The 60948-nt window shown below is 39.9% G+C and overlaps 3 protein-coding genes across 3 annotated transcripts; 2 read left to right on the plus strand and 1 right to left on the minus strand.

Moving 5' to 3' along the window:
- The first annotated feature begins 10951 nt into the window (after positions 1-10951).
- LOC125495532 (uncharacterized) lies at positions 10952-11803 on the plus strand. Its single transcript, XM_048640282.1, has one exon. It carries the CDS (start codon positions 10952-10954, stop codon positions 11801-11803), a length of 852 nt encoding a protein of 283 aa, XP_048496239.1.
- A 13820-nt stretch (positions 11804-25623) lies between these two features.
- LOC125495533 (polygalacturonase-like) lies at positions 25624-35223 on the minus strand. Its single transcript, XM_057393253.1, has 4 exons — positions 34777-35223; positions 31051-31340; positions 26715-26940; positions 25624-26091 (listed from the first exon to the last, which is right to left on the minus strand). The coding sequence occupies exons 1-4, from the start codon at positions 35218-35220 to the stop codon at positions 25873-25875; spliced, it is 1179 nt and encodes a 392-aa protein (XP_057249236.1). The 5' UTR covers positions 35221-35223; the 3' UTR covers positions 25624-25872.
- A 21848-nt stretch (positions 35224-57071) lies between these two features.
- On the plus strand, positions 57072-60416 carry LOC104889124 (polygalacturonase). Its single transcript, XM_019248382.3, has 4 exons — positions 57072-57554; positions 58188-58477; positions 59518-59743; positions 60018-60416. The coding sequence occupies exons 1-4, from the start codon at positions 57111-57113 to the stop codon at positions 60234-60236; spliced, it is 1179 nt and encodes a 392-aa protein (XP_019103927.2). The 5' UTR covers positions 57072-57110; the 3' UTR covers positions 60237-60416.
- The last annotated feature ends 532 nt before the right edge of the window (positions 60417-60948 follow it).

Raw genomic sequence — 60948 nt, forward strand, 5'->3', positions numbered from 1 at the left:
AGCTAGCTAGCTCTTAGATATAGGCTACTCTTCTCGAAGTAGCACAAAACTTAAATAAAAAAGAGGCAGAAGTCAAAACAAGCTAATCTTCAATCCAACCACTTTCAAAAGATGAGATTATCCATCATTTTGAGAAATAAAGCTTAAAAACATAAAGTTGCTCTAAAACTTGAAACATAGAAAACTTTTTGGGACATTAACTCCTAATGGAACATTTGATACTCAAAAGTTACAAGACTTGATAAAAAAAAAAAAAGGCTGAAACCCATGTCATCTGATTCCTCAGCAGGCTCTTCCTTCTTCTTCCTCCTTGGCAAGCAGCTGCATCACCACCAGAACAGCAGCAGCACCTGCACCTGCACCTGCAACGGGAGCAACAACAACAAACTTAGGTCTGTAATCCACAACCACAAAATACATAAACACAAAGTTCAATTTACATGATAATTGAATTTGAGGTGACTTCGAGCGTGGCATAGGACAAGCTAAGCTATGGCTTGCAGTTAGCACATCCATATACAATGAGAAAAAACACAATGATAAATTTCTATGAAGCCACCATCAGACCATAGGTTTGCTCATAGTGATGTACTTTCATACCATCAATGATGTACATTAAAGCCATCTCTGATGTACATTATTCAAGCCATGATGATGCCATAAGTATACCAAGTTCTTTCTATTGCACTCCACTCTATCATGCCTTAATTAATGTGAACCAAGTAAAAGTAACATTCAAGGACTGGTAAACATAATAGCGATCTCATTTTCCATACATGATTTGCAGGTGGTAGGTTTTTGACATAGCAGTATAAACACCAAGTAGTTGCAAGTTGTCGTAGCATCTATGTGAGAATATATAACAAAAGTTGGAAAATTACCAGAGGTGCAATCACAGGATGTAAAGCAGTTACTGTTCTGATCATGTGCTGCCAATGTCGGCAGCTGACCACTATAACAGACATATCTCCATGTGTTACTAGTTGATCTAACAGTCACTTTGCCAAAATAAAGTCCAAGCCGAAAAAAGGGTTAGCATCTCATCTCACATCTCAGAATTAGAAAAGAAATTTTGTAAGACATTGTTGGTGTAGAGAGGATTGAATTAAGGACACTCAAGTTCAGATAGTAAGCTATACTATCTATGAGGTATGTAAGCATGTAACAAACAGAGTTCTTTACATCCTATTTAGTATCAAACTTCCTCAAATACTAAAATTAAATTTCCAAACCCAAACTACGACCAAAAGAAAATCTTATTAAAGAATAGATTAAAGTCTCTCACTCTATTAGTCACCGAATCATTATACATTTCCATCTCTACAATAGTAGACTATCAATAATGTCTTAGTTTCTCCATGTGAAAAAGAAAGCAGAAATCTATTGACGGATACAGCTCTACAAGTCATAGGTTAGTGTATCTACATGCTGCACTTTGTGAAACGTTGAGACTATACTATCAATTTTTGAGCAGCGAAGGTTGGGAAAGCAACTATAGAGGGGAATAAGTGTTTGGGTTTGACAAAGAGGTTCAGACACTTTTAATTTTTTAAGAATATAGAGATGTGCTAGAGAAGCAAAGCCTCTAGGTGGACGTGCTATAATAGTTGCCAACCTTATGGTGTCTGCAGTTAGCACCTTTAATTTAGGAAATGCAGGCTTCCATTCAACCGGATGATTCTTATCTTGGTCACCACTTGGTGACATCATCCACCATCCTTTGAACTTGGACATGCCCTTGAGTCTTTCAAGGCTCGGGAATGAGGGAAGAGAATATGGCTCATGCATAATGCTGACACTATCATTAACATTGTTACTACTTACTACTAGTATTCTTTTCTATGTATCCACATTATCTAACACCTCAAGGAACATGTCCTTCAGATGAGGGAGCCTTCGTAAGGAGCAGAGGTATGTGCATCTTTTACAATTTAATATTTTTATTTGAACCAAAATTTGGAAGCCTGCAATGGAGATTATCATCCATCATCCAGCTTGGTAATCTCACCCCGCCATAACCCCATATTATAAGGTATCAGAGGTTGGAATGGGGTTCAAGGCCTTCTAGTACTGAACCCAAACTATGTCCTTCGGCTGCCTATACACCTAGTTACTTAACTCTCCCTTCAGATTGTTCAAGCATTTCAGGTCAGCTAACCCACCTACAAAATTTGCCTTGAATCTCATCTGTGAGCTTTGCTCAGCCAGAACAAACAAGTCTAATGTTTGAAGATCCGTCAGATTCCCCAACCCACTTGGCATATGAGTCGATTCTAAACACTCGCTTAGCCGAAGGTATATGAGCTTCACCAACTTGCTCATATCTTTAGGCAACTCCTGAAGGTTTACACATGAGCACTTTGTGAAACCTTGAGACTATACCCTCTAATATACATTGAAGCCACTAGTGACGTACATTGAAGCCATCTCTGATGTACATTCAAATTGAGAGTATATTTTTATTATATTCTCTAAGGTTACATTGCACATTTCTCAACTACATTGAATACTGAGGACCAGCGACAATAATCTAAGTTAATTCGTCTATACTCTATAGTTTCTTTTATTACTGCGAAGTATTACTATTAAATGCCAAAAAAGAAAGAATCAACTAGCACCAAGTTTGCTACTTTGCACTTGCTGTCAGGAGAAACACTACTAAAGCAAAGCAAAGCAGCTCCTCTCTGTCTCTCCCCTCTTATCACCTCTCTCTCCTGCCTTCAATTGGGTAAACCAGAATTAGACCCAATTTTCAATTTTCAGAAAGAACAAATATTTTCAGAGTTAGTAATTTATTTTGTGCAGAGACCATTTAATTTCTCTACTTTTATGATTGATCCAAACTTCGTCTAAGTCACAAAGAGATCTAGTAAGTAATAAAGGTTCTATTTTTCATCAGCTTCATGGAGTCACCACGCAGAAGCACAAGTTTACTAACATCCGTACATTCATCATGTTACTCTTTATTAGTATTATTAATAATCATTCAACTTTCAGGTAATTAGCTAATTACTAATAACCATTCTACTAATACTGCTAATCCACACATTAGGAATAGAACAAAAGATGCAATATTAAACCTAAAATTAAGCAAATTACTCAAAATCGAGGCAGAAAAAGTAGAATATGAGCAAAAATTCCAGTAACATTCCATCACGACCTAATTTTCGATTAAAAGATGTGAAAAATCACATCTTGTAATTACAAAATCCATGAATTAAGAATAAAAAGCAAGTACATCAATTTTTGAAAAATCGAATTCCATGAATTAGGTCTATCCTTCGTACCTGATGATGATTACTTGATGGATGAATTTTGATTAGGATAGAAAAGTTCAAATTTTTGGTTGTAATCAATCGTAGCCCTGATGATGAGAGGATGAATGTTCGATTTTTTCCTTAGTGAAAATTTCACTGTTCACGCTTAATGTTGCCGCTCAAGGAGTGGTTTTGTTATTATTGGTATGGCAAATCACAGCCTTTAGTTCTTTTTTGATCCAAAGGTTGTAGTTAATTCTCACATATTAATCTATTCTCATATAACTTATCATTCTCACCGGATCCCGACTCTCTCTTTCTTTCTCTCTCTCTCTCTCTCTATATATATATATATATATATATATATATATACATACACATATACATACATATACATACACATATACATACATACTACCTCTTCTTTTTTTTTTATCTTTCTCACTTTCTTGTGCACATCTCCCAATACACATCTTTGAACTTAAATATCTTTCATCATATATTAGTAAAAATTATAACGATTGAATATTAATAACGTACTAATTGAGACGAATCAAACAAGATCCCACATGACTATATTTTTTTTCTTATAAATTGAAAAAAATCGAGAAGATTCTCTCTAAGTATGAATAATATCAAGATTCTAAGTGAGAACGATAAAAAAAAAAAGAGGAAGTATAAGACAAACAAATGTCATGTTGCCACATGACTCCCCCTTCCTCCACACAATCAAATATGAGAGTATGAGACCTTAACCAATAAAAATATGTGTTTTAAGACTTGAGCCCATGACCTTTGATTTGATATACTAATGTACTAACCAACTACACTACAATGCTCATGTTGGTCTTTATGAGAGAAAAAATCAATTAAAAATATATACTTCTTTTTTTTTAAGATTTTAAATGCACGTCGTTAAATAATACGGGGCATATAGTCTGAGACAAGAACTAGTTATATTCCAAAACCTAGTCAATTAGCAAGGCTCAACAATTCTATCAAAGTCCCAAAATCTACCCCTTGCTATTTAATTTAAGTGTATTTATTGCAATATTTAAAAAGTTCACGAGAATGATGCCAAAAGTTTTAAAACATCAGGTACATAAACATAAGATGTCATAAAACGCATGGGCACTACTTAGAAAGACCCTATATCTGATATATAAACTTTGATGGATCGATCTTATATATTAACATGTGATTCGGAAATTTGATTTCCCCCCAAAACGTGGTACACATAGCACAAAAAGGATCATGCTTAACCAAAAGAACACAATCTTGATATGTGAGAATATTAATATTTTTTCATGTTCTCAGTTGCGAAAATTCAAATTAAAAGAGGATATAGATTCATGATTTAAACATACTTCTTCCTTTTCTTTTTAATCTACACATTATTGCCTTTTCTATGCTTGGTAACATGTCCATCTATTTTCTACTCTATTTCCACCAATGTCATTTCCTTTTTGATACTTTAATCCACTTTAATAGTGTTTTTCCTATGTTCGTGTAAGTATGCTTAGTGGTTTTAGAACCATCAATGATTGGTGAGCCGACGGATATGTTTGCAAATCCTTTGGAAATATTACCGGAATGGTATTTTTATTGTATTTCAAATACTTTGTACAGTACCAAACAAGTTATTAGGCATTCTTTTAATGGTTTTAGTCCTTGCGGGATTATTAACAATTCTAGTTTATCTCTCTCACTTTTCAATTTATCTCTCCACTTTTTCAGCTTATCTCTCATACTTTTGGACTTTCTACTTGATTCTCCCCCAAAGTAAAGTGAGTAAATTAAAACGAAACGGGGTGAGTATATGGTTCAGTTTGAAAGAGAAAGTACTTAGTAGACTGTTTTAGTTTGAAAAAATTAACCTGTTAAACAGCTAATCAGTCACCTAAGACCAACTTCAGCAAAAATAATGTATAGTTGGGACCGTTTAGAAATAATCCTTAGTTGGGACTGAAAATAACGGAACGCCCATAGTTAGGATTGCTCCTATCAATTTTTCCTAAAAGTATCCCTAGGGCTGGCAATGAGTTGAGACAGCTCGCGAGCTACTCGAACTCGGCTCGGTCAAAGCTCGGTCAAAGCTCGACTCGAGTGAGCTCGACTCGAGCTCGAACTCGACTCGATAGGTTAACGAGTCGAGTCGAGCAACTCAATACTCGACTCGAAAAACTCGTGAGATACTCGATAATTTTTTCTTTATATATATATATATATACTTTTAATTTTTTTTAAGAAAATTTAGCTTTTTTTTCTATAACAATACTTGTAATTTTCTTTAAAAAAAATGAAAAAAAAGTATATAAAATGACTAAAAGTAAAGTAAAGAATTTCTTCTAAAAAAATAGAACTATATCAAAGGATAAGATTTAAAGAAACCCAAAAGATTTAATCTTAACCATTCATTGTAAAGACTAAAGATAGAGTGAGTGTGAGATAGTAAAAACTAAAAACCCTAGAAACTAGCAGGGAGGCACGCAGTCACGCACAACACTAGCAGTTCATCTCTCAAGGTAAAGAATTTCGCCTCTTGCCGACTTGCCCTCTTCAATCCTCCTTCTCTCTCCAATCTCCAATTCTACATCGAAATTCATCTCCAGAACACCAGTACACCACCATCTCCATCGACATCCGAGTCGCGAAGAGCATCTCCATCGACATCCGACTCGCGAAGACCACGATAAGTCGACGGCGAACACGGCACATTCTAAGGTAACTCCAATCTGAAATCCCGATCTTTTGTATTGTTTTGTTTTGGATATTATGAATTATGGAAATTTGAAACTAATTACACTAGAATGTTAGAACTTTAGAAGCTAATTACACATTTACACTAGTTCAGTTCTTAAGTTCAGTTTCTAGGTTCATTTTGCGATTTTAGTCACTAGTTCAGTTTTTAATTAAATTCAGTTTCTATGTTTTTAACTCCACGATTTTAGTTACCAGTTCAGTTTTTATTGCTAAGTTCAGTTTCTGTGTTTTTATTGATAATGCTGCCTGTTATTATTTATGGTTTGTTAAGTTCAGTTTATAAATTTAGTTTGCAAGTTCAGTTTATAAATTAGTTTGCAAGTTCAGTTTATAAATTACTTTGCAAGTTCAGTTTATGAATTAGTTTGCAAGTTCAGTTTATATATTAGTTTGCAAGTTCAGTTTATGTCAACTACACTTTTAAAATAGTGTTAGTATGAATAACCCTTATTAATAAGGTTTCATTTTATTTCTTGGCAGGTTTTTTGTGGAAAAAGTTTGAGCTAGGTGCATGATTTCGTGTTAAGTTTGCGGAACCTAAAATGTGGCCATCATGTGATGTGCAAATTGTATTAGTTGTTGTGGATTTGTAGTGATAGGGTGATAATGAATTTGTATTAGTTGTTTGGTTGAAATTGATTCGGAAAAACTCTTCATGTTGATGTTCGATGTATGGTTAAGTATTTTGAGTTTGGTATTTATTGTTCATACAAAATCTTCAAAGAATGCATATAGGTAGCGGGAAGTTGGAACTAAATTCGAGTTGGAACTTGGAACAAAGTCCGAGTTCGAGTTCAATCTTAACTGATTTCGAGTTCGAGCTTTAACTGAGTTCGAGTTCGAGCTCGAGTTCGAGCTCGAGTTCGAGCTCGAGTTCGAGTTCGAGTTCGAGTTCGAGCTCGAGCTCGAGGTCGAGTTCGAGTTTTGGTTTCGAGTTCGAGTTCGAGTTTGAAATTTTAAAACTCGCGAGTTTTCGAGTCGAGTCGAGTTAGGATATGAGTTTTCGAGTTCGAGTCGAGTTTAGTCAAACTCGAGCTCGACTCGCATCATTACTTTCCATCGATATATATATATGTTGGTGCAAAATCAGTTGGATGACTTTGCAAACAAGTCAATGCACACCCAATAGTTAGATATTGAGTGCCACGGGAGTCTTAGTCCCTGGGGGTTACCGGTTTTAATTAGTTAAAACCTTGCTAACGTACTTTGTTATAGTTTAAGTTCACTAAACTACAACACCAAATAAATTCAGGCGATTGTTATTAAAGAGAACAACAGCGCAATAATTCATCTATTAATTAAAGGTGAATATTGTCACTCATATCACAAACTTCTAGAAAGATTCTCTATATCACACACGAAGATAAACCAGGCTGGACAATTAAAGAGAAAACACAAAGGCGAATACCTCCATGAGTTCTTGCTAAAGATGAACAAACTTGTCACTTAGTACATGCTCTAGATCTAGGCTAAGAACTAAACTATAACCCCAGAAGGGGGTTGGCTAATCCAAGTTAAAGCTACGCTAGAATGGAAGTAAATTGCACGTTGTTGTGTGCTGTGTTTGTTCTCTTTCAATTGATCCTTCTTCTCGTATTTATACTTCATCACTACACATAACTTCCTTGTCTCTTTGGAGGGAAATGATTTGAATCATTTATGATTCAAATCACAACTGCTTTCTTCGGACGTTTAAGTGATCATGTTCCACTACCCACGTAATCTTGCATGCCTCATCATCAGATTTACAGTTACCCACATCCTTCTCCACATTTTGGTTTTGTTTGGCTTCTATCTCCTGGACGTTTTTGGCCTTCATAACATCCTTTTATGGGCTTCTGATAATTGACTTTCCTTGACTTTCTATCATGGACTTCTTATTATGATTGGGCCATCACATTAATGTAAACATTAAACCCTTCGGGGCATAATACAATGTATCATAATAAATGCTAGCCATTTTATAAAAATGATAGTAACAATATATATATATATATATATATTATATATAATATATATATATAATATATATAATATATATTATATAATATATATATATATATATATATATATAATTCATAAAATTATGGAGGATTACAGTTACCTATAGATGAGGTTGTAGAGAGAATTGGAAGAATATGCTACTTTAGTGTTGGCTTCAAAATTTTGAAGTACTTTCCTGAATTTACCCCATATATATATTACCTTGGATTTAGGAGGAAATTTAGGAAATTTTCGTATTGCTAGACCTTGTCAAATAGTGAGGGGTGGTAAACTCAAGGCCATTCCTATTTCTACAGTGACTTTGTTAGTTATCATCATCTTCAAAATTTACATCTTGAAGGAGGTTTCCTAACTGCAGAGTTACAGAAAAAAAATTCCTCCATGAAATATCAACATCCCACAATGGATGATTTGTCTGATATTCATTGTATGGAGTTACATGAAGACATGACTGTCATCAAACCTTAGAGGATCCTAGGAGGTTTTCATCCATCTAAAACTTTGAGATTCCTCAGATGGCGAACTATCAAATTTGCAGGTATCATGTTAACAATCCAGACATGAATATTGTTCTAGATCACAACAATCAAAGCTCCGGTATATTCTTGCTAAAAAGAATGGTTCATTATGTAAATGGGTAGAATATCCTAATAGCTGTGTTACCAACTATCTTACTGATGCTCGTGTCACCAAGCATCGTCCAAAATTTTTTTTCTCCAAATTTTCGTTTGTTGTTGGTGCTCATGTCACCAACCCATCACTGCTAATGCTCATGTCATTAGCAAATTCCAAAATTCTCTTTCAGATTTTTTTTTTTAGCTTCACCTTTAACTTAAATTCTTCCAAATATTTTAAACTTCTCACTTACCTCAGCTTTTTTTATTTATTTATCTTGCTTCAACCTTCAACTTCGTAATTTGCATCTTTTATCTTCTTCTTTCTACTCCAACATTGGTGTTATCACATTCCGGCTCTGATTTTAGAGTCAAGCAAGTGAGCTCCACACAAGATATTTGGAAAGGTAGAAACAAAAGGTTTTACCAAGGTGAATGAGAGACATGAGCTCTCACAAATACACTTGTACTATTAATTATCAATGAAAATGCAATTTTATGATACTATTTTGGTCCATCAAAACTTTTGTGTGCGCCACAAATTCTATCATGGTATCAGAGCCAGAACGTGATAACGCCAATGTCGGAGTAGCAAGAAGAAGATAGAAGATGCAAATTATGAAGTTGAAGGTTGAAGCAAGATAAAAAAAAGTTTAGGTAAGTGAGAAGTTTAAGATATTTGGAAGAATTTAAGTTAAAGGTAAAGCTTAAAAAAAAATATCTCAAAGAGAATTTTAGAATTTTCTAATGACATGAGCATTAGCGGTGATAGGTTGGTGACATGAGCACCAACAACAAAAGAAAATTTGGAGAAAAAAATATTTTGGGAGATGCTTGGTGACACGAGCATCAGTAAGATAATTGGTAACATGAGTACCAACCGAAAGATCAAAAAAAAATTGGGGAGTCATAAATATTTACAAGATGGAAGTTGGTAACACGAGTACCAACATGAAAACTCAAAAGAACATATCCTTTGGTAGTTGGTGATAAGTGCATCAACAAGATTTTTCCTTTGAAGAAATTTGGAGTACAAGATTTTTCAAATTAAGAGGGAGTGTTGAAAATGATAATCTGAAAAATCTAGAAACATCGTAATCTTGAAAAATATTGATAAATATACATGTGGAAGGAGGTAGAAGACACTAGAATTATGAGATTAAAGTAATCTACCAACCTATGCAATAGCAAAAAGAGATCTCTAGAATTTAGTAGAGAATTATAAGAAAAGTCGGTTGACTAGATGTTGTATGGGGGCTGACTAACTTCCATACCGGTTTACGTGATATCGGTTTAATAGCTTTTGGGCTTATAATCCTGGGCTTGAGCCTAGTCCATATCTCCAACGCCTACAGGCCTAAAAGATATACTTTCAATAAAAGATAAGAATACATCCTAAGGGAATATTCTTGGGGATATTTCGCGCAAATACCGGGCCCAACCCAGATATGGGCTTATTCGGGTCCCTATAAATACTTTGTTGATCTGAGTCATAAGGTACGTTCACGAATCCCAATACATTGTACTTGAGAGCTACCGGCTTTAACCAAATACTGACTTAGGCATCGGAGGGGCGCTCCTCGGATCAACCCCCGAGGCTAGTTTACTTACTCTCTTTTGCAGGGATCCAAACCGGCTTTAATACAAGGACTTAACGGTGCAAGACCCTGTAATTTGTCCCATACCGGAACAATTGGCGCTAGAAGGAGGGCGAACAATACCTTGTAGTCTAAGCCATCTCTTGCAAACAAAAACCCTCATGGATCCTAAGCAGCAATTTGGGATGCCGGAAACTGATGAAAACAATGTTCCCGTTGAGAAAGCACCCCCGGGGTTCTCTACTCCATTGCCGGTTGCTAAGCGAAGTCGGCCACCCACTGACACAGCTAGAAAAACTCTTGAGACTCCCCAGGAAGACATCTTCCATACCCTGCAGAACATATTCACCCCAGAACAACTTAGAAGTGCAGCAGAGGTATTCCAGGCAATGGCTAGCGGTACCCCACCGAGCGGTCCCCGGGCTAAGCGACCTCTAAGCAGAGCCCACAGCCCAGTGAGAAAGCTCCGCTCACTGTGGACGGGCCGCCAGGGAGAGCGAGACCGGCATGATCAGGATCAGGTGGCAAACTCAAAAACCCCAACGGAACAGGTGGGGGTGAAGAGGAAGAGGAGGAGGAGGCGTAGGACACGGAAGTCCAGCAGCATTCCTCCCAGCCAAGGAAGGGAAGTGAATATCGGCGCAGAGCGCCGGTATCATTGCGGAATTCGCCGTTTTCCACTGCGATTTTGCAAGAGCCCATGGAGAAGCTGAAAATGCCGACATACAAGTATGACGGCAAGTCTGATCCAGAGGATCACATATTGGCTTATGAAGGTCATATGCTGCTATACACCGATACCGACTCGGTATGGTGTAAGGTGTTACCATCTACCTTGATTGGACTAGGGCAAACATGGTTTAAGAGCATTTCGCAGGCAACCGTCTTCGATTTCCGCCAACTCACGTCCATGTTCGTAACGCACTTTGTAAGTAACAAGCGACGTGAGAAAACAACCGGCGAGTTAATGTCCATCAAGCAAGGTGAGACAGAAAGCTTGAGGGACTATGTCGGGTGTTTCAACGTTGAAGCCGTCACCATCCCTACACTGCAGCAAGAAGTAGCAGTTCTAGCCCTTATGACGGGACTGCTGAGAGAAGGGACCCCATTTCGCAATTATCTCGGCAGAAAGAAGATGACATGCCTAACAGAGGTCTTGGGAAAGGCGAATGACTTTATAAGAGGAGAAGAGTTTGACAAAGCAGCTAATGCTAAAAGACCGGCAGCCATAGAGAAAGACAAGGAGAAAGATAAGGATAAAGATTGCCGGGACGATAAGTACCGGAAGGATAAAAAGTTCGATACCGCTGGCAGGAGAGAGGAGAACAACTCGGTGAAAAAAAGATTTGAAGGAAGACCGGACAAATATCATAATTATACACCATTGACGATATCCCGGGCCCGAATTTTCGAACTGCACAGTAAAGACGAGAAATGGCAAAGGCCAAGAAAGATGTACTACAAGGGCAGAGATAAGTCCAAGTGGTGTGAATTTCACGATGATTACGGCCACAAGACAGACGACTACAAAGACCTTAAGGACGGGATCGAAGACCTCATCAGGTGAGGTTATTTCACCCAGTACCAAGCAAGGACTGATCGTAAAACTCCTCCTAAGGAGGATGAAAATAGTAGCAGAAGGCCGGTAAAGGAGAGGATCACTGAGATCCATATCATAAGCGGAGGACCGACAAGAGGCGGCAGCATTCACGGGGCGAAGGCTAGTCTAAAAGAAGTTCGCCACCAAGTGAACTACAACAATGCCAAGAAATGACCGGCACCTCCATCAATGCCGTCCGTAGCTTTCACTTCAGGGGACGCTAAAGGGATCGTTTACCCCCATGATGACTCTTTGGTAGTATCTCTGCAAATATCCAATGGAATGGTCCATCGCGTCCTGGTCGACGGAGGAAGCTCCGCTAACATCACTAGTAGAAAAAGGACGATTTGCGTCCCTTCATTTGCGTCGCACAGAAACGGAAACGACGCACAGTTAGGATTTGTGTCGCATGTGGGAAGATGTGCGACGCAAATCATAAAAATATGCGTCGCACCTGAGGAGGATGGGACGCACATTTCTAATGTGCGTCGCACCTGTAGAGCATGCGACGCACATTGGTCTCAACTCTCAAATAATTAACGTCCTTTTGTCTCAAACAGCAGGAGCGCTCTTTATCTTCAGCAAACCCTAAATTTCTCTCTCACCCTCTCTCGCACCTTCTCTCTCTTCAGCGCCTCTTTGTCTCCCTCAAACCCTAAATTTCTCTCAGTTTTCACCTTCAATTCTCTCAAATCCGTTCGCCTTCAATTCTCTCTCAACTCTCTGAACTCTCTCTCAACTCTGTGAACTCTCTCTCAACTCTCATATCAACCGAAGTAGCAGTAGCCTTCAAATCCGTTCGCCTTCGATTTGAATCTTCGTAGTAGCAGTAGCCTCACACCGCCGCTTCAAACACCAACGAAATCAGTTTTTTTTTTAACTCCGCCGCTTCAAACACCAACAACGAAGAACGAGCACCGATTAAAATTGAAAAAACACCTTTCGTTCGTTCGAAGAGCAGCGAATTTCTCAGGTATTTTTTAGTTCAAATTTATTCTGAATTTCTTTGTTTTGTCATATTTATGTTTATTTTTTATTTTAGATCTGGTTTTTGGCGATTTGAAGAAAGAGATTGAAGAACGAGATTGAAGAAGGAGATCTGGTTCTTGGCGAATTGCGTTCGTTCCATTCGTGTTTTTTTTTTTAGATCTGTCTGTTAGATTGGTTTTTGGCGAATTTAGATCTGTTTTTTTTAGGTTTAGTTTTTTAATTTCGTTTTTTTGTTGTATGTTAGATCTGGATTTTTTATTTTTGATATTTGTTATATTTTTTTCGTTTCTTAATCGATGCAAGACAATTTATATGCTATATCGTTTAATTTCGTTTCCGTTATCTCGTTTAATCGATGCATTCATGCGTTTTTTGTTAACGTAAATTATGCGAATGGATGCATATATTTGTTAGATCTGGACATGGATGCGTTTTTTGTTGTATGTCTCGTTTTTTGTCCTCAAATGCAGTACTAAAGCATTCATGCTTTGGTACTGCATTTTTTTTTATTTTTTACATGGGGTCATTTGCGTCGCACCGTGTATACGGTGCGACGCAAATTGCTAATATATCTGCGTCGTACCGTATACGACGCAGATCATGTCTGGGCTATTTGCGTCGAGGCCTTTGGCGTCGCACCCATGTCCGACGCAAATGGGCGCCTCAGATCCGACGCAAATCGCCATTTCTGTACTAGTGCATCCTGTACAAAGAAACATTTGAAAAAATGGGTTTTGACGAAGCATGTTTGAAACAGGTCTCTTACCCGGTTATCGGTTTCACGGGGGCATCTGTCATCCCAGAAGGGACGGTAAAGCTGGCTGTAAAATTAGGAGAGGGGTCCCGTTCCAAGGACCGCATGGTGGAATTTCTGGTTGTTGACGTCCCAGCGGCGTATAATGCCATTATTGGGAGGCCGCTAATTCACGACGCTCAGGTCGTCGTCTCAACATATCACCGTACTATGATCTACACTTCCAATGACGGCAACCGCGAAAAAATCAGGGGAAACCAAGAGTCGGCAAGGGTTGTTACCTCACCGCGCTGAAACACTCTGACCACAAACGACCAACCGATACACCGCCGTCGGAAAGAAAAAGGAGAAGGATGGAAAACAAAGCCAAGAAGGATTTATCTGTGGAGAACTTCGAGGCGAGGCCGGCAGATCAGCCAAGACCCAGCCCAGAGAGGGAGACTGAAGAAATAAGCTTGGAAGAAGAAAGGGCAGACGAAACGGTAAAAATTGGGGCCGATTTAGGAGAAGAAGTTAAGGTTAACCTGATCTCTCTGCTAAGAGGTCATGCCGACATATTCGCTTTCTCAGCAGATGAAATTCCCGATATTGACCCAGAGTTCATGGTGCACCGTCTAAATGTGAATGAGGATGTCAGGCCGGTAAAGCAGAAGAAGCGCAACTTCTCTGCCGAAAAGAACGCAGCCATAAAGGAGGAAGTGGATAAGTTGCTGGCAGCAGACTTCATCGAACCTTACGACTACCCGGAATGGTTGGCGAATGTGGTGATGGTGAAGAAGTCCAACGGGTCATGGCGTATGTGTGTAGATTTCACCGACCTTAACAAGGCTTGCCCAAAAGACTGCTATCCCTTACCAAGAATTGATCAGCTGGTAGACTCAACTAGCGGGCACACACTATTAAGCTTCATGGATACTTTTTCAGGATATCACCAGATAAGTTTGCTGAAATCCAACAGGAATAAGGCAGCTTTCATTACAGATGCAGGAGTTTATGCCTACAAGGCCATGCCGTTTGGGCTCAAGAATGCCGGCGCCACTTACCAAGAACTAGTGGACAAAATGTTTGAGCGACAAAAAGGTCGAAACGTAGAGGTGTATGTGGATGACAGTATAGTCAAGAGCTTAACAGAAGAAGAGCATATAGTAGACCTCGAGGAAACTTTCGAAACACTCCGGCAGCATCAAATGAAGCTAAATCCGAAAAAATGTGTGTTTGGGGTAAGATCCGGCAAGTTCCTGGGTTTCATGGTGAGTGAAAGGGGGATCGATGCCAACCCCGACAAGATCAAAGCTATTAGTGATCTCCCGGAGCCAAATAGCATCCGGGACATTCAAAAGCTGACTGGAAGGATGGCGGCTCTTACTAGATTCGTTTCCAAGTCGGCAGAAAAAGCCTTGCCATTCTTTAAGATACTTAGAGGAAATAAGAAGTTTGAGTGGGGAGAGGAGCAGAAGCAAGCCTTCGAAGGAGTAAAAAAGCACTTCCTAAAACTGCCAACCATAACCCGGCCAGAGTTGGGGGAGAAGCTGCAGATGTACGTATCAGTGACCGAGAAGACGGTCGCGGCAGTATTGTTGGTAAACCGGCAGGGGCAGCAAAGCCCCATCTACTTTGTCAGTCACGTGCTAGCAGGCGCTGAGCAAAGGTATGAGCTATTAGAGAAGATGGCCTATGCCGTCTTAATTGCAGCAAGAAAGCTGAGACCATACTTCGACTCTCACACTGTTCAAGTCCTTACCAATCAGCCCCTGGAAAAGGCTCTCCACAAGCTGGACACCACAGGCAGACTGTTGAAATGGGCAGTAGAGCTCTCGGAGTTTGACATAGAATACCGGCCGCGCACCGCAATCAAAGCCCAAGCGCTAGCTGACTTTATCGTGGAGACAACCTATACTGAGGCAGCGGAATCCACCGGCAGGTGGAAAATTGAGGTGGATGGATCAGCGGCCCAGAGTGGAGCGGGGGCCGGTGTTGTCATGACGTCCCCAGAAGGGGAAATCTTCGAACATGCCATCCGTTTCGGGTTTAAAGCCTCCAACAATGAAGCCGAGTACGAAGCAGCCCTGGCCGGACTGAGTCTGAGCATTGCGGCTGGAGCCAAAAACATAACCATGATAATGGACTCACAGTTGATTTCGAGCCAAATAAACGGAATGTATGAAGCTAGGGAACCGGTAATGCAGAAGTACCTCAACCTAGTTAAGAGCATGACAAAGGGGTTGCAGAGCTTTGAAGTACAATTGGTTCCGAGAGCAGAAAACATGGCGGCAGATACCCTGTCAAAGCTGGCAAGCTCCAGTGTCAGCAATAAGAAGAGGAACGTCATGGTAGAGACGTTAAAAGAACGAAGCATAGAGGTTACCGCAGCGGCAGTCAATACAATCACCTCTGAGCCGGAATGGTACGACAGTATACTAGCGTATAAACTCACGGGCGAGCTGCCAGAAGATAAGATGGCGGCGAAGAAATTGAAAAGATATTCAGCTTAGTACTGCGTCTTTCAAGGACAGCTGTACAAGAAAGGATTCTCGTTGCCTCTGCTAAGGTGCGTAACGGCCGACGAGGCAACGAAAGTAATTGAGGAGATTCATGAAGGGGTCTGTGGGAACCATATCGGAGAAAAGGCGTTGGCACTCAAGGCGCTGAGAGCAGGTTTCTACTGGCCCACCATGCTGACGGATGCCCAAGCTTACGTGAAAAAATGTGATAAATGTCAAAGGTTTGCGCCGGTATAAACCAACCGGCTAACGACCTACAGCCAATCCTGAACCCAATCCCTTTCGCACAGTGGGGGATGGATATAATAGGACCCTTCACACCGGCCTATGGGGGAAGGAAGTTCCTAATAGTGGGCATTGATTACTTCACGAAATGGATTGAGGCAGAACCAACGACGAAGATAACGGCCAATCAGGTAAGGAAGTTTATCTGGCAGAATATCATCACTAGATTTGGCATTCCAATGGGAAGAGTGATGGACCACGGCGTCCAGTTTGATTGCGGCCCAATCCGTGACTGTTTGCGTCCATACAGCATTAAGTTTGCTTACTCGTCAGTTTGCCACCCTCAAAGTAATGGCCAGCCCGAAGCTGCTAACAAACAGATCCTCAACGCCCTAAAAAAGAGGTTAGATGAATTGAAGGAAGCCTGGGCCGACATGGTACCAGCAGTGTTATGGTCCAATAGGACTACCGAAAAGGAGGCCACCGGAGAAACGCCGTTCAGGTTAGCTTTCGGAGCGGAAGTAGTACTACCGGTTGAAGTGGGGCTACCCAACTGGCGAATCCTGAACTACGAGCCAGGCTTAAATGAACAGATACACAAAGAGGACCTGGATCTTTTACCGGAGGTCAGATTGGCGGCAGAGCTGAGGTCGGCAACATATAAAGACCGAATAAGCAAGGCTTACAATAAAAGTGTACGAAGCCGCCCTATCTCCAAGGGAGACCTCGTCCTCAGGCGAACGGCCGCAACTGGAAAAGCCCATGTAGATGGAGAGCTTACGGCTAATTGGGAAGGGCCTTACTTGGTCAAAGAAGAGATAGTACCAGGGTCCTATCGGCTTGAAGACATGGCAGGCAAGCTGCTGAAGAACAGTTGGAACACCAGTTTCCTTAAAAGATACTACGTATAGTTAGCAGAAAGGCAGTGTTGCCAGTAGGAGTTAATAATCAAGCGCTTATGCCGAAAAGATTTACCAATTTTATTATAGGCAATAATTTCGGCATAGTCGAGAAGAGCCGTTTTATTTTAATAAAATGAGCATCTTCCACACACAACGTCTCAATACCACCTGAACAATTAAACATTATTGATTCTTCAGTCAATGACCTTAGTGGATCTGCTGAATTAATCAATGGTGTCAAACCGGTCAATGACCTTCGTGGATCTGCCGGGATGAACAATTAAATATTATTGATTAGTCAGTCAATGACCTTAGTGGATCTGCTGAACTAATCAATAGTGTTAAACCGGTCAATGACCTTCGTGGATCTGTCGGGATGAACAATTAAATATTATTGATTAGTCAGTCAATGACCTTAGTGGATCTGCTGAATTAATCAATGGTATCAAACCAGTCAATGACCTTCGTGAATCTGCCGGGATGAACAATTAAATATTATTGATTAGTCAGTCAATGACCTTAGTGGATCTGCTGAACTAATCAATAGTGTTAAACCGGTCAATGACCTTCGTGGATCTGCCGGGATGAACAATTAAATATTAGTGATTAGTCAGTCAATGACCTTAGTGAATCTGCTGAACTAATTAATAAAGTTAAACCGGTCAATGACATTCGCGGATCTGCCGGAATATACAAGTTAACGGTAATGATTGATCAAAATGTACAGTAAACCGCTAACACTGAGTTGGAGGCATAATTGATTAAACAGATAACTAACATAAAAACATAATAAGAATGGCATCGCACTTGGAAAAATATATTTTTCATTAATAAAGAAAAGCGTTACAGCCCTAAAACTAGGCAGTCAACCACAGACGGCATGACCGCAAAAACAAAAGCAAGTTACCAATTACAGGAGTGACAAATTTACAGAACGATAAAGATAGTTTGGCTGCGCAAGGAAAAAGACGTTATGATCGCAAAAAGCACACAACCCACAAGGTGGCCCAATACAAGAAGGGTAAGGAAGGAAACACAAGTCTATTGGGCATGCTCCTCTTCCTCAGAGCCGTCAACGATTACCACTTGCTCTTCCGGTTTGTCACCACCGGTAGCAGTGTTGGCAACCTCAGCAGCATCGTTGACGGCCTCCTCGTCCTCTTCGAACTCGGCCCGGGGATCTGCATTGGCGCTGTCGGCCTCGGTGACACCAGGGTCCAAGACTTTGCCCTCAACCGGTAGACCATGAACTTGCTGTCCATGGGCGTCCTCAATCTTGGACTAGTCAAGGTCCGGAAAGGTATGCCTGACGCACCTCAAGGCAGCTGACCATCTGCCATTGTACCGGTTTAGTAGGCGAGAGACGAAGTCCATCCCCTTCTGAAACTCCTTCACGGCCTCACGCTCGTTCTCCTTGGCCTCGGAGGTCTGCTCACGGAGAAGCCGGATCTCTTCGTCTTTGTTGAACAGGACCAAGGAGTGATCCTCCACCACCTTGGTAAGGGTGGCATCTGCCTTGCTCTTAGCGGCGAGCGCGTCATTCTTCTCGGTGTTAGCAAGAAGAAGCTCTTGCTCCTTGGCGGCCATCTTGACCTTTAGGTCTTTGTGATCTTTCACCTCATTGAAATATGAAGTTTGAAAGTACCGATAAAAGTCACAAAGCTCTTTACCGGACTGAGCAGAATGCACAAAGTAAATCAACAAGAAGTCAGTACAAAGAATTGCCGACAGCATACTTATATAAAAGAAAAGAAGGGAAGCAATGCAAGACTTACCAGAGCCAAGTTGTGCGCATGCGTTGCAGCAAGCGTATACACCTCGTCCACCGGGATATCGTACTTGAGCTGCATAGCCTTCAAGATACGGTATCCCAGATTCCCGCCCTCTAGAGGGCGGTCCAGAAGCAGCGACTCGTCGTCCAAAACATTAAGCTTTGGATCGAACTTCTCACCATTCTTCACTGGTGAGCGAGTCCAACGCTTTCTCAGGATTTCCGGCATCTCAAGCCGGGTCCGCTCCAAGAAGCCCACCTTCCTGGGCTTAGCAAAGGACTCTAAACCGGGCAGCATTTCCGACAGAGCCAGCTGTTTATAAATCTTGGGCCGCATCGAAGAATCGCCGACTTCAGCAACTCGGTCGGTAAGAAGGGGGGGAGCTATGGAAACAGGAATTTCCTTATCTTTGCCATCCTCAGAAGCCGCCCTCTTTGCCGTCGGTCCTTCTTGTTCTGCTCATATTTCCTCTTCTGAGCAACGACCTCAACCTGGCGACCCAACAGGGGCATCGAATCCCTGACATCCTCCTCAGGGCTGGATTTTCGACCGGCTTCGCGGCCCCCTCGGCCACCGCCAGCTGGCAGTTGGATGGGGACAAACTTACGAGGAGGTTTAGGAGGCATATTGCTGAGAGGCTGGTAAGATCGGTCGACGTGAAGAGCTTCACGAATCAGAAAATCCCTGCCTGAAAACAGGAAGAAAAGGAAAAGGCATCATAGTTAGCATGTTTTGATAAAAAAGGACAACAAATATAACTGCTCAAAGAAGTGGCAAATACACACCATAAGGGTCAGACTGGCAGAAGCCTAAGGCCGACAATGCCGGATTAGTAAAGACATAGTTGGTGTGAGGAAGCCAGTGTTTGGGAACCGGTATCTTCTTCTTGCCTCTTAAGGCCGGGATGGAGTCCGACGCAAAATAATCGAATGCCGCTCTTTCCCGGCGAGTTAAACCCCTATCCCTAATATGCTCCATTGGCGCCTCAAGGGGAAGTCGTCAGGGACACGCACCCAGAAGAACCGGCCTCTCCAAAGCTTGAGGGAGCTTGGTTTGGGGTATACCGTCAATTACCGGCCTTGGTATACATTGACATCCATCCACCCCGGCCCTCAAGCTCATTATCCCGGGATTTCCTCTTCTTCCCAGCCCCTTTTCCCTTGGCAGAACCATCTTCCTTAATCCAGTGAAGCTTGCGGAAGAGGTTCAATGTCGTCGGAAAGCCCTTATAACGGACCACCCAAGCATAGGCCATCAAATTCCGCCATCCTAGGGGGGTCAGTTGGGCCAAGCATATATTTCAGGCTTTGAAGACCTTGACAAAAACGGGGTCCAAGGGGAATCGCATCCCGAAATCGAGCATGTGGGCATAAATAGCCACATGACCGAAAGGACAACCCGTCACGCGGCTTCCTTCCGCCGGGAGTACTAGTCGGTATCTCTCCAGAAAAGCAAAATATTTTGGACCCTTAATGAGAAATTTACTCTGCCGGCAAGTATTGGCCCAGCCGCTGTCCAATTGAACACTGCCGGCACAGCCTGCATCACTGGGCGGCATAAATAATTCAGCTATGGTCTCCTCATCGGACTCCTCCGGAATTAGCTCGGGAGGGTCCTCTTGGTCAGAATCCGACCCAGCCTCTAAGGTAGTGGACTCCTCATCCGACTCTGCTACATACCTTTCTATACTCTCCACAGCATCCGAATGAACAGGAGAAACCGGAACCTCTCTAGGTACCGGTCTGCGGGAAGTCTCACCAACCTCAAAAGTAGAACGGTGGACAGGGGGCTTTCCGGAAGGAAATAACTCTGGGGAATGTTCCGCTAATCCTACCATGGTCCCATATTGTCCATAAGCATTCACCCCTAAAGCATCGGCTTGTCCTACTACTATCCCCAAGGGCGAGGCGCGAATGGCTGGCTCGGTATCGTGCCTGCCGGTGGTACTACAGTCCTCTGGGTTAAGGATCCTAAGTTCAGCGCCGGCATCTACCACAGGTGATTCATTAACCTCCACGGACCTAAGGGAGGTATTGTTGGAATCTACGTCACTTTCCGTCATAAAGGAGGGAGACTTAGATATGTCTTGAGAGTCAGAATTTTCGGAATTGGAAGACATTTTAAATAAAACGGAATGAAAGAGGTCGAAAGATTTAGTGGAAATACCTGGAAGTAGGGATGTGCAGAACAGATGCACCGAAATCAGCAAATAACGTGACGCCGGAATGAGAGATCAATCAAATACCGCCAGGAACATAGAAAGGGATTTTGGAGAGAGAAAGTCTGATATGAGCACAAACGCAAGAGAGAGAATGTGAGAAATGAGAAGCGGAGGTCGCACAAAGGGTATTTATAGAAGAACTCGCGGTCGAGATTAAGTGACTCTTCGCCTTCCCGTCCCGATCATGCCACGTGTAATTCAGTAGTACCCAGCTGTGAAGGAGTTACTCCTGGAGAGCTCTTAATGCAGGTGCGTAGCTCGAGGCGACGATTGGAATTCTCTGGTCAACGTTTCGCATTCTCCCGCCAAAAGTAAGTCGGCATCTCCCATGACGGTTTAAAACCTACAAAGCAGGATATGTCTATGCTAGTCGTACCGGCTTGGGGGCTAGTTGTATGGGGGCTGACTAAGTTCCATACCAGTTTACGTGATACCTGTTTAATAGCTTTTGGGCTTATAATCCTTGGCTTGAGCCCAGTCCATATCTCCAACGCCTATGGGCCTAAAAGATATACTTTCAATAAAAGATAAGAATAATCCTAAGGGAATATTCTTGGGATATTTCCCGCAAATACCGGGCCAACCAGATATGGGCTTATTCGGGTCCCTATAAATACTTCGTTGATCTGAGTCATAAGGTACGTTCACGAATCCCAATACATTGTACTTGAGAGCTACCGGCTTTAACCAAATACTGACTTAGGCATCGGAGGGGCGCTGCTCGGATCAACCCCCGAGACTAGTTTACTTACTCTCTTTTGCAGGGATCCAAACCGGCTTCAATACAAGGACTTAACAGTGCAAGACCCTGTAATTTGTCCCATACCGGAACAGATGTGCCGTCATATCATTAACTATATATATACCATGTAATATAGTTTTGAGAGTAAGGTGAAGAAGAAGAAAAAATAGAGAAGTCAAAGGTGAGACATGAGCTCACCAAACATAAATGAGTGAGAGAGATATGTGAGACATGAGCTCACACACAAAAAAAAAATTGAGAGTTATGTTTGTAAGGTGTGGAACAAGTGTCCCATCTATTATTGTACAATTTTTTTGATGTAATTAATACTTTGCAATAAATCAAAATTGCAAAATTATGTTTCTGAATCCAGTGCAACTTTCGTGTGCTCCCCTAAAATTCTATCAAAATCATACTTTTCAGTCTTATGTTGTTATAATGCTAGTAAAAATTGTGTTTGTAACACGACTAACACTCATGATCTAAAGGTTGCAGTAAGATTAAGTGGGTGTGTCATCTTAGCTTGGATTATACTTTCAATTTAATAATATTGTTTGAGCCATGGTAAACCAAAAAAAAGCATGTATGTTAAATTTTATAAACTACAATAGGTGACACCGTATCAGATATATACATTTTCTATTTACGAATATGACGATGAGAAAGGAAGTATTTGCATCCATTTTGTCCGACTACAATCCCTACTTTGATTTTGGTTGTTGTTCTGATGAAAAGGTGTGGATTATGTTGGTGAGGTTGATACTTTGTGCTTTGGCGAAAGTCGAAAGATAAGGTTGATACTTAGACAATAAAATGTATAGTCGTTGTTTTGGCAAGAGGCAAAATATCATCCACTGATGTCCTTTGCATTTTTTTTAATAGTCCTCATTCATTTTTAGACATGTGTCTTTCATTGTTGGACACTGAGTAGTGTGTCTGTGTGGCTGTATGACACCATGGAGTGTGGACTGAAATAACTAAGCATTTAATCTTGTGAAACCAAAACCATCGATATTTTTTTGGGTACAGTCATCTCTTACAATCTAATGTTAAATTAATCTACCATTTTCTAATATAGTGATATATTTTTTTTTAATGCAATCACTTTCTTTATATTAGTTGATTATATGAAAGTCACGCTATATAATATAGTAACTAGTTATTAGGCCTTGGGCTATGCTCCGAGTAACAAAAAAATTTCATTTATTAATATAATACTTTATGATAATAATACTAAATACAACTTAGTCTAGTGCTTAAGACTTTAATTAGTATATGTACTTGAGGTATTGGGATCAAATCTTATACTACGTAATCTCTAAATTTTTTAATCGACATGGATTACATGAACTAAAACTCTTTAGGAAGAGCGCCACGTGGCACTGTTTCTTGTTTATGCACGTCTTTTAATATATTTGTATAGATTTTCTTTTCTCACATTGCCGCTCTTTACAATATATAGCTACTGCTTTCTTATATCTATTATTTTTGACATAGTGATCTCTTTTTTCATATATCACATGTATGAGCATTAGAAACATACTAAATTTAGTGTGAACCAGGTTCATATAAGTTTTTTGCTATTATATGTTAGCAAATATTTCATCCGTAATAAAATAGATGTTATGTACACTTTGAAAATTGCACTATTCACTTACTATATTTGACCATGCATTTTTAAATAATTTTTATTAATACACAATAATTAAAGTTATTAATGGTCAAAGTAATACATCGACAAACATGAAAGTCAAAGTCTGACATCTATCTTGTTATAAAGGAAGTATAATTTATTAAAATATAAGTTCTCCCTTTCTTTTTTTTTTCTTCTTATTAGAATCTTGAAACTATTTATAATTAGAGAGGATCTTCAAATTTTCTCTCAGTATATAAGGAAAAGTATATGGAGATTTGTTTGATTTCTCTCAACGAGTACTTTATTAATATTCAATATAACTTTTATTAATATGCAAATAACGATATTTAATAAGGTCAAAGAAATACATTATAAAATGCGCACAATCAAAACACGAAGAAGAAAAAGAACGGAGGGAGTATTTAGTATATTTGAAAAGTATATTAGGACTTATTTCCATTGATTTTTTTGAAAGTAAGTATAGTTAGGTAATAGTTTATAAACCCAGACAGTGAGTTTAATTTTCTTACTCTCCGACAAAGGAATTTTTTTTAGTCGATTCCAAGATCTGAGTCGTTCTCTACACCATGATAAGATAGTTTGTGCTTGTTATTTATTGGGAAATGGGAGTCCAATACCGAGTCATACTAGGTGTAGATTGCGTAATGTAAAGGAATACTTGCTCTTTTCTATATTAATTATAACATTTTCATATGAGAATTGTTAAACATCGCCCCTAAAATAATTAAAATCGCCCAAACTCTCACATGAATATACCATAATACCCTTTACTTATATTTTCTGATTTTTTACCCTCTTCTCTTTCACCTCCTCTCTCACTCACCCCACCCAAAAAATTGGGACTCGTCGGAAACTCCACCGACGAAACAACACTAACACTTATAATAGATCAAATTGCAAACCAGAAACATCTAGTGATCGAAAATCGAAATGCACACAATTAGATGATATAACTTAACTCCGCGGACAAATATATAAGCCAATCAAACATATATTTGCTGAACAAATCAAATCTTCATGCTCTAGATACACAATTCCCCACCACAAGCACATAACAGCAAAAGCTTCTATCGCTCGTTTCGAGTTCAGTTCTGCATTGTTTTACAGAAAATATAAATGCTTCGATACTATGATCTTTAAATCTTCCATCTAATAAGAAACAATTACTTTAACACACTACAACAAGCTTCCTGCCACCACTAACACCTCTACTTCCTTCCACATGCTTCGTCGCACTTAGCCTCCCCAACCACCAATCTTCGCGTCACCCACACCTTCGAAGAGCAGAATTTTTTTTTAGAAAGGGCGAACGTCCGGCCAGGACGATCGCCCCATGGCACGAACGTCCGGCTAGGACGTTCCGGCCATGGGTGGAACGTCCTGGCCGGACGATCGCCCCATGGCCGGAACGTCCTGGCCGGACGTTTGTGCCATGGGGCGATCGTCCTGGCCGGACGTTCGCCCTTTCTAAAAAAAAAATCTGTTCATCGAAGGTGTGGGTGACGCGAAGGTGGTGGTGTTGGGGAGGTAGGGGATGACAGGGGTGGACTGGCCGGGATGGCAGGGGTGGCCGGGGGTCGCAGGTGGTGGTGGGTGGTATGAAAAAAGAAAGAAGGGTAAAATTGTCTAAAAAAATAATTTTTGGGTGATTTTAAGTAATCTTGGGGCTATAAATAGAAGTTGAGTTTCATATTTGACAGTTTTACAATACTTGCAACATTACCTATTTACCTTATTTGTTAGTATCTTTTTCTTTAATCTATTACTATATTTCTCCTCTTATCATAACTTCCTTAAAAATGTGTTGGTGATTTTGCAAAAAAGTTATAGGATCAATACTATTAGGATTTAGGAGCACATTAGTGGTGAAATTTCTTTGTCCTCTTCCATATACTTCTAAAGAGTCCTAAATGCTGATTGGTCTTAGCTAATTTACACCTGCTACCTAGAGGTCAATTTAATTAAGCATATTTAACTATATTTACACAAACTGAAGGAAATTTTATTAAGCCTTTCAGATGAAATTACATTTTCATCATACAGTAAATGCATAAATAATACAATATGATCAAGATGTGACACACAACAATCTCAGGCCCCGAGTTACTTCAACAAGAAATAAGCCATCATTGATTGAAGTGCATATACAAGATTAATCAAGAGCCTCTCTAAAGAAAGAACATTTAATTTATAAAGCCTTCTTAAGCTATAAGGCATTAATTCAGGTTTAATTATATCAATTGATGACTCATAAGAAATGAGCTTCTAATTTCTAAAAGCAACTTCGAGGGACAACTCGGCCTCGACTAGTGCCACGAACATAGCTGCAAGACGATGTCGCTGGTTTACCTCCAAAACTTAGATTGATATTTTTCAATTTGATCCCTGTGCATGGATTAGTCGGACTACATGTAAATGTCATTGCTTCTTTGAACCTTGACGTACCTTTTACATTTATATAATTCACATTACTTATCTTCACCCCTGAATTCTGCCGATAGAAATTATAAAAAAAAAAAAAAAATGTCAGTGATAAATCTAGTATGTTCTTTTATAGTATGATGAGAAGAAAATTGGGGCCTACATTCACAAGTTTACTCTTTCAGAAATTTGCACCCAAGTCTTCTATCCCACAACCTTAATACTACTTGGGTGCGGCTTCTTGATTAGTTGTTATTTTAAGATAAGGCGTCAATTTATAATATCAATTATAAAAACACGATGATCAGTCAATAAGAAGAAGTGACATGTAAATAATATACGAATTGTGAGATAGAAGATTTGAATTTCAACTGAAAAACTTTCTAGATGCATAAAGTCATGTGGTAGTATATGAATACTATTTTCATCCCGCTTTTTCATATTAGGCTGTAGTTCTCTTAATATATCAAAATAAGTTTTACCAAAAATAAGTTTGATTCAGTAATCGTAAGTTCAACTTAGCAAACGTAAGTTAAATTTAGTAAAAAATAAGTTGAAGTTGAGCAATAACTAAGTTAAATTTAGCAAAATTAAGTTTGTTTCACGACAAAAAAAAAAATCATTAGTATAAGTACTATAAGTTAAGAAAATTAAAAAGAACCTTAATTAGCTTCATGTTAGAAGCATCATTACCTGGTGAGGACATTGGTTATTAGGGCAGTATTTTTGATCAATGAGGATGGGATAATAGACACTGCGCATGATGAGATTGCGAAATGTAATGCCACGGACGAAGCTGTTGCTAGGTCTAGCCCATGACTTTATTCTTGCACCAAAAGTTGTCTTCGTAAACACTACATTTGACACTACAATGTTTTGTACTCCATTTTCACGTAGGCTGTTTCCCATGCTACCAATACTGCAAAAATAGATAAATGCTTTTGGTAAATTTTATAGGTATGTCATTCATCAAGCAAAAAACTGAAAAAGCCTTATGTAAATATTAAGATTATATTATATCGTAATAGTAATCAAAATTTCAAGCTCTAAAAATACTAAAAATAAACGATTTTTTCACCATTTACCCGTGTCGTATTTCGAAAATCATGTGGTGCCCCTGTTGTTACAAAAATACACTAGGGTAACCTTACTATTTCAACAAATGCTCGATATGCCTTAATGACTCACGGTGTCAAGTTTCCATTAATTATTAACCCTAATTAATACCTCTAATCCTAATTAAGCCCTCTAAACCTAACCCAAAATCCTAATACTAACCCCTAACCTCTAAATCCCAACCCCACCCTAAACCTAACCTTAACCACGCACCCAACCACCATAGCCCTTCCCCTCTGATGCCCTCCCCCACCCCTTCCCCCCACCCCCCAACTCACCCTCATCCCCCATCCCCCGTAGCCTACTGCCCCCCACTCCCCACTGCCCTCCCCCACATCCCCTCTCCTGCACCGTCGGAAAACACAAGCAAAGAAACCCAAGATTTTCGCACCTTTGTTTTCAAGCTTCCACCCTCAATGCACTCATCTCACCGCTCTCTCTCTCCTCCCTCTTCTGCTCTCGTTGCACCACTGCGAAGCAGCCGCGACACCCTCCCATGTACTCTTCTTGAGACGATTGTTGCGGGGGAGGGAAGAGGGGCGTTTTAAGGAAGATGGGGGACATTTGAGGGCAGATGGGGGTGTTGCGGGGGAGGGGAAGAGAGGGGCAGCAGGGGAGGGGGTGAGCTGCGGGGGTGGGGGTGGGGGTGGGGTTGGGCTGTGGGGGTGGGGGAAGGGGTGGGGGAGGGCGTTGGGTGGTTAGGGTTTAGAGTGGGGCTTAGGGTTTAAGGGGTTAGGGGTTAGGGTTTTGGAGTTAGGGTTAGAGGACTTAATTAGGTTTAGAGGGGTTAATTAGGGTTAATGAGTAATGAAGATTGACATCGTTAGTCATTAAGGGCATTTCGTGCATTTTGTGGAAATAGTAAGGCTATCTGGTGAATCACTCTTTCGTCATCGCCACCGCAGCTTTTGATCCTCCCAGCCCGTACTCTTCTCCCACCCCTCCTTTTTCCCCACCAAAATCAAATCGAAAATTAGGATGTCTAACACCCCCTCCTCTTCCCATTCTCTGTGCTTGGTGTCTAATTTTTCTCTCTCCTCTGCTTTCTGATTCTCTTCGTCCTTATTTATGGGAAACAAATCCCATCAAATCTCCTCTGGTTGCTTTTTCTTCGTGGCTACTTTCCATGAGAAATTACTCCCTTCTTCGTGTTTCAATTGTTTGGATTTAAACTTTGTTTCGGCGCAACACTATCTAAATCCACCACCTCATGGCCGTTGTTTTTCACGGCATCATTATTTTTTGCATGAATTACTTTAGGGAATTTCTTTCTCTTATTTTTTGCATCAATTAATTTCATCTTTCTTTGTTTGATTTTTTTGCTCTTTTATTTTGAACTAGGGATATTTCTTTTTAACTATAGGGCCTATATTATAGCTTACAGATGTTTAGGCTTTTTTTCTAGAACATTGTTTGATACTTTTGTGGATTATGTGCGTAATTATTTGAATGAGATGAGGGGTTTTAAAGGGGCTGACAGGTTTGGGGAAGGGAAGGGGTGGCAAGGGAGGGGATGGGAAGGGTGGAAGGTTTGGGGTTGGGAAGGGAGGGTAACAAGTTTAACATTCGGAAGGGGGTGGAAGGGGAGGAGAGGGGATGCTAGGGGAGAAATTGTGGCCAACAACCCACCAAAGGTGAAAGAAAATTCATTTTACCTGTTGTAGTAGGCAATTCACCTAATGGGACCAATTTTATAAAAAATGATGTAGAGTTGGTATTGCTCAAAAATAATCCTTACTTGTACTGAAAATGACGGAACGCCTATAATTGAAACGGTTCATATTAATATAAGTATGTTAGACGGTAGTCAAGTAAAAGTTTGGGTTTATTTTATGCTATATTAATCTGATTATTTAAGTATAACAAGATATTACAAAGATTTAAATGAATGTTTGGAGAGCTAATGCATATGCAAGTACTAATTAAAGAAGTGCCAAACTGCCAAGCCGTCGTGAATGTTTTTTCCAACCCAAGAATTAGGGTATGCTATGAGCCAATATGGTACTCGGTTTTTGCGGGTTAGGGTATGGGCCAAAATTTCTAAATACTTACAAATGAGGTAATGTACATCTGGGTACCCGATTATGAACACCCTATTGGAAAGTGTACTTGAGCAACAACATACCCGTTTAAAGTGTCATGTCAATTAGGCTGCCCAAATTTATATATAAGCATTTAGTTTATATAAGCATTTAGTTGAACAGGACCATAATTTAGTATTTTCGAATAGAAGCACTTATAGGCTATGTTTGGTAAATGACTTTCGTATTGACTTTTGGCTTTTCAAATTTGATTAGACAGCCAAAAAAGTGTTAGCGATTGGCTTTTTCATTGGTTGAAAAGATGGATTTTAAGCCAAAACTTGTTGGCCCACAAACTCTCTAATAAATCGTGAACAACTATAACTATTTTTACCACAACCAATACTTCCACCAATCAAATAAGCCAACTAAACCACCCAAATCCAACCACCAACAACCGATTACCAAACAACTCTTCTTTTAGAGGACCTTGTTTAATGTGGAGTAATGAAATAAAGGAGTAATAACTAGGAGAATGCATGTACGTAAACCTATTCAAGATAATAGTTCTGGAACTATCACAAATAATACAAGATTAATGGCACCCCATAAAAATAAAAAGTGTGTTATAAATTCTTCATCACTACAGTTTGGGATGTTTATGGGTCGGGATGGGGTGGATGTTTCCCTCTCCATTAATTCTCATCTCCACTTAATAATTTCATCCCCAAATCCGTCCACATCGTATCTCCCACATGGGTTCAAAATCCGACTCCATCCTCCTTTACTCGGATTAATTTGAAACTATCCCCGGCTCAGCATCCACCTGGGTATATATCCATACCCACCTAATCCCACCTTTCGTCCTTTCCCCCCATCACTCACCTAAACTCCATCTTAGACCCATCTAAAGAATAAAATAGAAGGGTGCAAAATTAGTATATTGCACATTTTAGACAAAGAATTAAGGCATTCTTATAGGATTTAAATTACATAATACTCAACATGTAATTATGTAAATCAAAATTAGTCAAAATGAATAATTTTTTCTTTCAAAAACATCTTTTTTTGTCAACATGGATATGGGGCGGCAGGATGGGGATGAGGCGGGTACAACCTAAGATCCACCCCTCACCCATCACCAATGGCAGATTTTATTTTTATTTCATCCTCATTCCACCACCCACAAAACCTAGATCCACATCCTCGACCTAATTGGAGAGGGATAGGACCAGTCTCCTATTTGACCCGCCCCATTGACATTCTTACTTACAGTATGACTACTCTAACCATTCTAACACCACCTAAACTTAAGTATGTACTTCTTTTTAATACCGTTAGTATCTTAGAACCTTATCACTAAATTCAAGTTTGTAAACAAATGGAATCCTTGTAGAACTAAACAACACTATCGCTTGAACGAACAAGTTACACCCACATGAGATTCAAAAATGATTGAGCCCTATTAAAGGACCAACTCAACCAAAAGATTAAATTGATGGTTGGACCACCATGAATAGCTTCATACTCTATCACGCCCCCTCACACGGGAGCCCGTTGGGCTTGATGTGTGGATGAAACACAGACCTAACTCATACCAGACGCTAAATATTCCACTTAGAAAGGAGGGGTGGATGAGATTTGAATTAGTAACCTTTCGTCACGCTAACTCTGGTACCATAAAGACCAACTCAAACAATAGTTTAAACTAATGGTAGGAATCTTAAAAATAGTTTTATACTCTATCAAACCCATAAAAACTTAACCAAGTATCATTAAAAATCAATAGGAATTTATATGAGTAATAAGCACACATTTGATACTGATTCAACATGAAAGATGATAGCAACTGTTATCACATTCAGAAAAATAGTTAGAGAAGAGATACAAACCTGATACCATGTCCGGGGCCACAAGCAATTTTATTGACGACCATATTTTGGGTACCAGGTCCAATTGCAATGCAATCATCTCCGGTCATTATAGCGGAATTGTAGACGCTAACACGATTAGAATGTTGAATGTTCATACCATCAGTGTTAGGGCTACCGCTTGGAGCTCTTAGTCTCAAATACTGAAGGGCCACATTGTTGCTGTTCTTTATGCTCATGTGGCTCTTTTGGCTATTCAATGATGTTAGCCCTCGCACCACTACATTGTTGCATGACGTAAAGGATATGGACTGTCAATGTAGATATATTTATGTCATTAAAACTTTAATCAATGCATTATCATTTTTATTAGTTTCAAACTTCAAGTTTGACTATTAATTATTTAACATCTCTCGTAATCTAATTAGTGATAATTATAACAACGTCTATGCGCCATGTGGCACCCTCCTTCCGCCACTAGAATTTTGCCACATGTCTATTAATCAACAGTAAGTCAGGTAATCATTATTTTAAAATATATATACTAAAACTTGGTCTCGAACCTCTAACCTCAGGTAAGGATTCCCAAAGACTCACTATCTCATCTAACATATTTTAGTGATTCATATATTCACAAAGTTATAGATATGTGCTGTAATTAGTGATGTGAATAAATCCCTACTTCCAGCCACATATTTTATTTTTCTTATTTGCTTTCTTTTTTGCAGTCATCTCTTTGCTCCATCCCCCCTTTCAAAATTTACCATAAACGTGAGAGTCCTCTACTTCGTAACTAATGGGGTAGTTTTACAAATTATTCTTGATGCTAATCAAATCTTATTGTTGTTGTTCGAGAATACGAATCATGAGATGGAGTTTAAAGGTCAGAGCGGACTCCCATAAAGAAGGTCAGTGAAATTGTTAATCATAGCACAAATTCCTTGATTGCGTATAATTTATTTCAAGTGTGCCTTTATGTGCCATAACATTTCCTCTTACACTAGAATTTATCGCGTGTGCAATGAACCAACAATAGATTGTTCATCATATTTTTTGGAAAAAATATAATGATATCTTGAATCGACCCCATGACCTATTAATAAGTAAGATATATTTACCGTTACACCAAGTGATATATGGTGTAATTATTTAAATTATTAGTAGATGAAAATATAAGTACCCGGGGCGTAGCCCGGGCCTAAAAACTAGTTGCTGTTAAAATATGGATCTTACGATCCTACTATTCTACGATATAGAAGGTCCTTACTGATCCTTATCCCCCAACTACAAAAAATCACATGGTAGGAACTTAATACGATTCTACGATCTTATGACTCTAAAATCCGATTCTATCGTCAAAAAATCACAAAGTAATTTCACATATCCTATTTCTCCTATTAGATTTTGGTTGCATGTTACTACAATATCATAATATTCAAAACTATTACCATTTGGAAATGAAATAAGTCATTATTAATATGTATAAATTTTTAAAATGAGGTTCTCTAACATCTTCAAGCATAATTAGCTACCGAATTGCAGGATCTTCCAATATTATGATCCGATCCCACCTATTCGATCCTACCAACCCATACGATACAAAGTAAGATCCTGATCCTGAGAACATTGACGGTTGTAAATACTAAATTCTTTGGTTTTGAAATAAGTGAAATACTTCTCTCTTTTATGTGACTCTTACACCATATAATTTATGTTGTGACAACCCACATGCCACCACTTCTTTTGTATAAAAAACTCAAATAGCATGAAATAAATGACAAAATGACATGAGATTTAGGTCATCATTTGCATAATCCATGTTATATTTGTTAAAGTCTATTTCATTATACATGTTATACAATAAGTTATGGTGTAACATGCTACATCCAAGACGCTCTATTATATATCAAAATTTGTTTTGGATATTATCCCAATAATTTTGATCAATTATATATATATATATATATATATATATATATATATAATAATATATATATATATAATATATAATATATATATATTAATATAATATATATATATATATATATATCATATCATATAGGAATAGGATCTTGTGAAAACACCCATAAAGCTGAAAACTAAAAACAACATATCTGGGCCGTACGTCTATTATTATCCTATCGACACAAGTATTTAGCTTCCATTTCTTTTTTTTTTTCTCTCCCTCTCTCTTGTAAACAGCAATATCCAATTATGTTTTACCAAATAGTTTTTCTCTCCTGTTGCTATCTCTTCAAGATCGTGCTAAGTGAAGCTCTTTTTGCAGCATTTTCCAATCTCCATTGAAGGAAGACCTCCATGGTTAATTAAGTATCTCGAAAATTTAGAATTAGGAAATCAAAATTCAATTCATTAGTTTCGAATAAAAGTATCTCGAGATTCATGTATTTGGAAGGGAGTTTCGATGTTTTAGAGAGAGAAAGAGAGGAGCTTATAATATCAAGATGTGTTACTAATCTGTGCGAAATCTAACGTTTGAGATTAGATTAAAGTTTCCAATGCAACAACTGAGATGGTAAGTTTTCAATTTTCAACCTCCATTGAAGATTAAGTAAGCTTTCAATTTTAATATGAGCAAAAATTTGTAAATTAATGAGCAAAAATCACCCAAATTGAGCAAAAACATAATGACCAAAGTCTATGAAATTGAGCAAAAATAAGAAATGAGTAAAGTCTCTAAAATTGAGCAAAGATTTTTGGTAACCTAATTTTTTATTATAAGAGTTGAGGGAGAAAAAGAAGGTTGAAGAAGATGAAGGTTGAAGAAGAAGGTGGGGGGGGGATATCAAGACTTAAAAGTTACTGTAATACTATTAGTTAAAGATACCCTTAGTTAAAGTTACTCTTATATACTCAAAGTTATCCTTATAATACTCAAAGTTACCCTAGAAAGACGAAAATTAATTATGACATAATAAAGTTATCCTAAACATATACTAAAAGTTACCCTTACCATATATAAAGTTGCCCTTGAAATATACAAAATATCTTTAATATGACGAAGTTACCCTAAAACAGGCAAAAGTTACGCCTAAATTATATAAAGTTACCCTAAAAGTGGTAAAAGTTACCCTTGTTTTCAGTTCTCAAACTAAGAGCTGTTTTCAGCGGATCCTACCCCTATATATATATATATATATATATATATATATATATATATATATATATATATATATATATATATATATTATATATATATTATATATATATAGGCATGAAGATCACATGAGAATGCTCCTTACATGAGAAATGAGAATGAATCTCAACCACACGATTGGATAAAGTTACAACACTTGTTCATTAGAGTTATACCCTTTAAAAAAATTTGAGCCCAAAAAGAAAAAAAAAATTTTGAATTTTTTTCTTCTAATATTCTTATTTTTGCAGTTACATCACTTTTTCATTGAAGTTACATCACTTATTCATAAGAGTTATAGCTGGCAAAATTCATTCTCATTTATCATGTAAGTATGCATTCTTCTATGAACTGATCACTTATATATATATATATATATATATATATATATATATATATATATATATATATATATAATGCAATAATAAAGTGTTGCAACTAACTGTTGATAGTATTTCAGTGTAAGAGTAATACTTATTCCTTTGAATTCTTGAAATATAACGGTTGTTTAGTTGAGAATTTGACAAATTAACAAACACCCCCCCCCCCCCCCCCCACCACCACAAACCAAAAAAGCTACGAAAGTTTACCTGTGCTCCATTGTAACAATACCCAAAACGACGTCGGCATGACCAAAAGGAATGACCCCTAGCATCAAGAATACCACCATGAATAACAAGCCCATTAACATTGTAGAACATAAGCCACACACTTGAACGGGCCAACACACGGTAATCAGATGGGCCAATAATTGTACCCTTCATCCTTAATGTGACCGAAGCTCTACATGGGCCACTGAAGAAGATGGGCTGGACCACAAATCTTCCCCAGGGTACATCAAGTATAGCGGGCTTCACCGATAAACAAGCTGAAGCCCATGCTTTTCGGAAGGCTTGGGTTGAGTCCGTTCGTCCATCGGGCCTTGCCCCGAAACTCACTACATTATATGCTGCATTTGATTTTGCTAAAACAAGCAATAAAAGAGAGATAATGCAAAGCTTATTAATGTGACAAGAAGAAACCATAAAAACCATCTTCCCTTCACAAATCACAAATGTTGGAGGGAACGAAGGAGGAATTTAATTTATGTTGTACTGTTATGAAAACAAACTTGAGTTATATAATGGTGGTTGTAAGTTGTAACATGTAAAATCTAAGAATAATTAAGAAGCCAACTAATCTAGCTAGATTATGTTATTTGCAAGTCATTTGTATTCTTAAGTAAGTACGGTGTCATTGCTTGTGTTTTGAGTGATTTGTATGACCATGTGATTTGTCAAGATATGTATAATTAATTATGTGATTAATGTTAATGAGGATCTTATTGATTCCCTATTAAACAATGCAATATTATGCAATGAAGAATGTATTACACTTCTTGGCTTCATAATTGTCGATCTAGTGGCATACTGTTATCAAATTAATTCTAAAATCTATTAGTACACAATTTATGCTAGGAAAATAAATCTGGAGAAGACGAATTTGATTAGGTTGCAATTGTATTTTAATGAATCAGTTAATATGTAAACGCAGTTTGTTATCGCTTTAATGCAAGTTAATAACAAACCATTGTAATGCCACTAGCTTGCACAATAGTATCATTCATATTGCACCAGAATAAACAATGGTATCATTTACTTACATGCAATCAGACCCGGCCTTGGGGTTGTTTTGAGGGGCAACCGTCCAGGGCCTATCAATATAAGGGGCCCAGTTTTGATTTAAAGCTTGTAATAAAGGGAAGAAACAACAATTATAATAACAAAATGAAGTTTGGCTTGGTGGTTCGCTTTACACTTGTTAGTGTAAAAGACACGGATTCAAATCGCATAAGGATAAGTTTGTTTTTCCATATTTTTTTTGGGCTTTTCTATATTCAACTTCTGTTTATATATTTTTTTATCTACAATTTTTCCTTTTATACCCTCTATCACACAATACTTTCTACACTTTTTATTTTTATTAGTCGTACTTACCCTTTGCAATTTTATTTTTGGATACAACCCATAGTTATCATACAAACAATTGATACTAATCCTTTAAAGTTATGTATATTAATAGGTGTAAGAAGTGATTTTAGACGAAGGAAGTAATTCATTTTAAAAGTTTCCATTATTCATTTAAACATATATTTCATTTTGACTTTAATGCTATTTAGATATGTACATGACCTTCACTATTTATTTTGATGTGTGTTTAAGAAAAAACATAGTGTACTTATATTACTGCCAAATGAAGTACTAATGAGTGGTGAAAATTTTATTCTGCCACCATATTTAAGGGCCCGTGAGATTTAATTTCGCCCGAACCTATAAAATATCAGGAACGGCCTGCATGCAATATTGAAATGAAATCGAGTCGGTAAGTACAAGAAAAACTAATTATGCCAATAAACTTTCTATTGAATATGTTCAGCCCATCAATGACTGTATAAGATATAGAGTAGGCTTGCCTCGCTCACACATATTTATGTTCCTCGGATCACCGATTTCTGTATTTCTAAAAAACTCCCACTGTCTCATACCATGACCTGTAATAGTCCTCTAATTCACATGCATTAAGCATGATGCATGATTGTTGATATTTACCCCCTTCTAATGCGGCTTCAAGTTTGCGATTGTCTGATTACTTTTTTTTGGTGACAGAACCTAATTAAATTAACACCCCCTACTTTATAATGCGAGTATATAAATTCCTCGTAGATTCACCAATATCAAAGTTTAAGGACACTACGTAGTCTTATTGGTCATGAATAGCTATGATGCCAAATCGATACACATGCATACGTCCACAATTTCTTCCTGCAATCATAGTTGCTTCGTTATTTTTTGAATGACATTTTTAGGGTAGTGTTTCGGTTGGAAACAGTTAGCGTCCTCGCAAGAGTCCGCCAAGTTCTGAGAGCTCACGTCCTTGCTGGAAAACTGCACAGGATGCAAACGTAAACTACCCTCGGGGTGGTTTTGAGGAAACCCCCTCCGACGCTCAAGTCAGTAATTTGGACCACTAGGATGTAGAGAGAAAAACTAGAGAGAGAGAGAAGCTATTTTTAGTGTGTAAGAGACTGTACCTGCAGAATAGTACCATTGGGGTATTTATAGAAGTACTATTCCTCTGACAGGGCGTATAATCCTTTGACACGTGTAGGGCTATGACGCATTTGACAGGTGGGAAGATTCCCTTATTTTGTCTTGTTAGGCGTTCACCAACACTGTCGGTCCTAGGGGACGAACTGGCTCGAACGGTGCTTTTAATGGTTTTATTGTACTCGCGTCCATAATCTTATTTGCGGCCACAGATGAGAAGGCCGCTAATAAACTTGGGTTATACCCATACAACTAGCCCCCCAGCATCTTTTGGGGTCGCGACCACTAAAGATGTTGTCGGATGGACGCGGACATTTTTGCGACGATATTTTTATATTTCTTTTTTATTTTTATTTTTATTTTTTGTCTTTTCTTAATGGGGTAGGTTTGTGAAGTGCCACGTGTCGTCGTAGGGAGTTGAAGAATTTCGAAAAGTTAATGATTACCTTTTTCGAAAATCCCGCCCAAATGCTTTATTAGGTTTTAGTGTAGTCTTGACACTTGGCACGCATCTGAGAGGAAGTTGAAGAGTTTATTTAATCCTGGCCACTCATCCTGGTATAAATGCAAAAGGCGGTTTACTTTTGGAATTTTTTATCCTCTTACTTACAAGAAATCCCTTTCTTCTTCCTCTTGCTCTTCTGACTTAGCCCCCATTGTTCGAACTTCTTTTTCTCCAAAACTCGACTTCTAGTGCTTGATTCTTGCCGAAAAGTTCGCCATTTTCTTAGTTTCTTCGTCTCGGTTCTTGTGATACTAATAATTTCGCGTTTTTCCGACTCGCATTGTCTGGGTTTGTTCTTTGCTTTGGCTTTTGTGGTTTTTTGAGTTAAAGTTCTCAGCTTTCAAGGTTGCTCTTGCTGTGTTGGAGTTTTGCCTGTCTTTTCCGGCGACTTCTGCTCTTTGTTACTTCACTTTTTCCGGCGACCTTATATTTCCAGGTAACTCTATAATTTCTCTCCTCCTTTTCTTAAGTCTTTTTTCGCGTTTTCGTCGTTATGTCGGACCTATCTGATAGCCAAAATGCTTCTGGTGAGGCTTTTTTAACCGAAAGTGATCCTTCTTCTCCCTCTGTTGACCAAACCTCTGAGCTTGAAACTAGCCCTGTTGGGAGAACTAGGCTGTTAGCGGACATACCTCCCACTACTGATAGAGAGAGAGAGCTAAGGTCTAAGTTTCTTAACGACCCATCCACTCCTGAGGAGCAAAACTTGACTTTAAGGTACTTGACCGCTAGCCAAAGTGGCGACAAGCAGACGCTTAGGGAACGTAGGCACCAGATTTTAGCTAGGCGTACCCGTAGGCATCCGCCAGCAGATGTCGTCCCTGGGCTTGATGTCCCCCCTCTTAGAGAGCATGCTTGGTTAGACAGTTTGGCGGAAGCGGGGGTGAGGGTCCCGTCCAACTTTTACGACCGCTTGCAGGAGTCTGTCACTCCTAATCCTCCTATTATTGATCTAGGTGACGACAACGATTCTCCTAGTGCCATGGCTCGAGAAGACGGCAATGAAGCTACTTATCAGCGTCGGACTGATGCCTCGGCTTCAAAGGCCCCAATGGTTGAAGAAGATTCTCAATCTGGCCGAGAGGAGGCTGATGAGGTTGGGCCGGGAACGAATGCTCTTTGGCTTCCTGAGGACGCCTGCAATGGTCCTCTTACAGTAGTTATAGATGAGCAATGGCGTCGGGATGCTTTGGAGTTGCACTATCCCCAGGTGGCCCGAGATTTGTACCATATGCCGACCCCTTATCGACTGATCGTACCGTCAGAAGGATCCATTATAACGGATTGTCCTCCCGGTCATGTAGCCGTCTATACTCATCATTTTGAGTTTGGTCTTCGCTTTCCCCTGGATTCTTTTGTGGTGGAGATCCTAAATGCTTTCAATGTTTGCATGGCCCAACTGACTCCTCTGGCCATTCGCAACCTTATTGCGTATATCTGGGTGATACGCTTCCTTGATTTTCCCCAGACCGTCAACCTATTCCGCCACCTTCATTGGTTGAAGAAGAACGGGTCCTCCCGTTTGGCTGGATGGTGGTCTCTTATGACGGCTGACAAGAAGATGACGGTTTAGCCTAAGATGACCAGCTTGAAAGGCTGGCAGGACGCTTTCTTCTGGGTGCGGGTGCCGGATGACTATCCCGTACGCCGTCATTTTACAGAACCTGCTCCTCACATGGAGCAGCTAGCTTTGAAGCCGTTAACTGAGGAAGAGTTAGCGGCCTATGACTACTTTGCTTCCGCCGACTATGATACCACCTTTGACGATGGGAAGGTTGTTAGAACCAAGGAGCCTTCCATCTGGCTCCCCCATACCAAGTACATCTTGGGGGATAAGCCTTTGTCGGCTCTCCTACTTTCTCCTGCTCATGAAAATGGTAAGTAGTGTTCTCGGATTGGTCCGTCTGATGAGGGAACCGTCATGGGCCTCAAACTGTCCGACGAAGGGGTCGCGGTCCTTCTGCCAGCACTCGTGTCCCAATAGTTGCATCAACTTCGGCTGCTAACTCTCCCACTGCTCCTCCTAGGCCTTCCATCACTAGGACCGTCACCAGGGGCGGTTCAGTGAGCAGGAGACGCTATCGGGAGCAGACTGTTGAAGATTCTGCTGCCAACAAAAGGCAGGCAGTGGAGGTCCTTGGCACTTCTACTATGAACGAGGTGCTGGTAGAGGACTTGGATCCTTCTACTGAGGAGCCTCAAGTTGAGGGTGCCGCTGTTGTTGGCGTCGGCACGGCTGGCGGTGGCTCTCTGGTTTCCCAGACCACTTCTTCTATCAAGGAGAAATTGAGGGAGCTGATTGCCACTCCTAGCTTCCTCTCCAACCTTTCTCCTGGGATCTTTTATAGATTCCGGGAATGGATTGAGAAAAAGGAAGTGTCGTTGAGCGACACCGTGGCGGCCGCTTTCGCTCCCCAGACTGTGACTCCTGGCAAGATTTACCAGCCAAACTGGGACGTCAGGGAAGATGAGTCCTTGTACTCTGACATCCCTGAAAACGGTGGCATCCTCGCCTATCGTATTCTCAAGGGTATGCAACTACCCTTGGACCGTCCTTCGGGCTCTCTGAAGACTCCTGCTGCTAGGTTCGCTCACGACCAGCTAGTGGTAAAATTTAACTTTTCTTCTTCTCTTTTTTTTTTATTTTTTTATTTATTTATTTTTTTTTTAACGTCCCTTGTTTGCTTTCGTAGGCCAATAATGCTGCTATTGAGCTGATAGAGCAGTATTTGGAGTATCAGAGGCTGGCGGATTCTTACAAGGCCTCATTGGAGACTTGGCAAGACTTACTCCAGGAAGCTGAGAAGAAGGTGGCGCCTTTGGAGGATGAAGTGGCGACCTTGAGGGACAGGGCGGCACTCCTGGAAGAGACTGAAGAAAATGTCAAGGCCTTGACCAAGGCTGTAGAGGCCGCCAATACTGAGAAGGACATTGCCGTCCTTGAGGCTTCTGCAGCCGAGGCCCGGGGTGCTGCCAAGGCTGTTGCGGACTTCAGAGCCTCGGATGAGTACGTGGCGGAGCTGCATAAGAGGTATGATGGCGGTTGGGCGGCTGCTATGAGTTGTGTTTGCAAAAGCGTTCCAGGCTTTGACTGGAATGTCATTGAAGACGTTCATGCTGCCGGCCTGCACCTGTCGCCTTTTGAGGGGGATCCAAACTTTGCGGATGAAGACGCTATTGCGGATGTGGATCCTCGGGAGCCTACGACGCCAGGACCTCCTGCCTCTTGAAGCTTTTGGCGGCCATCTATCAGCTCTTCCTGCTCTTCGAATTAGCTTTTAGTTTTTTGCATTCGAACTTGTAATACTTTTTTGGATTATGATGTTGTAATTTGCCCCTTTGGTGGCGTTCTTGAACTATTATTTTGCTTATTTCACTAAGTACTTTTTTCTATGACTAAAAGCCTTTTTTCATATTGGCCGCCATAATCTTTTTGTAGTTGGCCACCAAGCCATTAGCTTTTAATCTATGGGAAATACTGTTCTTTTTGAATTTCTGATTGCTTGTTTTGTTGTCGTCCGTATGTTTGTATGATTTGTCGTCTACCTCTGTTTTTTCGTTCTTTTATTTCCATTCGTTATATCCGCTACATGACAAGTACTCAGCCTGTTATATGGCTTTATCTTGCGTGCCAGGTCTGTCATGTGACCGTTAACTTGGTTAGCCTGTTATATGGCTTTATCTTGCGTGCTAGGTCTGTCATATGACCGTTAACGCACTTAGCCTGTTATATGGCTTTAATTTGTGTGCTAGGTCTGTCATATGACCGTTAATGCACTTAGCCTGTTATATGGCTTTAATTTGTGTGCTAGGTCTGTCATATGACCGTTAATGCACTTAGCCTGTTATATGGCTTTTTTTTTTTACGTAGATGCTAACAAAGATATGATGCAATAATAAACAAGAGAGTTTATCAGAACACTAGTGTGGGTCATATTATTTATGTAATTCAATCAAAGGCTCTTGGCCAATTACAATCATTGCCTACACATAATACTTTTTCAGAACATCAGCATTCCAGCAATTCTTGAGTTCCTTCCCGTCCATATCTCTAAGGATAAAGGAACCGGGGCCTATCTTCTGAGCGATTACGTACGGGCCCTCCCAGTTCGCAGTTAGCTTCCCCTCAGCATGCGCTTTCCCCGTGGCAGCTGTCCTTCGGAGGACGAGATCATTGACATCCAGTGGCCTTTCCCAAACTTTCTTGTTGTAGGCCCTACTGATTCTGTCCTTATAAGCAGCTGTTTTCAATTCCGCCATGAGTCTTATCTCTGGCAGGAAATCCAGACTTTCCTTGAGAGCTTGCTGATTCGCGTCCAGATTCTGATACTTCACTCGGTACGAGGGCAGACCCACCTCGACCGGCAATACTACTTCTGCTCCGAAAGCCAGTTTAAAAGGATTTTCCCCTGTCGCCTCTTTCTCTGTTGTTCTGTTTGACCAAAGGACGGCAGGTACCATATCTGCCCATTTTCCCTTGAACTCATCCAGTTTCTTTTTGAGGGCATTCAGAATTTGCTTGTTTGCGGCCTCCGCTTGGCCATTGCTCTGGGGGTGGCACACAGCTGAGTATGCGAACTTGACCCTATATTCTGCCAGGAAAGCTTGTATTGAACGGCAATCGAACTGAACGCCATGGTCGAAAACAATAGCCATAGGGATCCCAAACCTTGTCATTATATTCTGCCAAATGAATCTCTTGACTTGGTGGGCTTTAATTTGCGCTGTCGGCTCTGCTTCTATCCACTTTGTGAAGTAGTCTATGCCCACTATCAAGAACTTCCTCCCTCCAGTTGCTTTTGTAAACGACCCTAGGATATCCATCCCCCACTACGCAAACGGGATGGGACATAATATGGGCTACAAATCATTAGCTGGTCTGTTGATGACGGGAGCAAATCTTTGGCACTTGTCGCATTTCTTGACATAGCTCTGAGCATCCGCTAGCATGGTTGGCCAATAAAACCCAGCCCTTAGCGTCTTCAATGATAGAGCTTTTCCGCCAATATGGTTTCCGCAAATACCCTCATGTATTTCTTCCAGTATTTTCTTCGATTCCCATGCCGTCGCGCATTTTAGTAAAGGCAAGCTAAATGACTTTCTGAACAGCTCATCCCGATATATGACGTACCAGTTTGCCTGTCGTCTCAATTTCTTTGCGGCGAAGGGATTGTTTGGAAGTACCCCTGTCAGCTTGTAGGCCACCAACTCACTGAACCACTCCCCCTGCTGATTTATCACGTTGACGGTCACAATTTCCTCTAAAATGCTTTTATCTTTTTGCATATCTATGGTGACTGTCCTTTCAACGTTGAATGAATTGGAGCTGGCAAGCTTAGAAAGAGCATTGCCTTTTGCATTTTCTGCTCGTGGTATGGCTTGCACTTCGAAATGTCGAAGCTGAGCTATCAACTCTTTTGCTTTCTTCACGTACTTCGCCATGTTTACTCCTCTAACTTCAAAGTCTCCTGTTAGCTGGCCGCTAACCAACTGAGAGTCGGTCTTTAGGAGTACTTGCTTGGCACCAGCCGCCAAGCACATTCTCAGACCAGCTATGGCTGCCTCATATTCCGCTTCATTGTTTGATGCTGGGAAACCGAATCTGATAGCGTATTGGAAACTGTTGCCTTTCGGACTTGTCATTACTATCCCGCCCCGACCGCTATCAGCAGCGGACCATCTACTTCCAACAGCCAGCTTTCTTTCTGCTCTATCCTCTCCTCATATGAGGCCTCTACCAAGAAATCCGCCAAGGCCTGGGCTTTGATAGCGGTTCTGGGCTTGTATTGAATGTCATACTCAGATAATTCCGCGGCCCACTTCAGCAAACGTCCTAAACTATCCATTTTTTGAAGGGCCTTTTCCAATGGTTGATTTGTGAGCACCTGAATGTGATGGCAGTCAAAGTATGGCCTGAGCTTCCTGGCTGCTATGATGACTGCCAGGGCCATTTTCTCCACCAGCTGATAATGACTTTCTGGGTAGTTAAGGATGTGGCTGATGAAGTATATGGGGCATTGCCTTTTCTCTTTTTCTACCAATAGTACGGCCGCGACCGTCTTTGGCGACGCTGAAACGTATAATTGCAGTACATCTCCCCTCTCCGGTCTCATGATGGTTGGTAATTTTTTCAAATGCTCTTTTACGGCCGCGAAGGCCTTGCTCTGCTCTTCCCCCACTCGAACTTTTTGTTTCCCCTTAACAAAGTAAAGAAAGGTAAGGCTTTGTCGGCGATTGGAGAATAAACCGATTGAGGGACGCCATTCTTCCAGTTAATCTCTGGATATCCTTCACTCCTTTTGGCTCTGGCAGCTCAATAATTGCCTGGACCTTTTCTGGGTTCGCATCTATTCCTCTTTTGCTGACAAGAAAACCTAAGAATTTTCTGCTTTACTCCGACACACGCATTTCTTGGGATTGAGCTTCATCTGGTACTTTCTTAACGTTCTGAATGTTTCAGCAAGATCTTCTAGATGCTCGCGGTCAATTTTGCTTTTGACAATGGAGTCGTCAACATAAGCTTCTATGTTTCTGCCTCGTTGATCTGCGAACACTTTATCGACCAACTTCTGGTAAGTGGCTCCGGCATTACGAAGCCCAAAAGGCATCGCCGTATAATTGTAAACTCCACAGTCTGTTATAAATGCCGTCTTCTTTCTATCTGCTTCGAGTAGGCTGATTTGATGATATCCTGAGAATGCATCCATAAAACTGAGTAGAGCATGCCGCTAGTAGAGTCTACTAACTGGTCTATCCTAGGCAAAGGATAGCAGTCTTTTGGGCAGCCCTATTGAGATCCGTGAAGTCACACACATTCTCCATTGGCCGTTAGCTTTCTTTACCATAACGACATTAGCCAACCATTCTGGGTAGTCACATGGCTCGATACATCCTGCCGCCAACAATTTATCTACCTCCTCTTTTATGGCTTTATTCTTGTCGGCCGAAAAATTTCTCTTCTTCTGCTTGATGGGACGGACGACACTTTCCACATTTAAACGATGGACAATCACAGAAGGGTCTATCCCTGGCATCTCTCAGCGGAGAACGCGAAGACGTCTGCATTCTCTCTTAAGAGCCACCAAATTGATCCTAACCTCCGGATCTATATCTGTCCCTACAGCCACCGTCCTGCGGATCTTCCGCCAGCATTTCTTGCTGAGTTTCCCCGTCAGGCTTTGGCCTTGGCGTATCCTCTGGCCTGGCCTCTAACTCCTCCATTGATATTTCCATCATCTCTTCCTTATCTTTCTCCGATTCTTTCTCTTCTTGTCATTCATCGGGCCCTTCTCTTGAGCCCTTCTCTTCTTTCTTCCGGTGGATTTGCTTCTTCCACTGGCATCCTCCTAGCTGGCTGTTTAGGGTTGTCAAATAGCATGACTTTGCTGCCTCCTGGTTCCCCTCAGCTTAGCTGTCGTCCCTTCATTGGTGACGTACACATTGTCAGGTGATAAGTGGAAACGATACCTTGGACATCATGTATCAGAGGACGCCCCACTATGGCGTTGTAGGCCCCAGGAACGTCACCACCAGAAATTCAGTCATGCATCTCGGACTTCATTGCCGTCTCCTATCCGGACCGGGAGGCTCACCAAACCCTTCCGGAGTTACAGACGCCCCGGTGAACCAATTACAGGATATCGGACAGGCTTCAAGTATTCTCGTCCTATCATCAATTTTTCGAACGTTGAGAGATACAGGATGTTAGCTGAGCTTCCACCGTCCACCAGGATCCTATGGACCAAACAGTTCGAAATTCTTAAAGTGACCACCAATGGGTCGTCATGAGGGAAAACCACATGCTCCGCATCTTTCAGTGTAAAAGTCATTGCCGGCATGGCTGGCGGATGCCTCCACTTCATGCTCTCATTGAAATTGACTTGGTGCCTGAATTCTTTCAGGCTGGCTTTGGCCCCATTCACACTACCTCCATGAATAGGTCCGCCACTGATGACGTGAATTTACTTGATCCTTGATTGAACGTTCTTGTTGACGGTTTACCAGATCTCCTTCTTCGTCTGTGCTTTTATTGGCTGAAATAGCCTCTTCTTACAAATCTTCTAGATTATCTTTCAAGTGACGACAATCTTCCGTGACATGGCCGTGATCCCCATGGAAATCACACCATTTGCTTTTATCACGATTTTTGTGAAACATAGGCTTAGGACGCTGCCATTTGTCGCTATCCTTGTTCTTCAAAAAGATCTGACTTCTTGAGGTAGTCAGTTGGGTGTACGCGTCAAATCTGTCTTTGCGCTCACCCCCTTCTCGAACATTTCTTTCACGATCCCTACGATCGCGGTCATACCTCTCACCATCCCTTTCTCGTTCATCTCCTCTTTTTACCATATGCGACTCTTGTCGTCTATCATCTCGGCGCGATCAGATTCACGGCCCTTATCTTTCTTTTGCTTATCCTCTTTCTTCTCAGATTCACGGTTACCCACAGCTTTGTCAAACTCCTCCCCTCTGGTATAATCATTGGCCTTGCCCAGGACGGGACCCAGAGTCATGTAAGACTTACGACCCAGATAATTTCGAAATGGCGACCCCTCCTTGAGGCCGGTCATCAAAGCCAGCACCGCTACATCTTGTTGTAACCGTGGAATTGAAACGGCCTCAACATTAAAGCGACCGATATAATCCCTTAAACTTTCGTTGGCCCCCTGCTTGACAGACAGCAATTCCCCCGTAGTATGCTCACGGCGTCTATTGCTAACAAAGTGAGTGCTGAATGTGGATGACAACTGGGAGAAGCTAGAGATGCTAACTGGCTTAAGACTCTTGAACCATGTCTGGGCTATGCCTGTCAATGTGGATGGGAAGACCTTGCACCATATGGCGTCCACGTCAGTGTAAAGAAACATGTGGCCCTCGTAAGCGGCCACATGATCATCTGGGTCCGAAGTGCCATCATACTTGGAGGTTGGCATCTTGATTCTGGTCATGGGATGATTCAATATATCCATCGTGAAAGGGGAGAGCTTAGGTTTGATGAGTAGGTGACCCCCCATCGAATAGTTACTAGCGCTTGAGGCACTGTACTCACGACGGGAGCCACCCTGGGCCTCTTCCTCCGAATGGTACAATTCTTCTGTCTCCAATATATCTTCTTCATAGTCTGACTGATCAATCCTTTTCTCCATCTCCCGTCCGCTAGGATTCAAGGATCGCATCTTTCAAAGAGGGGTGCCATCCGCGTTCCTACCGGTCGTGGCCAGTGGTCGCTTACGTGCACCGCCAGCTGGTTGATTGGGTGTGCTTTGTTGGGGGTTGGCAGTCAACATTTGAATGAAAGAAGCTACAGTTTGCAGCTGTTCAGGTGAGAATTGACTTAGCTGAGCTAAATTGAAAGGTATATTACTGTTTGGAGTTTGTCCCTCGGGAGATTGGTAGTTGAATTGTGGATTTCCTATCGCCCCAGTGATGACTGGCTGCGATGAGGTCTGACCGACATCCTTATCCTTGGATCCTTGATTAGTATTGTTTACGTCACCCATGGTTGTTTCCTTGCTAAGGTTAGGAGGCCCCTCCTTCTAGCGCCAAATTGTTTCGGTTGGAAACAGTTAGCGTCCTGCAAGAGTCCGCCAAGTTCTGAGAGCTCACGTCCTTGCTGGAAAACTGCACAGGATGCAAACGTAAACTACCCTCGGGGTGGTTTTGAGGAAACCCCCTCCGACGCTCAAGTCAGTAATTTGGACCACTAGGATGTAGAGAGAAAAACTAGAGAGAGAGATAAGCTATTTTTAGTGTAAGAGACTGTACCTGCAGAATAGTACCATTGGGGTATTTATAGAAGTACTATTCCTCTGACAGGGCGTATAATCCTTTGACACGTGTAGGGCTATGACGCATTTGACAGGTGGGAAGATTCCCTTTATTTTGTCTTGTTAGGCGTCCGCCAACACTGTCGGTCCTAGGGGACGAACTGGCTCGAACGGTGCTTTTAATGGTTTTATCGTACTCGCGTCCATAATCTTATTCGCGGCCGCAGATGAGAAGGCCACTAATAAACTTGGGTTATACCCATACAGGTAGTATTATAAGTAACTTTGAATCAAATTCTATCACATTAATGCGTTCATGGCTCAATATGAACCAAACATAAATCATGCTGTATGGAAAATGAAACTTTGAGCAGTAAGTGAATAAGTACCCTGTATTATGTAATTACAATTAATGTTTGTTGGTAAAGTCCAGTTTGGGGACTAAGCATATTCGACGACAATTTTTTTTGTATGGGTTAGTTTTTATATTTAAGAATATATAGTTTCTTAGTGTTTTAAATAATAGTTTTCATTGCCTTAAAGCAAGCTAATATCAACCATCTCACTTAATTAGCTTTTTCAATTCAGCTCTTCATGCAGAGGCCCAATCTTTTTACCAAGCAATGATTTGTGCTCTTCAGCAAAATCTTCTAAGACGAACTTTCCATACCAAATGCTCCAACCTCATTTTATCTCTTCAAGATGTCAAGAAGGCTCCTACCTCGGTGCTTTGGACTATACATTGGATTACTTGGCTTGCAAATGATTTTTAATGGTGTCTTCTTTTGAAGGTGAATCGTCAATAAGTTCATCTTGCACATATCTTGGCAAAGAGGAGTGCGCGAACTTGTTTAGGATTCACCTCATCTCTATCTCTATTTTAATTTTGTTTTCTACTTTCCACCATTGTTTTAAAAAAAACCATCTCACTTAAAACATGCACAGACACTCGATCTCTATAGCTCAATGTTACATTGTTTCGACACTTTAACCGTTTTCGATATTTTGGGACACTTTCAAAAACTTGGAATTTTCTTTTGAAAATAAATAGTGGATTGAAACGAGACGGCCATAGTTTTTTTGTTGTTAGAGGAAATGTTTTCACTCTAAAAGCTTACTTTTTCCTTTCAATGTCTTTGTACTATCAAAATTGTAAATATTGTATTTCCTAACATTTTTCCCGTGTTTTCTCACTTTCAAAATTTGCATTTCCCCATGTCTACATGTCCAGGAATCCGTGTACGTGTCTGTGCAACTTAGCTTAAAACACAATCCATTTTGGTATGTATTTATGCCCAAAATGAACCTAAGGTGACGTAATTCTAGTTGGGATATCAGTTAGTCGATGACTATATCTAGTTGATCACCTTAATGCCTTGAGAGTGAAAGAAAAGAAAAAGGAAACAAGACACATGTTATAATGGATGTGAGAAAGAAAAAATAATGAATACAAAATAAAGAAAAGCGCACATAAATTTAACGTGGTTCACCAACGGTGTGTTGGCTACTTCCAGGGGCAGAGAGAGAGAAAGAAAAGTTATATTGATGAGGCATTCCAGATTACAGATGTGTTTTCACACATGACGGCATAATACAAATTAGGTTAAAAGTCTATTCATAACCCAACTCGAAAAACGCGTCTCACGTCAAATTAACCATCGCTCGATCAGGCGGTAATTCTTCCGACCCCAGATTCATCTCGGGACCGATCGGGCGGCCATCACTTGGTCGTGATTTGGTGATCACGCTCGATCGGGGGAATCCGCTCGAGCCAATCGGGTGGCCTGCTGCCAAGCCCCCTCTAAGACCTTCGACCTTGCTCGGTTGGGCGGGCCTGCGAACATGCTCTTTGACGAACTTCAAACAGCTTCAAGGCATAATTCCTACAAATCTCCACCTTGACTTGAGTCCTCTCACAATGAACCAGATAACCCAATGAACAGATAATCGGATGCATTGATCACAACGCCCAAATCAAATTCTCCCTCCAACCAAATTTGCCCCGAAAGACAACAAGAGCAAGATCTTTCCCTGAAGGACACCAGATTAGCATCATAAGAGATAATTAATAAACACTATTTTTTAAAGGACGAATTATAATAATTATTACTCCATAAGAAATTTTGAGGGGTAGTATTTACGTTAGTGGTAATATTTATGTTATTAATGATTAATTTTTTTGTCTAATAAGGTCCAATAAGTTTCAATCAGGTCCAATAAGGTCTAATAAGTTTCAATCAGGGCCAATAAGGTCTAATAAGTTTCAATAAGGTCAATAAGTTCCAATAAGGTCCAATAAGTTCCAATCAGGTTCAATCAGGTCCAATAAGTTGAATCAGGTCCAATCAGGTTTAATAAGTTCCAATAAGTTCAGTTCAGGTTCAATAAGTTCAGTTCAGATAAGGTCCAATAAGTTCAGGGCCAATAAGTTGAATAGAACGCACCCTAAGCACCCCCAGACTTCCCTTAAAGGGCAATTAAGAGCTTCGAATAGTTTGTAAGTCCAAGCAACCTTGAAACTTACGTACCCTGTGTAACCAGATTCGAACAGATGACTTGCTTATACTCTTTCCTAGCACGAGCAACACCTTCCTTGGATGGCTCAGATAAATCAACACCTCCGACATATAGTGCAAAACCCACCGTGTCTTCACAACCATCCCTTTAGGGAGTGTTCCTAAAGATTACATGCCGACCAAGAGCCAAATTTGGTTAACTCGATTTTAACCACGAAGAACACGAAATTACATATTCAAATTGTGAGTGTTGACGGATTTCTCCTTGACGTAAACCACCACTTGAATCTAGAGTGTCTTTATGCTCTACCTCTTTCTGAACACTACCACAAACAACCAACGTGACAACCCGAGACTCAGATAACGTAGACCTTTGCAACACATACAATGTCTCTTGTTTAACACCTTTTAGAATTATCTTTGGACCCCTGTGGACAAACAACACTCCAACTTCACCTTTGAAACTGAACCTTTTACTGTCAAGAAGACTAAGTGAAATCAGATTCTTCGTAACAGAACGTGCCTACAATTCTTCAAAATACAGACTTTGCCATCATATGTCCTAATTCTAATGGATCTTATACCAAATGTCTTGCAGATTTCACCGTTGGCCATAGTAACACTTCCATCAGCCTGTTTGTAGTTCATAAACCACTCCCTGCACAAACACATATGACAAGATGCCCACGAATCAAGAATCCACACATCCCAAAGATGAATATGTTAATCAACAACTTGGGCAAGATCATCTTCGGAATTCAAATCTTCTACTGCAACAACAACAAATTTAGACCCAGATTTACTTTCTCGATGCTCCTTTTTAGGACATTCCCTTTTCCAATTCCCTTCTCCTTGCAATAATTACATGTATCATTTGGTTTAGGACCCCCCTTGGAATTTCCGAATTACTTGAAATTCTTTTTCCCAAAATTATCATACTGGCCACTAACCCAGCGGCCTGATTATCTGTAATTGTACTATCAGCTGCCTTATGGCGCAATTCCCTAGTATGCAAAGATGATCTAACTTCCTCTAAGAACACATAATCTTTACCAGCAATAAAAGATTGCACAAAATTCTCATATGATAATGGTAAAGACACAAATAGCACTTGTGGAAAAAAATGCTAAGGCTGGCAAGCAACCCTTGCCGTAACATCCCTTCGGCAAAAATGAATTCCTTGTACAAAGGGCTGCGGTTTTTGCTAAATCCCGCAACCCTTCTCACGCACCCAAAAATATTAATTTTTTTGTGTTTTGGCATTTTATAGTTCTAAATGTATCGAAAAACTGTTACTGAATTTATATTGTTTTTATTTGAGCATCACAAAATTAAAAAAAACATCAAGAAATTATAAACAACAGTAGAAAATATAAATTTATGAAACGAAATCAACAAGATCTGGATAAATTATCACAAATAAATTCGAAGCAAAATCCCAACAAATATTCTGGATAAATTATCAGAAACAAAATCCTAAATTGCTCGTAAATCGCTAGAAAAAACCTTAAATTCAAATTACAAAATGAAAATACAAAAAAAAAGAGAAGAAATTCTAGTTCTAAAATTACATGAAAAATAATCAAAACAAAGATTAAGAACTTAAATTTAAAATCAAAAAATTGACACTTTTGTCATTGACACTAAATTAAATGAAAAATTAAGCTAACCCTATATCTAGAACGAATTGTGGGTACAGAGAAAAGATGGATTGTCGATGATAGTGAATTATGCTGCTTCGTTGTCGTTTCGGTGGCTGCCTGGTGTTGCTGTTGTTGCGTTGTTGTTGTGCCTTTAATGTTGTTGTGTTGCTGTTGTGGTCTGGTGGCTGCTTGGTGTTGTTGTGTCGTATTCTCTCTGTTCGACGTGGTGTTTTGTTCTCACATTGCTGTTGCCGGATAGGGAAGGAGGGAGGAGGGTGAGAAAAAAGGAAAGGGGGTGACAGAGAAGGGAGAACCAGATAGGGAAGGATAGAGAAGAGAGAAGGAGGGTGTGATAGGGAATGATGAGAGCGAATGAGAAAGAGGAGAAGAAACCCCTCCTTAATTGTGCGCGCAAAATTCTTTTAAAAGCCCAGCCTGCCTGATTATTATAAAAATAAAACAAGGCTAGTTAGTGTAGAATTAAAGTAGCATGCTCATCCTCCACCTTAAAATCAGCATTACGCAATTCTAACAAAATCGTATTTAATTGATCTAGTTGATCTATAAGAGGTGTACCTTCATTCATGCACAGACTGAACAGACGTTGCTTTAAAAGCAACTTGCTGGTTAGAGATTTATTTTTTCATATACAAGCTCTCCAACTGCAACCACATACCAGATGCGGTTTTTTCCTCTACGACTTCAGTGATGATGTCATCAGCAAGACACAACATGATCATTGAATGTGCCTTCTCCTCCAGAACGACGATGCTTAAGTCAGTATGTGTTCTTGTAAAATAAAATAGAAAGTAGATGCGACAAAGGAATGGTATTAGGAGGCATTTTAGATGTTACCTGCATAACTGCCAAGTTTCCTTTTGAGTAGATTGCAGCTCCTTATTATGAGGTGATCTTGCAAACCTAGACCGTTTGCATTTCACCAACGACCCTCCGATGCTTAAGTTAGTAAATGTTTATGGAGGAAAGGAAATAAAGAGTAGAACAATAAAATGACAAGTTGACTTTAGAAGTGATACTGTTTGAGATGAGTTGCATTCCAATTGCGTGGAATTTGCACACCATTTCTGGTGACTAACGTGTATGCTCTATTGCCTATTACCTTTTCGATTTGGTATGGCCCTTCCCCGTTTGTAGTAAGTTTTCCTACCGTTGGATCTTTGGTATTCTGAAATGTTTTTCTGAGGACCCAATCTCCAACTTGGAATTGCTTAAGTTTGATGTGCTTGTGGTAGCTTTTGGCAACTGTTTATTGGTAAGCTGCCATTCTTACCTTGGCGCGATCTCCGATTTCATTAAAGGTGTCCAAGTCATGTGCTAGCTCCGCGTTATTCCTATCTTCTGTTATGAGCCCATATCTTGCAGTTTGCATGTACACTTCAGCTGGGATAACTGCTTCACAACCAAAAACTAAAGAGTAAGGAGTTTGGTTATTTGAGTTTTTGGAGTTGTTCTATCTTTCCATAGGATTAGGGGCAACTCGTCATCCCATCTATCGCCTACTGAGTCGATTGGCTTCTTGATGTTGTTGACGACGATTTTTTTGCTAGATAAAGCTTGCCCCTTAGTTTGTGGGTATCTTGGCATTGAAGCGTTCAGCCTGATGTTCCATTTTTAATAGAATTTGCGCGTCATGCCACTTTTGAATCGCGGTCCATTGTCACAAATTGTTTCTGAAGGGATGCCAAACATGCATAACATGTTGCGTTTAATGAAAGATATTACCTTGGAGTTGGTGACGTTTTGGTATGCTTCTACCATAATCCAGTTGGAGAAGTAATCCATCATGGCTAGCATGAATACTCGTTGCCCTGGAGCTTCCAAAAGTTTGCCGACGATCTCACCCCACTTCATGAATGGCCAAGGTGCCACGATTGGTTGAAGTTTCTCAACATGTTGATGTGAAACTGCAACATGTTTCTGGCAAGCATCGCATTTCCTAGCATATTCCATGGCATCTTTCCTCATAATGGGCCAGAAGTAGCCCATCCTGAGGGCTTTATCGAATAGACTCCTACCTCCACCGTGGTTGCCACATTCGCTATCGTGTAGTTCGCAGAGGACAATTGATACATCTTGCTTTTTGAGGCACCTTAAGTAGAGATCTGCAACTGACTTGCGAAACAGTATATTATCAATTAATATGTATTCTCTAATTGCTGGAGGATGATTTGAATTTGCGACGTTGCACTTTGCACAGCATCCTTGTGATACGGTTGATATCTGTTGTCCTAAAGATCGTTGTTGCTTGGGGTCTTTCTGCCGCCTCGATCCTATTCTGTTGCACCTTTTCTGGTACAACATCTTCCTTGAATCTGATTTGCGCAAGGGCCTTTGCCTAGGCATCTTTGAAGGTTGGGCAATGATATTTTTTAGCTCCTTATACAACTTCGATTCTTCTAGAAAACCTCTCCGAAAAGCTTTGATGGCGGTGGGGGCATCGCATCTTGGAATAGAGACTTTTTCACGGTTGAATATGTTGAGATAGTCTGCAGCAGTTCGCCATACCTTTGCATGACACAATACAAATCGTTGGTATGCTTTTCCATGCACATGCTGCTGGCGAACTGGAGATTGAACATTTCTACCAAACATGCAAAAGTCAAAATTGCACCATTATGTAGATTAATGAACCATTGAAGAGCGGGACCTGATAAAGTTGACCCAAAGCCCTTGCACATGAAATCTTCGCGCATCTCGTGAGGGACTAGTATGGTGCTCATCCTTTGCTTATACTGAGCAACATGCTCGCTAGGATTTGTCGTTCCGTCGTACAACTTCATGGCAGGAACACTTCAGGATTTCGATCAAGGCAATGGCATCTGCAAATGGCGAATCGACATAGTTTTTCAAGGCATCCTTCTCCACAGGTCTTGGCACTCCAGGAATCTTGAGGATCATCTCTTCAACCTTCCCGAGGCGCTCGTACAAGGGATTTGTGTTAACGGTTGAGGGTGTACCTTTTGCCATGCTGAGCATAGGTTGCTTGCTTCGGGCATCTTGCACTGGTCGAAGTTGCTCCGCGGATGCTTTGGATGGTGGCTCCTTCTGGGGTGGCTGCTCTGACAACTTGCCAACATCTTCTTCAAATGGGGAGATCCACTCACATGCAGCTTAGCGGTTCAAGCTAGGATAATTTCTGGTAGCTGGCAGTCCTTGCTCCGGCACGGCGTCCTCGTCACCTTCGTGGATGGGGTCTTCCATGTCAAGTTGTCTGACGACACTGCCAATATCACTTTGGCGTTGCTTGCGAAAGTTGGACGTGTGGGCCGCGTTGGACAGCATCTAGGAAAGGATCTGCTCATTCTCTTTCTTCAATTAGTGCCTTCCGCGGCGATCTCGTCTCTGAGAGACTGTTTCATTTTGTCAATGACTCCCATGATTTGATCCATGGCTTCTTGCCCTGGCACATCGACGGGCGACTCAGGGGTAACAGGCAATTCAGTCGCATTGATTTCAGACATGGTATGTGACAGGTTAGCTGAGAGTTCGGATTTCTTTTTAATTATCAGCCCTGCGGTGGGCGCCAAATTGTTTAGGGAAAATTCACACTAGGGCTAATTTGCTTGGTAAGGGGTTGACAACTAACTTGCGAATAAAAATAACTTGCGGAAAGTAAAGTTGCGAATAAAGAAAAGAACGCAGCAAGTTTTACGTGGAAAATCCTTTGGAAATGAGGGAAAAACCACGAGAGGATTGGTATCTTGCCAATTCACTATGTTGCTTGAGTTTGTGAGATAATACAAGTGCTTAGCTAGAGAGAAAGTAGTAAGTGATGATTTACAAGATCTGAGCTAAGTGACTACTTATACTAAATTATAATAATGGCGTTGCTTCATTGTCGTTTTTTCCCTTGATGCGAATTGGCTCAGATCCTATTCTAATGGGACGTGCGCATATCTCTTCCCTTAGCAGTTATCTTCAGCCCACTTTCTTCTCCATTATAAGCTGCTTCCTTAAATGTAGGATAATCTCCAACCTCCTGCCAACTCAGCGATCCTTATTCTATTTATACGCTCAATGAACTGCCGCCACTTGGCCTTGGCGAAGTAACACAACTTAGATGCTTCGTTTGATGCCACGTCAGGATAATCTGACCCCTAACAATAGTATACCAGTGACATTATATATAATGGATATATACTTATAGTAAAGTGAAAACAAATTGTGGTACAGATTACTTAATCTATTGACATTTAGCAGAGACAACTTAATTTGCATCGTCTATTGGTTAATTTGCTAGCATATATAAACGGTTCGTTATTTTCAATCTATTTTTACTTATCCGAATTTAAATCAATCTTATCTTAACTTATATTGACTTATCTAAACTTATCTGAATATTTCTTAACATTAGTCCTTATTATAATTAGCATTATCTGAACTTAATCGAACATATTAGACTTTATTTTGTGACGATGTCAAATCTTAAGTTTGCTTATTTTTGTTGAATTGAACTTATCTAAACTAATTAGACCTTAATAGTCCTTATTATACCGTATATGAACTTATTTAAATTAAAATAAACTTATTTGAGCTTATATGACCTTTTTTCTTATAAGGTCTAAAAATAAGATGAACAGAACAGACTCATATCGTGTATTAATAGAATAGAAATTGATCTAGTAACAGATTAACAATATGCCACAAGATTGATCATTATGAAGCAAAAAAAGTACGATACATTCTTTCTTACATGGTTTACTATTAGGGAATCTATAAGATCCTTATTAACATTAATCCATTAATTAATTATACATGCATATTTTCACATGCTCACGCAAATCACTCAAAACATAAGCAATTACACCGTACGTACTTAAGAATACAAATGACTTACAAATAACATAATTTAGCTAGATTAGTTGACTTCTAACCATTCTTAAGATCTACATTCTGCAACCACCATTATATAAATCAAGTCACTTATCTTGACAGACAAACAGTACAACTCACCCACAATTCACACAGACACCTCCCTCCTTCCCTCCTCTCAACATTTGTGAAAGGGAAGATGGGTTTTAACAATACGCCACTAATAGATTGATCATTATGAAGCAAATAAGTACGATACATTCTTTCTTACATGGTTTACTATTATGGAATCTATAAGATCCTCGTTAACATTAATCCATTAATTAATTATACATATCTTCACATGCTAACGCAAATCACTCAAAACATAAGCAATTACACCGTACGTACTTAAGAATGCAAATGACTTGCAAATAACATAATCTAGCTGGATTAGTTGACTTCTACCATTCTTAAGATCTACATTCTGCAACCATCATTATATAAATCAAGTCATGTATGTTAACAGTACAACTTACACACAATATAAACACACCTCCATCCTTCCCTACTCTTAACATTTGTGAAAGGGAAGATGAGTTTTAAGCTTTGTTCTTCTCAAATTGATAAGTTGTGTATTATCTCTCTTTTATTGCTTGTTTTAGCAAAACCTATTATAGCATACAATGTGGTGAGATTCGGGGCACGGCCCGATGGCCGAACGGACTCAACCCAAGCCTTCCAAAAAGCTTGGGCTTCGGCTTGTAGATCGGTGAAGCCCGCTATAGTGGATGTACCCTATGGGAGATTTGTGGTCAGGCCCGTTTTCTTCAGCGGCCCATGTAGAGCTACTGTCACATTTAGGATGAAGGGCACGATCATCGGCCCATCGGACTATCGTGTGTTGGCCCGGTCTAGTGTGTGGCTTATGTTCTACAATATTAATGGGCTTATTATTCACGGTGGTACCCTTGATGCTAGAGGTCATTCCTTTTGGTCATGTCGACGTCGTTTTGGATATTGTTACAATGGAGCACAGGTAAACTTTGATTGTTATTGCATTGTTAATTTTTTATATTTTAAGTAATTATAATTAACGTTTTTAATTCCATGGAATATTATCTTCATACACTAACATATGACTATATGAGTATGTGATGCTTAATAGTAACATGTAGTAACATTGACCATAAGTTATTCTTAGATATTATACTCCCTCTGTCCCATAATATAGTGCTTGTTTCTTTATTACACGGTCTCGAAGACGTAACTTTGACCTTTAATATCTTCAATTCCGTATTAATAAAAAAATATAAAAAGTTGATATTGTGAAACTACACATTGAGACGAATCTAACAAGATCACACACGAATATGTTTTTTTATATATACAAATGAGAATATTCGGTCAAAGATTTTAAAGTTTGACCCACCAAAAATGAGGTAGGCACTATATTATGGGACGGAGGGAGTATAAAACAAGTTATAACATGTCAGATATTGTTTGATTCATCTTTATTTATAAGATATCATTGTTTTTATAATTTTCGCTAATAAATAATTAAATATTTTGAAAGTTAAAGTTATATGTCGAAAACTAATAAAAGAGGCCAGGGAATGCGTTGATGAAAGTTGTAATGACATGTATTTATCTACTTTATTGCATGGAGCAGTCCATATCCTTTGTATCATGCAAAAACGTAGTGGTGCGAGGTCTAACATCATTGAACAGCCAGAAGAGCCATATGAGCATAAAGAACAGCAACAATGTGGCCCTTAATTACTTGAGACTTAGAGCTCCAAGTGGTAGCCCTAACACTGACGGCATGAACATTCAGCACTCTACTCGTGTTAGCGTCTATAATTCAGCAATTATGACAGGAGATGATTGCATTGCAATAGGACCTGGTACTCAAAATATGGTTATCAATAAAATTGTTTGTGGCCCTGGCCATGGTATTAGGTATGTATCTTCTTTATTAATTTCTTTTTTTTAACGTACTTATGATTAGTTAGTTACTTCGCAGGTATGGATCTAATCGTTATGATTTCGATAATTAATCTTACTTGTACTTTAATAAGTTTCTGGAGAAACAATTAAAGGTCTGGTTGCCGATGTAAAGTCTCGTATTAATTTAATGTTTTTGGGATTTGAGTTGATTATGGTTTCAAGAAATAGTCTAATTAGATCTATTTTGTGTCTTGTATGGTCTTGAGAAGTTAGTCTTAATTAGGTTTAACCGACAATCTTGTTTAGTTTTTGTGAGCATCCCTCTTAATGTTAACACCTCATTAATTATTTGGCCAATAATGAATTAAGATACTAATGAAGACAAATCAAAGTGTCAAACTTGAGTTTAGGTAGTGTTAGAATGGTTAAAGGAGTAACATTGTAAGGAAGCGAGACTTATTCTGCTTATTTCTGGAGTTAACTACAGATAGTATTGGACCAAACCAACCCGAAAAAGTAAGGGTGTTATTATTGCCATCATGTCACCTTTTAGCTAGGTTATGAAACTCTAAAAGTTCGATTTGCTAATAAATGAAACTTATAATCCCTAAATCTTATATTAGTGAAAATCGAGAAAAAAGAATTAATGTCATTTTAAAGCGATTGAAAGTAAAAAAAAAAAATAGCATATATGGTTTTTGAATTCGTTGGACCCTACAGAATTGAGCACAAAAAATCCTATCGGATTTAAGAAAGCTCAAATCTCACTCATGTCGAGTGTCCGCCCGACCTATTGATGTATTTAAGTAACATATTGTTCTTGGAGGATGGTCGGTGACTTTTATTCACAAAACGAGGAGATTGATTTCTCCTCCTATATACATACACTATTAAAGCTTTTACTAAGACATCATTTCATAAACACTCATTCATTGTCCTTGACAATACTCCTATATTTCATTTGTCCACGTTCAAGAACATCAGAATTTATTTCTTTATTTATGAACAGTAACATATATATGAAATTACAGTAACATATATCTATTTTGCAGTATCGGTAGTATGGGCAACAGCTTACGAGAAAATGGAGTACAGAATATAATGGTGTCAAATGTTGTGTTTTCGAAGACAACAAATGGTGTAAGAATCAAGTCATGGGCAAGACCTAGCAACAGTTTCGTCCGTGGCATCACATTTCGCAATCTCGTCATGCGCAATGTCTATAATCCCATCATCATTGACCAAAAGTATTGTCCTAATAACCAATGTCCTCACCAGGTAATATGTTACTTATGATAGCATATTTACGAATTGAAGCTCACTAAGCCAAAATGGCAATATAAATATACTACTCACATAACTTTCCGCGTGATATTTGTACGTATTCAATCTTTTTTTTAAAACAAAAATTCAACTGATATAAAGTTGTAAAGTTTTCCCCACATTTATATTATGGCATTCTTTTTATATAGGAAGGCGGCGATGTACGTATTAGCTTATGATTCTAACAAATTAGCTCTTTCACTAACATATGCTTTTTTAATCTTGACAGAATTCGGGGGTGAAGATAAGTAATGTGAAGTATATAAATATAAAAGGAACTTCAAAGACCAAAGAAGCAATAATGTTTACATGTAGTCCGACAAATCCATGTACAGGGATCAGATTGGAAAATATCAAGCTAAGTTTTGGACGCCAAAAAGCGACGTCGTCTTGCAGCTATGTTCGTGGTACTAGTCGAGGCAAAATTGTCCCTCGAAGTTGCTTTTAGAAACTAGAGCTCATTTCTTATGAGTCAACAATTGATACTATATATTCAAACATGAATTAATGCCTTGTATTTTAAGGAGGCTTTTTAATGATTTTTTTCTCGATCGATGAGCCTCTTGATTAAACTTGTATACACTTCAATGAGTGATGGTTGAGGACTACATAAATTACATCGACTGCGCATTGGGTGTAACATGTTATACCATAACTTATTATGTAACATGCATAATGATATATACTTTAACAAGAATGACATGAACTATATAAATAATGAAATTAAGCTCATGTCATTTTGTCATTTATATCATGTAATTTTAGTTTTCGCAAATTGGCTATTTGAGTACGAAACAAAGAACAAGACAAAACATCAGCGACACATTTGACTATTTGACTACAGAAGAAGGTGCGACATGGCGTTGTCGCAGATTTGTCGTCGCCAGTTGGTGGTGGCGACTGGATTGTGATGGGCTAGTGGCGAAAGGCTTCCAGCCGCAGCCTCACAGGTGTGGAGAGAGATAAGAGAATTGCGGTGTTTTTACTTAGGGTTTAGACTTTGGAAAGGACCCTTTAACACTGAGAAAAGAAGTTTTAATATTTAGGGTTTTTTATAAAAATTACACTTTAACAAAAGGATATTTCGAATATCTGAAAACATAAATATCGTGATCCGTATCCGATTTGATTTTTTCGGATATATGATTTGAAATTTTTGA

This window comes from Beta vulgaris, chromosome 3 (assembly GCF_026745355.1).
Source record: "Beta vulgaris subsp. vulgaris cultivar EL10 chromosome 3, EL10.2, whole genome shotgun sequence".
In the NCBI taxonomy this organism is placed as follows: domain Eukaryota; kingdom Viridiplantae; phylum Streptophyta; class Magnoliopsida; order Caryophyllales; family Amaranthaceae; genus Beta; species Beta vulgaris.

Excerpts from the sequence above, each read along its gene's own strand:
- LOC125495532 (XM_048640282.1), top strand. The coding sequence starts at position 10,952 with ATGCCGACATACAAGTATGACGGCAAGTCTGATCCAGAGGATCACATA.
- LOC104889124 (XM_019248382.3), top strand. The coding sequence starts at position 57,111 with ATGAGTTTTAAGCTTTGTTCTTCTCAAATTGATAAGTTGTGTATTATC. Across the intron at positions 58,478-59,517 it reads GGCCCTGGCCATGGTATTAG|TATCGGTAGTATGGGCAACA; the intron begins GTATGTATCTTC and ends TCTATTTTGCAG. Across the intron at positions 59,744-60,017 it reads ATAACCAATGTCCTCACCAG|AATTCGGGGGTGAAGATAAG; the intron begins GTAATATGTTAC and ends TAATCTTGACAG.
- LOC125495533 (XM_057393253.1), bottom strand. The coding sequence starts at position 35,220 with ATGGTTTTTATGGTTTCTTCTTGTCACATTAATAAGCTTTGCATTATC. Across the intron at positions 26,941-31,050 it reads GGCCCCGGACATGGTATCAG|TATTGGTAGCATGGGAAACA; the intron begins GTTTGTATCTCT and ends CTATTTTTGCAG. Across the intron at positions 26,092-26,714 it reads ATAACCAATGTCCTCACCAG|AATTCAGGGGTGAAGATAAG; the intron begins GTAATGATGCTT and ends TTCTATCGGCAG.